Here is a 72,089-nt window from a genome sequence, read left to right on the forward strand (position 1 = left end):
GATCGTGGCTTTCCCTCCACGACGTGAGCTGCAGGAGGACAAGGATGTTGTCCGCCTTGTTCGTAGCTGTACCCCCAGCACATGGAACCGTCTCTGGCACATAGGAGGAGCGCATTAACGTCTGCTGTTGAATGGCTGTATTGATGCGGGGGGGAGAAGACACTCCCACACACAACCGACTCTGGATCCAGGAGAAATGGGTCCAGATTCTGACACGTGAAGAGAGTGTGAGGAAGACCATCCTGGGCACAGAGGAATGGCAAGGGCTAAAGGCCTCAGAGGAGCTGGCGAGCATGCCCTATTTGGGGAAAGGCAAGAGGGCCAGTCTTAGTCAATTTCTTCTTTTCTCCTTCAAATTTGTGGAGCACACAGGATATGCAACTGGGAGTACAAGAAGAGTAACCCGGACTCTCCCTCCATCAGGAACTTACAATCCAGTGGGCAGCAGGAGAGGGGGACCATCGAAATATATGATGTATGTTTCACGGGTCATGCCTTTGGCTGAAAACGTTGAGCAAAGCCAAACTTAAAAGACCTTGAATGCTAGGCAAGGGACTGTGAGTTTTCTCTGGCAGACAATGGAGAGCCGTTGATGGTTTATACCGGGGACGCACCATAATCATCTCTGCGTGTCAGAGGACCCCTCTGGTAGCAGGATGGGCCCTGTATGGAAGAGAGTTAAGAACGGGGGAAGGGAGCAACTTCCTATAGATCTGCCAGAGCCGAGGACGCCGTCCCGACCCCGCCACTGATGGCTTGAAAACAGCCATCGGGGGAGGACTCACGCCATGCAGATGGGCGCGTGGCACACAGTGGAGCTCTTCTGTCTCAGCGTTCCGGTTCACCCCCACCCCCCGGGTTAGCCCGGTGCTCACGAGGAAAGGCGGACGCCTTGCAAAACTGGACACCCGGCAGGGACTGAGGGGGAGCCGCAGTGCTCCCTTCCGACCTGCAGGACTCGATCAACTCTTCACCAACCCTGATCTCCACTCCTGTCTTTTTCCTCAGAAACACATGACGTGTTCTCTTCCCAACTCGGCCCACCCCGTCTGATTCTGTCCTCTGGGTGGAAGTGACAAAATCAAGACAAACAGGGCTGGCGAAGGGCCTCAGCAAGCCCCAAGTTGGGCTTGTTTTCTCCTGTTTTGTGTTGTTTTTACAGCTTACAGAGCTCTGGAACCTGGGGGCGAGCCACCGAGCCGTGCAGAACAAAATGTTTCATCTTTGCATGGTGTTTGCAGCCCAATGGCCTGACCCAGAAGCCACAGAACAGGGAGGGGTAAAGCCACAGAGCCAGACCGCCTCCCTCGGCCTCCCCCAGGCCCCGCCACCCTGCATGTGAGGAAGGGGAAAGCCGGCAAACCACACGCACCCCTCGCAGGTGTGTCACCGGGAAAATGGGCTCAGAGAGATTAGCTCGCGGCGCCCTCCGCCCCTGCCTACCCCGGGGGCGCAGCTGCTTTGTTTCCAGGTAAAACACAACTGTGTCTCTCCAGGGTGGCAGGAAGAGGGAACAGGTTTGCAGGGATTCCGTAAAGCTATTAACTTCTGCTGTGAGTTACAGCCTCAGAGTGGAAACAGGCATGGTGGTTGAATTCTCACAAATGTGGAGGAAGTGTTGACCACGAGCCGTAGACTGGGTGGCATTCATGGGTCACAATGCCTGGACAAAAATCGCCTGTTCTTACACAAGTGTGTGTGTGCACACACAGACACATAGACACGATCAATCAATAACCAAACTTTGTCCAGGAGTCTACATCAGGAAAAGTGCGTCCTGCTTCCACGTACCTCCTCCCATTTCCCCACCCCCTCCAGACCGCAAGGGACCATCTCCTGTATTCTGCGCGCTCTAGAAGTTAACCGACAGAAGCACGCATTTCTGTTTCCCCCTCTTCCCCGGTGACCCTCCTCACTTTTATTCTTCTTTGCTCTACCCGCCTCCCTTCTGGTGCTCACTGCCTCCTTGCTTTGCTTCCAATCCCTCCTCTTGTCCTGAACCTGCGCGTCCCCTCATCCCCACTGCCTGCCCCATGTCCTCTCCTTTCCTTCGTCTCTCTCTTCGGACTCCTTTTTCTTCTCCTCCCTCTCTTTTCTCTCCTTTCCCCTTCCTTTCATTCAGCAGTCCCTCACTCTCAAGGTCAACGACACCTCTGCGGAGATCTCCACTCCGAAGAGCTCACTTGGCTTTATTTAGGATCCTGTCAGAAGCCCCTGACCCCAGAGACAGCCCTGCACTCAAGCCTCCCATTCCCTGGGCTGTGTCTCATCACCTCACCTCTCCCCTCTGTGCCTCGAAGAGAAAAATCCAGTCGAAGAGATTGAGAACAGACATATGGAAGAGGAAAGGGCTGAAGCCACAGCCCACCTCCTCTTCTTCAGTCATACAGATGAGAACACGGGGACCCTGAGAGGGACCAGAACCAAGCCCCGCTCCCCAAACCCTCCACCTAGCTGCCCACTGGCCCTGACCCCGGAGAACCCCCACGAGCCATGAAAGGAACGCCTCCCAGGACCAGCCTCTGCTCAGCAACAAGTCTGACATTTTCCCAGACGTGCCCCAAGGCCTCTTGGGAAGAAGCTACAAAGTTAAAAACAAACGGTGAACTTGGGGATTGCTCACTCTGCTATTTTCTTAACAAACCAACTGGCTCTTGTGAAGGGAGCCTTCTGAATGTAGACAGAGAACCTTCTCGTCACCCATTAAGTGTGCCTGGTTTCACATACTGTCACGTAACTGTCCATCCAGCTGGCTCACCATGGACAAGGAGTGAATGACATTGCATCCTGGCCCCTTTCTTAGCACACAGGGATTTTTCGCAGGAAATATTAGGGACCCTGCTGTCATTTGTCTAGCATCGACAATCTCACGTACTTGGCATCTTCAGCAGACCTTTAATTGATCTAAAGCACAGACCCGGCTGTTTCAGGTAAAGCCATCTGCTTGCAGCAGACACGGCATTTTGTCTCACCTGCGTCCTGCCCCGGCTCCAGTCCTCAGTTTCCCCAGCCGTACCACGAGAACGGATTAGAGTCTCCAAGGGCACTTCTAGTGCTAAGCTTTGCTGTTGTTCAGACTCACTCGACATTTGCCAAGACCTTAATTGCATAAAAACGCTGAGCAAAGTCTGGTTTTTGTTAGGGCCTTTGCTTACAGAGCCGTCTTCCAAATCAAGGACCTTCCCCATGCTTCTTAATAAGCCTATACCTTAAAGAAAAATGAAAATTAAAATATTGAACCTCTGGGTGCACTCTGCTGCCCGTAATGAAACGTGCATGGAGGACACACATCCGGTTCAAGGACTTTATACAAAGTTATAATAACTTAACTGTAATAAGCTAATAGTCAAATGGAATTAATAATAGGAATGTGGCCATTTAAGCAGTAAGATGGCCCCGTGTCGTGGAATTTTTGCAGCTAAACCCTCTTGAGTTTCTGTAAGCTAATAGCAATTAGCTCCTGAGTTAATGGCAGCTGCAGTCATAATGAGATTGGAATTGATCATTTAGAAGCGGGCTCCCATAAGCTGGTCTTATGAGGCATTTCAGCTGTAAAGCACTGCCTTGACCCCTTCTTCTTGTACCTTTCATCACAACCCCCTCTTCTTTAAGGCTTCCTGGACCCAGTGCACTCCTTTCCCCATGCAGCACACAACTTTCCAGGGGTCCAAGAGTGAAGGCTCAAGATGGTTGTGTGTCCTGCCGACCAAGAATTCTGAGGTTGCCAAACCACAGCCTCCACTCAGCTCTTGCTACATACACCCTTCTCCTGGCAGGTTAAGTCCCTCTTAGCCTCGGACTCCGTTCCTGGCCCCACTACCTCTCTAATCTGGCTGGTGGATTTACTTCTCTTGGGACTCAGTTTCCTCAACTGTAAAATGGGGAGCATAGTATCTACCTCATGGGGTCACAGCAATGAAGCAATAAGGAAATCTGTGCAAAAGGCCTTTCATAAAGAGATGCTTAATAAATGCCTTCTTTTCTGTATTGGTCAGCTTTTGCTGTGTAACAAACATCCCCAGAGTTAATGGCTTAAAATACCAATGATTTTATTTAGCTCACTGTTCTGTGGGTGTTCTGTGTGTTTTTTCTGGTCTGGGCTGCTTTAGCTGAGCTCTGCTAGGCTATCTCTCATATCTGTGGCCAGCAATGGACTGGGTGGTGGCTGGATGATCTAGAAAGATGCCTCACACACGTGCTGCTGGTTGCAGGCTGTCAGCGCAGCTCAGGGGGCAATTGGGCCATGCGAATCTCATTCTCCAACAAAGACCAGCCTGGGCCTGCTCACATGGTGGTTTCAGGGATCCCAGCACAGAACAAGAAGGCAAGTCTCAATGTGCAAGTGCTTTACAAGTCTCTGCTTAGGTCACATTGACCATTATCCCGTGGGCCAAAGAAGTCCCATGACCAACCCTAGCTATACTCCACTTCTCAGTGCAAAGACACTGCAAAAGGGCATACATTCAGAGATGGAAAGAATCTGCGGACATTTTTCCAATCTACCACACCCTGTTTTCCTTCACAAGTTTTATTTACCTACATACTGTGTCCACAGCTACAGAGTAGGTGTTTAGAAAGTCGTTGTTGAGTAAGCGAATGAATGAATGAATGAATGAATGAATGAATGAGAGAAATTACTCCTCTGCAAGTAAAACTGAGGCTCCAGAGCACGACATGACTTGCCCAAGACATCACTGCCTCCTGGTAGTAGAAGCACGACTCAGACCTGTCTCCTGACCTCTAGTCAGACCACTATTTCCTCTTATATCGCTGAAGGAACCAGTTAAAATAAGACATACAAAAGTGCTTTATAAACATAAATTACTTTAACACTTCAAGACGTTTCAGGTATGTGCCTTTCCTGAGCGTCCATTTTCCTCCTACAGGGTCCCCTTATCCACAGTTTCACGGTCTGTGGTTTCTGTTACTCACGGTCAGCCACCCCCCGGGCAGCAGAGGACCCTCCTTCAGACATATCGTCAGAAAATCAGTAGCAGCCTAACACTACGTCACAGTGCCTGCATCACTCACCTCACTTCACCTCATCACGGAGCCATTTTGTCACCTCACGTCACCCCAGGAAGAAGAAGGGCGAGTGCTATACAGGAAGATACTTTGAAAGAGAGAGACTACACTCACATAAGTTCTATTCTAGTCATGGTTATCATTGTTCTTCATTATTATTAGTCATTATTGCTAATCTCTTACGGTGCCCAAATTTATAAATTAAACTATCCTAGGTGTGCGTATAGGAAAAAACATAGTGTATATAGGGTCCAGTACTATCCGTGGTCTCGGGCATCTACTGGGGCTCTCACAGCCTAGTTCCCATGGATAAGGGAGCGCTACTGTACATTCATAGGCATGGGGCCTGTATCAGTGACCCTCCCACTCCATTGTCTGGGATGATCTGGAAGATGTTGTGGTCTAGAAGCAGTTCTCCACCTAATGCATCTCTAAGGAGAGGAGGGAAAGGAGAAGGAGGGGCAGTGAAGCTCCCTATGTCCTCTATCCTGGATGTTGCTGGAAATTCAGTACTTGAGTCAACATGTAGATACTCCGTGAGCCAGCTCTGAAGAGTCCAGACAGAAGGTCATTCCATTATTCAGGAATCAATTCCAAAACTGTTTCCCTTTCTTATTTAAAGAACACAAACTATTTTCTCCTGAGGATAAAAATCAATACATGAGGTAAAATTGGGCTTCACACCATCCCCATCGGATGCCCCAAATGCATTTTATGACCAGGGAGACTGTGGGGAAATTGAGGCAAATGGTAACGCTACCTTCCCCATTTTAAGTCAGTGAAGGCTGCAGAGGGAAGTTGGAAGAATAAATCTCCCTTATCTTTGAGTTTATTTGCAGGTATTTCTCTCGCGCCCCATATATCATAGGATATTTGATCTGGGGGAGCCTCTGGGCCCATCTGTCTTGATGACACACCACCTCCTGCCATGTCTGGTGTCGTCTCAGCCACGCCGTGCTAACAAACCCCTGCGCTCGGTGGCCTGCAGCAACACAGGCTCATTGCTTATTCACATTGTATGTCTTTTAAGATCAGCTGCAGCTACGTTCCAGGCCATCTTCCTTCCGGTACCAGGCTACAAGAGTGCTCCATCTGGAGCACCATTAGCCTCATATCTGAGGGAAAACAGTAGAACTCAATAGCTCTTAGCACTTCTGCTCAGAAGTGGCGCACTCCACGTCCGCTCACATTCCATTGGCTAAATCAAATCAAATAGCCAAGTCTAATGGGTCGGGAGGAATAATCTTCCACGGGAAAGACCAGCAAATATTTTAAACAATAGTATAATCTAACACATATGGCCTCTGCATGGGTCTGCTTGGTGCTGGTGTTCAGACAAGGGTATGGCTTTTCCAGGGCTGGGTTGGCGTGGAAAGAGAATGAGACCCTGGAGTACTGTGGGGGAGGTGGGAGGCCCACCAGCTTTTTCTCTGTCTACTTCAGTCTCCAGCAGAGGAAGTTTTAACAGACACTTCCATGAACTCCACAAATTTCCAGACATTTTTTCTTGAAGCAGCCCCAGGAACTGCTGGAGGAGAGCCAGCTGCCTGGGCTGTCTGGCCCCATTCTGAGGATTAAAATGTCCCCTCCTCCAAAGGTCACACAGGGCAGGAGGCTGAGTGCTGTTCGGAAAAGGTATGATAGGGTCAAGTTCCGTGAAGGGTCCTGGGTCATCCCAGAACCCCCTGTGACTCAGACCCTGAGCCCCGAGAGCCTCAAACTGGAGGGCAGGTCCTTGACTATCAGCTCAGCGTCTTCGCCTTATCGGCCATGCGGCTTTGACAGTTACCCCCTCCGTGCTTCACTGTTTTCATTAACAAGATGACGATAATAACACAGACGTGCCTTCGTTTGCTAAGAGGTGGTGTCTTTCTACAGGGAAGAGTAAAGAGCAGCTTGCCTTATGCTCCCTAGAAGTGGGATGAAGACAAGGCAGCTCATTCTCCTGTCACCACCTGCCTCATGCGGGCTCAGAGAGAGGGGAAGGCTTCACCTCCAGGATCTCTAAAGGGTGGTTGTGGGGCACGGAGAGCAAGTGCGCCCCCAGGGAGGCAGAGACTCTAGCTCACACACAACGAATGCTTTCCAACAGGGCCAGAGCCATAGGGAGATGGAATGAGTAGACAGGGGAGATAATAATTGCCCATCCTAAGAAGTGTGCAAGTGGGGCTCCATGTCCGCTGCCCAAGGATGGTCTAAGTGATGGTGTGCAGCCAATGGAAGTTGAGAGGGAATGCCCTGAGATCATAGACTGCCAGAACTGCATGATATCTATCCAACTTGGGGGGCATAATAATAATAGGACCTCATGGATGAAATCATAAAAGACCCCATAGTGCTCAGGGTAGCACGTGCCCTTACCTGACCTCACGTTGGTTCTTTTGAGGCTCCTGCCATTCTGACAATTCCCGAAGGCTTAGATAGTGATTCATGCAGCAGCCCCTTAGCATTTCTTAAAGGCCTCATGGAAACAAGCCATTGGCCCTGCGGTAGGTGGCCTTCTGCCCCCAGGGGCCAGGATATGCCTCTTGAGCTCCACCCAGGCACCGCGAGAGATCCTCGCTCAGGAAGCACTGTGGCCCCTGATGGCTGGGGAGCAGTGGTGCATGGGTGCTCGAGGCACTGGCCTGCCCCCAAAAGGAAGGACGGTGGCAGCAGAGGGAGTAGAGAGGGATGGGGTGGGGGGGTAGGAAATGGAGTGTGTCACCAGCCCAGGACATGCTGAGCTCATAGAAGAGCTCAGGGTTGGGGTTCCTATGATGATGATGTTCTTGGACGTGGGTCAGTGTGGTTCTCTCCTCCCTCCCCTCCGACATCACCATCATCTTCTTTCTTAGCACTGAAAATGGCCTTGGTATTCCCCACAGGCTGCTGAGTTGCCATGCTCCTGAGGTTCTCCTGATAGTCCTGTGTGGAAGTCAGAGTCAGGAGCACAGTCCTCTTCTGGTCAAGAAGACAGCTGTGGATCCAGGGTGCAAGGTGTGAGATTTGCCTGCCCAGACCCTGGCCTGGGGCCAAACCTTGAACACATTGCAGCTTGGGAAGCTGGCCACCACCTTGGGGAGCATCCTCTCGAGTGCCTGGGCAGTCCTTCCCTCCAATGCCAGAGGTGGGAGCTGTCAAGCCTTGAGGGGCTGGGTGCTGTCCTGCTGTGTGACCATGGGCAGGGCCCTCAGGTCACTGCCTGCTGCTGTCAAATGGAGTGACCCGCTGCATCCCAGATGAAGAGGAAATGGCTGGCTATACCGAATGCCAAGCACACACCAACACGCAATTGTTGTTGTTGTCGTTGTTCATGGTTTATCATCCCCTGCATCCCATATCTCAAGACTCAGGGGTCAGAACACCCCCCTTGGCCACCCTGCTAGGGACCCAGCCCAGGTCTGGATCTACACTTTGGGCCAGCTCCTGGTCTCCATGGGCCATGTGGTGGTGTCCCCCCATGGGTGAGTCTTTACCCCAGCCCTGGTCTCCAGGCTGTGCTGAGCACTCCCGGACTGGCCTGAGCAATGCATACAGCCCGGCACTGGGGGAGGCCTGCCACCATACATTCTCTGCTTCTCCCATGGTACCCCGGAGAAGAGGAGCATTTTCTCTCCATTTCACAGATGAGGAAGCTGAGACTCAGACAAGTAACTTGCTCCTGATTATCCAGAGATCAGTAACCAGGGCCTCTCCCAGAGGTGAGAGGTTTGGGTCTCCTAGCCCAGCAGACGTCCAGCCTCTTCCTCTACAGAACATAGAGGGGAGCACTATAGACACTCAGATGCCTGGACCCCAGTACCGGAAGCCTCTGGGGGGTCAAACCTGCCACCCATTCTGAACAGTTCCCCAAGCCATCCTAATGCAACCAAGATCTGGGAATGACCACACCACATGCCTCGATGCCAGTCGGGCCAGTCCTAGTCCCCTGGGACTGGACCTCCACTAACAGACATGCCCCTTTCCGAGTGCAGGGAGAGAGAGCAAGTGCCTGAACAATGTGGCCCCTTCTGGGAATACCTCTTTTGTGTGGAGGGAGATGGAGAAAAGCAAGGCCACATTCTAGCATCTAATCTGCTTTGTGGATTTCTACAAGTTGCTTCTCCTCTCTGAGCCTTTCTTTCCCCATCTACAAAATTCGGTTTTGATGAGCTGTAGACTGGAGTTGCCCTAAGCTTGAAATATCTGGACAAATCCCCCATGACTCCAGCCCCAAAGGAGGCACGTCAGCAGCCAGTGAGTAGAGTCACTGGGGATAAATTAATGTCGCCCCTTTGGTATCTCCACGTGCTCTGAGCCTCCCCCTTTGTAATTACGGCTTCTATCTTCACCTACCCTCGGGCACTGTGTTCAGCATTTTATGTATCTGGCCGCATTTAATCTTTAACCACTGTGTGGGAAAGCTATTACTCCCCCATATGACAGCTGAGAAAACTGAGGCTCAGCAAGGTGAAGCAAGCTGCACAAGGTCACACAGCTGGGAAATGGCAGAGCTAGGTGGGGCTGCATTGGGCTGTGTGTCCTGCGGGCTGGCACTGCTGCTTTGTTACCCCAGCTAATTCTGGACAGTTCCTCTCCGAGGACGTATACAGCTGAGCTGCTTCTCTCTTCCTTTCTTCTAAGCCTGCCGTGAATCAGGAGAGACAGAGGAACAAAATAAACAGAGACGGATCGGGGCAGAGGGTTTCCAGGGGAATCATTCTGCAAAGCTGCCTTTTTCTGCAAGCTGCCCCTCTTAGGAGCTTCAAAGACAAACCTGCTTCCAAGCAGGATCATTTGCCTGAGCCAAAAGCCATTTATCTGGAATATTAATATGCCAACAGCTGCGTGTGACTCTGCCGGCCGCTGATCACACACTCCCAGCGATGATCCCTCCTGGGAATGCTCCGGGAGGCTCCAGGAAGCTAATGGGCCCCCTGTGGCACATTCTAGTTACCTTTTGTTTGGCTTTCTCAGAGCTTCCTGCAGATCGCCAGCCAAGCGTGCTTCAGACCTTAGACAGGGGCCTCTGGGGTGAGACGGGCCACTGACAGCTGAGCCACACCCATCCCCCACAGAGGACTAGTCCTCCTTACTCAGATGCTTGGAAAAGAAAAATAGGAAGACCCTCGAGAGCCAACCCACACACGTCTGGCACCAGAAAGGGTCATGCTGGGGACTCAGCCACGTCTTGATAAAGGACATCGAATTTAGAGGAGGAGACTCAGGGTGCAGGAGTATCTCAGCCACACCAATGCTGTACAACCTTGAGCCAACACAGGGTCCCATGGACCTCAATCTTCTCTCTGGTTGGACTTGATGTTCTTAGAGGGTCCTCCAGAGGAAACATACAACTGTAATACCGTAGGAGCGCCAGGGAGAGAGTCTGAGGTCTTGGGTTCAAATCCTGACTCTGCCACAGGACAATCTTTGTCAATTTGTCGAGGCTCCTATGTCAGCAGATTTGTTGTGACACAAATTGAAATTAGATGACTGCTGCAAGGGCCTCATCTGTGGAGTCAAAGGACATTTGCTGAATCTGAGATTTCATTTGCTACCTAAAGCCAATGCAGACATCCAGCTGGAAGTGAATCTACTTCCTCCAAGCTCCTCATTTCACAAGACTAGTGGTTCATAATTAATCACCATGAACAATACAAAAAAGCTGTTTCTCGGAATGTCGCAGTGCAGAACAATTCCTTTCACAGGAATGTCTTATGTTCTGTAAGTTCAGGGATCAGATGTCACTGTGCTTTGACACCAGCGTGTCCTTTCCTGCCAAACCTTAGTCCAGCCCTGTCACGTCATAGGTCTCAATACCCGTTGCCCTACTTTGCCCTTTTAGTGGAAACCTAGAGAACTACTCGATAATGAGAATAATAATTACTTACAGGTAATTAACACACCGCAGTTACCGTTCCAGGTGCTTCACATATTTTAATTCATTTAATGCTTATGATAACCTCATGAGATGGGTACAATTTCACAGAGTTTAAAAAACTCACCCAAGATCACCAAGATGTTACGTAGCAGAGGTAGAATTTAAACCCAGAGAATGTGGCTTGAGTTTGTTTCCTAACCATTAGGTTCTCAAACTTAACCATGCATCAGAAACACCTGGTCTATGGTTAAAATGCAGAGCGCTAGCCCCTAGCCCTGGAGTATCTGATTCCCTAGGACTGGGTAGGGCCTGAAAATTTACATTTCCCAAAAGTTCCCAGGTGATATCAGTCTGGGGACCACGCTCTGAGAGCTACTGCTTTAGGCCATATTGCCTCAGAGTTAAAGGGAAACTGAACTCCTCATGAACCCCAAGGTCTCTTGGGGATCCTGGATCCCAGTCTGTTCCAAAGTATTATCCACAGGACATACTGTCACAGGTTGTTGGTTGGCATTATATGATAAAAGGAGGATGAGGTCCACAGTCAGGTGTGTCTGCGACATTTGGGTTTGATAGATCTAAACAGGTTTCTTTACTGGTTTTCTGCTCATTATTTGTTTATCCAAATGTACTCTATGACATAGGTAGGCAAGTTTTCTAAACATTTTTGACCTCAGTGTCCTTCTTTCACAAAGTAACTCATGGGAAATATGCTGCCTAGAACACCCTCGAGGAAACAATGGCCCAGGCCAGTGCTCTCCATTCCACTGTGGGAGGCCACAGAAGTCTTCTGTGGATGGCTTAGAGTCCAAACTGACTCTTTTGGGCTTACTAAGACAGCCTTCCAGGTAGACTCCAAGAAGTAGGTCGGAACCCATATGGGTTGCACAAAACAAGGACTCTACCCATCTTCTCCAGCCCAATGGGTCACACATCACACTTTCTACAACTCCCTGAAGCAAATACTGTACTTGCAGAAGAATTCACTCAAGATAGTAGGGATATTAAGGTGCAACCCCAAACCAACTTCCAACTACTCCAAGTACATATGTCTTTAGGACCCTCAGTGGGCATACCAGTACCACCTCTGTGAAAGGGAAGACCAGTGTTTTACTCAAGCCACCAGGGAGAAAAGATGAGTTCTCTCTCACAAGTTTCCAATAAGCATTCATGCTGTTCCAGGTCCTGGGGGAACAAGGAAGAGTAAAGTAGGATCACTGTCTTCAAGATACAGTGTGCAGGAGGAGGCCACCCAAAGCCAAAATAACCTATGTCCAAGTAGGATGTGATCAGAGACAATGAGCATTGAGAGGATGGGGGACTCACCTCTCACCAGGGATCAGGGAATTATCAAGAGACGGATGGTATTCTGGGAAGGAAATGGCTTCCCTCCACATCTAATCCAACCACAGTTCCTTCCCCAGAGGTCATGAGTGCTGGGGTCAGTTAGCAGTGGGATCTGCCAATTATGAGCAAATCCCACAGTATGACAGAGAGTACAGAATTTCATTTCCTCTCTGGTCCCAGCAAGAGTTGGGGTCTCAGCTGAGAGCACCAAGGAGAAGATCAAAACAATAAAGGATCCTGAGATACCTCAACCTCTGGAGAAACAAGAAGGGCCTCTTAGGCCAGGCTATGTTCCTGAGAGTACCTGATGGTCTTCCCAGTCTCCCGAACAGGTGGGTTGAACAGATAGCCTGGGTCCTCACCATCCCTGTGGCCAAGAAGATAATAGGAAGATGAAGAAGCTTCCTCTGGGTACCTCAACATGGGGTCTGACAATGTGGCAGCTGCAGTCATCTGAAGATTTGACTGGAACCAATTGGGGACCTGCTTCCAAGATGACTCACTCCGTGGCTGATGGTAGGAGGCCTCCACTTCTCACCATGCAGATGTCTCCACAGGGCTGCTCGAGTGCTCTTCAATATGGCAACTTGCTTCTTCCATAGCTCGTGATCCAAAAAAGACAGCAAGAAGGAAGCCACAGTGCTTTTTATGGCCTAGTCTCAGAAGCCACATGCTGCTGCTTCTGCATTCTACTTGTTGGAAGCACCTCCAGCCACATACAGGGGAGGGAATGAAGCTGCACTTCAAGAAGGGAGGAGTGTTAAAGAATTCTTGGACTTATTTTAAAACTGCCACACCATCTAAGGACAACAATAAAGGAAGGATTCAGACCATAAAATTGAATCAGAACAGAGACTGTGGAAGACAGAAAAAAAAAAAAAAAAAGGAGCGAGAGAGAGAGAAATAGCAGTGAGTAATTAACCTATATATAGTTAAACTTAAATGGATAATTATAGAGTTTCTTGGAATGTGTAATGAAAGTGCTAAATAATGATCTTAAAATAGAAATGACACAATATTATATAAAACCTAATAACAGTCTGGAACCAATTATAATAAAACTGTCTTGGGAAAAAGTGGGATTTGGGTGGGGGTCAAAGAGAGAGAAGTTACAAGTAAAAGGGTTCTAAAGGTCTCGTCGAGAGAAAGAGTGGGGAATTAAAAGGATTTTAAAGGCCACACAATACTGGAATGAGGGGGGAGCAGTAGGGAAAATATTTGGCATTTTGTATTCTTGGGATAGAGAAGCATGTATTTAATTATGAGTGTGGGGAAACAGAAGGAAAATATTAGTGGAACAAAAAAAATCAAGTCAAAATTACAAATACAAAGAACAAGGAATCACAAAAACTGAAAAACAAGGAAAAGGAAAAGAAGAAAAAACAAAATAAATAAAACCAACTGAAGGAATAAAATTGTGTAAAAGTGTTGCTATACTAAAAGTGAATGGGCTAAATTTTCCTATTAAAGGATACGGACTCTCCAATTGGTTTTAAAAAAAATCAACAGAAGGAAATAAAAAGGACCCATGAAAAGACTATGATAGGAAGACCGAAGAAAGGTAAAGATGAAGGAAAACAAGAAAAAGGTGGGAGGAGTCTCTATGACACATTTGGGACCTGAAATCCTGTCACGCTTTTTGTCAGTACTGTCCTTTCAATGGTTCCTTGCCCCATTGCTGCCACGTGTGTCAAAAGCAAATAGGTAACCGGGAAAGAATTCTAACTACTCTGAATGCTCACGGTTGTGAAAAACACCCCAGAAATCAATACCACAGAAGAGCTGCAGAGAAGTACTTATTTCATTTCTGCAACTTCAGCGTTAGAGAGCCTCGTGAGTATTCTCTTTGAGCTCCACTGCTGTGTCACTTGCTGAGATTGAATGCTTGTTGTACCTCTTCAATAGGAAATAGTCTCAACTGGGAGCCTCCTTTGGACACCAAACAGTTGCCAGAACATTCATCTCGTATGATCCCATTTCCTATATCCCCACAGTGGAGGGAGTGGTGGTTGTTTTCAGGGATGCGATGTGCTGGCATTGGATATCACGACAGGGGACTGGTCAGAGCTCAAGCATTCTAGGCCTGAGCAATACTCTCCTGAGGCTGGGCATTGATTCATTTCCTATTTTTCTAGCTCATCAAAAAGAAATGGAAGTTCAACATCACAGAATATAGTTACTCAATCACAGATATCTGGTTTGTAACTGCCACGTTCTGGGCTCTTACACCAGGCTCTGTGGACACAGAGGTCAACAAAACAGAGAAAGCCACTCCCTTTTGTGAAGCTTGTAGTATAAGGGAGGCAACAGACAATAAAGAAGAATAAAATAATATAATAATGAAATACTGGTAGTTGTCAGTGCTATAAGGAAAAATAAAGCAGGACAAGAGGCCAGGAACTGTGTGTTGTTTTAACCCATCAAACCATAGGCTCATTAAGGGTAGAGCTGATGGTTGGTTCCCCTCCATGCCTGTAGAGCCGCAGTCCAGACACAGATGATATGTAACAATTGTACAGAACCGAGGATGCAGATAAAGAATGCAGACAGTCGTAAATGTGCACTATTCTTTATGTGACAGATAACGGGTAAAGCGAATCAATAAAGGTGTTGAACTGATGTGATCGAATTAGTTTTTCAGGAGGTTTGATTCAACCTTGGTGTATAGGATGAGTGTTAGTTGGAGGAATGGGGATTGCAGTGGGAGGGGGGCTACAATCCAGAAGTAGGGACACCGGGCTTCTTGAGCAGTGATAAATATAAAATGTCATACCTATGCTGTCTCTCAGATGTGTGTATGTGTATATGTGCATAGACGGCGAGAGTTAGAGTGTGCGCGCTAAAAAATCTATGACCTCTGACATAGTAAGTCACCTTCTTTAAATACATCCTGAAGAAATCATCAGAAACTCAGGCAGACATGGAGGCAGAAAGATATTTTTTTAAATATTATTCATGGTAGCTACGTTAGCTGCAAACTAAATATTCCAGTATAGATTACCTCAATAAAGCAAGCCTCACCCATGGATTAGAATATATACACTAATAAAATAGTGATGTCAAATACTATGTAATAAAGAGCTTGTGGTATATTACTGCTAATTACACAGCTCCATGCGTCGACAAAAGACTGAAAAGAATACCATCCGATTGCTGGTGGTGGTTATCATGAGGTGATGTGATTATAATTCATGTTTTATTTTTTTTCTTGTATCTTTTTATATTTTCCAAGTTCTCCGTGATGAGCTTGCATTGTTTTCTTTTGTAGTGAAGTAGCAGGGGTGGGAAAAAGTTATTTTTAAAAGAGAAAAAGCAACATCTCATTTTTAAAAAGATATTCTTTTGGGAATAATTAGCACCAGCCAGAGCCCCCAGATCGTGACATCAGGGAGAAGGCGACTTTCCTGAGCTATAGGCCAAGGGACCTGGAAACCTCTGTAGGCTCCAGAGGTCCACAAATTCACTGAAGCAGGTGGCACACCTCTTTCCCTTCTCCACCACCGGGCTAGCCACTGGGCTTCCAGGCGGGGCGGGGCCTGCAGGACCCAGAGGGGCCCTCGGGGAGCGTGGGAGTGATGCTGGGAGGCAAGGACCCAATCTCCGTATATATGTCCACCTCCACCTGTCTCCACCTGCCACCGCTTCTGACTTCCTGTGTCCCTGCGCCTCTCCCTCCGCCTTGTGTCCCTGTCTCTGTCTCTGCCCCCTCTAATGCTGCCTCTCCCCAGGCAGCCTCTCCCCCCCCTCCTCTCTGCCCCCTCCTGCAGAGGGATGCTGCCGAACTTGGCAGGGTGCTGAAGGTTCTGGGCTGGGGCCTGTCGAAGGCCCCGGGAACTGTTACTATTACTAGGAGCTGCTCTGTCAAAAGAACGTTCTCACATGTCATGAATCAGAAGAGAGTGTCTTTGCTTCCTTCTGCCTGATCCCAACAAATTCCACATATAGTCCCCCGCACCGCTCCCCCCAGCCCATTTCCAAGTGCAAGGAGCAAGTCAGGAGGCATTCTGAAAGCTGTCCTAGAACACGTAGAGTCACCGAGGGGACAGAGTGGGGAAGTCACACTCTGAATGCTGATGAGCAGAGAGGTCTGCCCTCACCCACTCCTTACCCACCCCTGCGGAGATGGCTGCGCGGAGCGTTACATACCGAAAACATCTCCCCCCGAGCCCAGAACAGCAGGCCATGGTCTGGAAGCTGAGACACTTGCTAAGCGCTTCCCAGAAGACCCGAAACTGGGAGAGAAGCTGCCAGGGCACAGGGCTCAGAGTGGGAGCGACCTCACCTCTGGGCCCCACTGTCTCCTCTTCTGCTGGTAAAAACTCAAAGACACCTATCCACCTGGGACCCCCCCCCAGGAACATGTCTATAGCTCCCCTGCTCCCCAACAGCAGGCTGGTGAGGCCGGGGTGAAGCCGGGACTGCTCTAGTCAGCAACTCTGGAAAAGGAGACATGCTGCCGAGCAGGGGAGGGCCTGGTTGAGGGAGGGTGGCCCGGGCCCCAGACCCCTTGCCTGGGGAATGATCCTCGGGGCTAATGAGCAGGCCAGGCTGGAGCGCGTGTCTTGCGAACCAGCGGGTCTTCAGGGAGCAGCTGCCAGGAGGAACGCAGCGCCAGGTTCTCTTTGTGGGCCTTTATTCTTCTTTCCTTTCCTACACGGCTCCCCAACCTTCCCTCTTGCCCATAAACTTGCCGTGACCCTGGACAAAGAGCTCCCTTCTCTTGACCCTTTATTTGCCTCATCTGTAGGATGACAGAATTATGGCTTTCTCATCCCCACCATGAGGGTCGCACTTGCAATGGTGAGGGCGCGTCCCTTCCCTGGCCCCCCCGACCTTGCACGGCGCTGGGGTCATAGCCGGCTCCGTTTCCCTTCAAACAGCGAGAGCGGTCCTGCAGGCCACTCTGGGGCAAGAGTGGGCACACACGGACAGGTGAATCCTTTGGGGGACTGAGCAGCGAGAAGAGATGGGCAAAATCACCTTTTAAGTTATCAAGTGGGCACTTTACACATTTACTTCTCTGAGAATTGAGTGCAGGAGCAGGTCCAGGGAAGTCATTCGTTGGATGAATTGAATGAATGAAACACTTAGGGAATCAGTGAATCCACAAGCAGTACTGGGCGTGCGGCTAGCCTATCAAACCAGCCAGGACATAGGACACATTTTGAGGTAGAAGATGGTCTAGAGGTGGCCCAACGCAAGCCCCCTTTCACAGACCACCAAAATGTGGCTACGTGAAATGAAACCTCTGGGCTGGGGGTGCCACATCCAGCAGGCATCAGCCCCAAGACAGGACGCCGGTGGCTGTTGTCCGACCCGCTGTCTTCTGAAGAGAGCACATTAACAAAACTCATCGTGTGGAGTATTTCCACATTTGCCACTACCAGGACACACAACTTGGAGACAGTCTCATGTCCCAGGGAGTTCATAGCATCCTAGCATGGGATGCAGGGTCACTGAAGTCCTCTCTGGTCACCTGTCCTCATAGAACCCATCAGCAAGGGCTTCAATCCAGACCCTTTAGGTGAGGGCAGGCATCAGCTCTTAGAAACGGTGCGACTTTGGACAGGTTCAGAAACCTGTCTGAGTCTCCAATTGCTTATCTGTTAAACGGAGAATCATAGTTCACTGAGCTATTGTGGAGATGAGCTCATGTCATGTGAAATACCTAGGATGGTCCCTGAGCAGAGGAAGTCCTCCATTAGCACTGGCTGCCAGGAGAGATCCTGCTCCAAGCTCTCACTGTGGGTCCCTATGTGGAGCGCTCAGTGTCAGCAAGCTCGGGGTCACCTGCGGAGCATGGTCAAAGCTGCTCCTAGGTGTCTGCAGGGAAAGATGGGGCCAAGCTTCCGGATTTTTAACAAACACCTGTATCTAGGTGTCAGAAACACCCATGTCTAACATGAATTTAACGTAGGCTGCTCTCTGATCACATCTGAAAAATTCAGGTCCACACTAACGCTGTATGGCTATGCATGTTGCCTTCCGCACAAGCCGGGTTACCAGGAGGGCAGGGACAGGTGCATGGCAGGATGGCTCCCCTGGTACATGATGCCGCTACATTGTATGATCATCAGTCAGTTGAAAGGTGCAATTGACTCCAAGAACTAGCACTCAGTTCAGGGACCAGAGCTCTTGAATGAAGTTTTCAGCTTTCTGAATTAAGAAGTATAGGGGCGCCTGGCTGGCTCCGTCAGAAGGGCATGCGACTCTTGATCTCGGGGTCACGACTTTGAGCCCCCTGTTGGCTGTAGAGATTACATAAATAAATAAAAACTAAAAAAAGGAAAAAGCAGATAAAATCCTGAGCTGTTTCTGCATCTTCTCCAAACTGGCTTTTATGACATTGTCTGTTTCAGTCAACGTGCAATGACTGTTCTCTAGAAAAGATGCTGCCTAATTCATCTGACAAGTTCAGGGCTAGAAAACCGTCATTCCTCCTGACAAATGTGCATGCTTCCTTTTAGCCTGTTGTAGCAGATTATTTTTCCAGAGGTGATCACAACAATATCCCTCATTCCACATGCTCTTCTGCAAGGTGACCTTGTCGTCCACCTGTCAGGAGTGGGAGTCTACTTCTCCAGCTCCTTGAATGTGAGCAGACCCTCTGACTGCTTTGATCAAGAGAATCTGATGGAACTGATGCTGTGCCGGTTCTGGGCATGGACCTGAACTTGTCGTACAGTTCCTACTCCTGTCTCTGAGAAACCAGTTGCCATTTAAAAAGTGCAAATATTCTAAGGCCATCATGCGGTAAGAAATCCAAGTCCCATGGAAAGGACCCAGAGGATGAGCTGATGCATGGGGAGGGAAGCCAAGAACAGAGATCCACCAGAGACAAGGCTATAGAAGCTGTTCTTGGAGATCATTCCTATAGCTCCAGCCACTCCGGCTAGTGCCAGGCATACCAGAGATAAACTGCCCAGCCGGACTTTCCCCAAATTCCTAATCCATAAAATCGTGAGCGAAAGCGAAGGATTATTTTAAGCCACCAACTTCTGGGGCAGTCCATTATGCAGCAATAGGTACTCAAAACACACATTATGAGAATATGTAAGCATCATGTTTTCCTTTTTCCCTTGGCTGCCAGGAAACTCAGAGCTGGATTTCCGAGTCAGATGTAGCAACCTTCTTTACCTTATCCCTTCCGCTTGACTTATGTATATAACATTTGATTTTTTAACCCTATGTTAATTAGATCAGATTTTGTCTTTTATTAAAAAGCTTTCCCACATTCTTTTGATAGAGAAAGAGGGGGATGTTGGGAATCGTATTCCTTCTTCCACCTCTTCTGTACAACTAAAACTTCCCATGTGTCGAAGTTCTGTTTAACTTCCAGAGCTGGCTGTGGGTATAGTATTAGTGCTGTTGCCCTGTGGGTGATGTTTTCACCTCTGTGATTCTATGTCTTGCTCCTATTCTCCTCCGGTCCTGGTTTATGAGTACCTCTCCCTCTCAACACTCACTCAACCAATTTTCAATTTTCATCTTTACAAGTGGCCTCTCAATGACCAAAGTGCTTGAAATAACTAAAGAAATGGATTTCTAGTGGAGGAAGTTCAAGCTGAACGTCAAAGAGAGATTTTTGGTCAAGGTCACGGTTGTGGAATAAATAACACCTGAGGACAGTCTCAGAGGCAAACAGATCTCTGGGTGTCCTTGGGAAAACCCCTGTAGCAGAGCTGATGATAGTTCTGGGGGACCTACGGGCAGTCAGCATGGCCAGGTACTGGACAGGTCCACAATCCCTTGGGCGACATCTTTGGAGCCACACGTATGCTGGAAACCAAACCACTCTAGACTTTAGAAAGGTAATAGGGTGCATACAGCACATGGCTCATGTGGCCTAGCACGCTTGTGGCTACTGAGGCATTACCCTCAGTGTCAAACACATGAATAGCAACCCCAGGCAGCAAAACACATGGCTAGTCGCAATCACAGCTCCAAGTCACGCTATGTGAGTTCAAGTCAGATTTTGTTGCCAAGGGAGTTCAACTAAGATCAGATTTTACTGCCAAATGAGTTATGAGAAATACTTTCAGTTTTCAGAACTTTCTAATTTGGGAGTCATGGCTGGGGTTTGTTATCCCATACTAAATATCTTGCTTGTACTTATCTCACTATCTCATAAATTTGCTGAGTGATTAAGACTATGGTTATCCCCCATGTACAGATGAGAAAACAGAGGCTCGGGGATAGTCAGTCACGTGGCAGAGGTCACGTGGCTCATTGGTGGTAAAGCTGAGTTTAAGCCCACAGGTGTCTGACTTCCAAATCTGGATTTCTAATCATCATCCTATCCTGTCTCCTCTGCTGTGCGCCCCGGGTCATAGGAGAAGAAACCTTTCAACACAGCTCCCTGGGAAGCTACTTGGTTAGGCTGAGGGATTGCTAGGGAAAAAGAAGAGAGGGGGGGAGAGAAATCTTTTAAAAGTGAATAAAATAGAACCTTTCCTCTCCAACCCCAGACCTTGAGAGAAGAGCTGAGCAGCCTGATCCAAAGCAGCTTAGAAAAAAGGAGAGCCTTCCAGAAAGGCCCCATTCTCCGATTCTCTTCCCCCAGTTATTTTTGCATGTGGACATTGGACTTCTATCCCACTGCTGCACTACATGTAAAGAAGTAGATATTTTCGAACGGCCTTTGCTTGAAAATAAATAAACAAAATCAAGTTCCCAGCTTTTTTTCAGAGCATGAAGCTTAGAAAGAGCCCTGGGCATAAGGCCTATAAGGATGTGGCTTCCAATGTCAGTTACATTACTTGCTGGCTATAAAAATTGAGACTGTCTTGTCCTCTCTAAAGGGCCTGCCTAGAGAATCCCTTCTTTGCCTCTACCTCTTGGTCCAGATAAAAGACTGGGCTTGGGACCCGCCGTCCAGGTCCTCAGACAGCCCACACTCAAGAAGGGATGTGCACACCAGCTGAGGAAGCAGACCCCTCACACTTCCCCACGGTCGTTCATTCAGAGAATTCTTCTTATAGAAGTCCTCTCTTGGTATCTCTCGCCACAGGTCCCACAGTCATGACACAAGTCTCACCTCCTTGTCTGGTGTCATACCTCTTCAGAGCTGACTGGGCTGTGGGCACCTTTGTGCTTCAGCCTCTCGGGCAATCTGTCCTAATGAGCTTTTCCTCGCCAGACTTTACACTGCAAACAGAAAAGTCTCCATTCCACCTTTCATTCCCTTTGAACCAACATCGATTGTTCATCATGCACCAGACACTGTCCTGAGCACAGGGAATTCATTTCTTCATTCATTCAGAGGACATTTACTGAGCATCTGCTGTGTGCCAGGCAATGTACAAGGCACTCCCAATAGAGCTGTCAATGACACAGAAAATAGTCCCCCCTCATGGAGCTTAGACGGTAAGTAAGTCAGGCATGGTCTCAGACAGCCCAGAGTTCACTGTTTTGTAAGGAAACTCTTCAAACTCAATGTCATGTCTAGTGTAACTGGCATAGCACAGAACTCTACAGAAATGTCTGCACTCAACCTGGACATGGGGACATGATATAGACACTATGTCTTTCTGGAGGGGAGGCGATGTAGACCGTAAAATCTGAAGGACGAGTAAGGATGACAGTCAAGAGCAGAGAAGAGTGTTCTGAGCAGAAGCAATGTGCGCAAATAGAAGAAATATGTTTCCATATGTCGACGGGAACGAAGCTACAGGGAACCAAATGCAGCCCTCTGGGGTCCGGGCAGAGAGTTCGAGGCAGAGATGAACGGAGATGTGACTGGAGAACTATAAGGAGCACATCCAGCCCAGCCTTTTCTTGCCAGCCGTGGAGAACTTGGAGCCGGTTCCAAGCGGAGGCTCGAGAGAAAGCAACCGTGTTGTCTGTAATGATGACAAGGCTTCACTAATGACGCATTTGGAAAAGGACCTCACACTCATGTGCAATGGGCAAGGGGAGCCTATCTGGACTCCCTTGGGGGACCTTCTGGGAGAATCCGAGGCTCTAAAAAAGCTGTAGGCTGCAGGGCTGGTGGCTGAGCTGGAAGCCATGGCGTGTGCGTTCCTATAATCATTAAGACGAGCTCCCGAGCTGCTGGGTAGCTAACTCTAGTCGGTGTCAGGGTAATTAACCAAGCTGCCTGAACTTTATTCACAGCCTGACAAGGTGCACTCCTGGGACTTGTCACTGTGGTTATTCGGGGGGCGGGGGACTTGACATAAGGCTGATTAGGGAGTGTTTTACACAGCAAGAAGCTCTCTGATCTTCAGCTGAGTGGGGCTCCCCCTCCCAGCTCATATCAGACATGCCTGCGAGGCTAGAGAATAAAGACCACCCAGTCCAACCCCCTCGTTTTCAGATGAGAGAGCTGCCGTTCTGAGCCTGACCGTGGTGTTCCCAAGGCCATTCGGAGAGTTTGTTCTAGAGATGGGATTGCCACCTGACCCTCCTGGCTCTGCTCACAGCCTTTTCTCCATGGTGTTCTTCGTTTTTTTTCAAAAAGACTATTTCCTAAGCCACGGGTTCTCAAACTTAATGTGCAGAGGAATCACTGGTGAGCTTGTGCAAATATAGATTCTGATTCAGGAGGACTGGGTGGGCCTGTGGTCCCACGTCTCCAACAGGCTCCCAGTGATGTTGATGCCGTTGGTCCATGGACCACATTATGAACACCAAGGAGCTCAGAGACCCTTTCTCAGAGACCACCTGCAACCTCAGTGGAACTCCAGTGGCCCGAAAACCCAAGACTCCTGACATCAGAGTCCTCCAGCTGAAGGGTTCTCAGAGATTCATCTGCACGCCTGCATCCTCTCATTCTGGCCACAGCTCTTCTACATTTCAACAAAGCAACTTAGTTCACGCCACGAAAATCAGGGGTAAAGGATTGCAGGGAAGCCAGGGCAGGAAAAGGCCCCCCTGCTCACCTGTTCCACTCCCCACTTTCTGAAGACGGATGTACTCCATAGCTTCTTCATCCCAGCAAACACGAACAAGCATGTGTGTGACTTTCAAACCCCAGGGCCTTGATAGCTGGGAACTTCCCTCCTCTGCAGCTTGTCTCCTTTCTGTAAAGGAGAATCTGATGGATACGGATCAACTGCTTGAGTCTCTTTTCTACTCCAGGCCTCAGAAAGCCCCGCAACAAAATGCAAGACTTGACCAGGTGCTCTTTCGGGCACTCCCGAGTACTGATTCCCTGTGACTTTAAGGTGCTTTGCAACCAAGTGCTTTAGAAAAATATCTGTGCCCTGGTCCCTGGGGAAGACATTTACTCAAAGGGATTGCATTTGGGGCTATTGTCTCCAACTGGTGGAGACAATATTTCATTTATGTAAACAATTCTGTGATTCCATTCCCACCCAAGTGATGGCCATCCCACAAGAATATGAGGAGGTCTGATTCTCAAGACTCATTTCTCAGGGAGGCTTTGGGGGCATTTGACCAGGGGCTAATGGGTTAGGCTTTGACATTACCTCTGTGGGTAAGATCTCACTGGGCCGCTGAGGACATGCTCATTTAAGCCTCATTTCACAGCTGAAAACTAAAATTCTTAGATCTGGTATTCAGTGATTCCAATCTAATTATTATCTTATTTTTAACCCTAAGTCCTTTCTTAATTGAAAGAGACTTGGAAAGAGGACACGACATCGCTACCCCTACCACCTCTATATGCACATCAACGGCTCAGGCCATATTGGGTTCCCCCAGGCCACAGTTGCTGGGGGACGTTTGTGTATGTTACACACAAAGTGTCATGGCACTCCCCAACGGGGGATCGTTTTTCAAGTAGCACTTAAGAAGAAAGGCTTCTTTATATCACAGGGAGTTTATATACTCCTTTCCAGAAACTCCTGCCCTCAGAGTGACTGTCCTACAGAAAGAACAGTTACTAGAAAAACTGATGCAGCATTTTTTCAGGAGCTGGGGTCACCCAACCATGGCCAAGACTTTCAACATTTAACGTTTTGAAGTCAGAAGAGGACGTCCCAGCTTGGACTGGGCTACGTGCAAGCAGGACGCCATGTGACACCTGGGGAGGCTGCAGATGGGGCTAGGAGATGCCTCTCGATGGCTGCGTTACGGCTTCTTAAACTTTCAGGGATTCAGAATCAAATACCTAGCGGAAGCTAGGGACGTCCCAGACAGATGTCAGTGCACACACACATGGAAGAAGTGCTCCCAGCAGTCTCGGCACCTCGAGCCCGTCCTAATCCAACCCCGGAATCTACCTGAGGACCGCCCTGCCCCAGGATGGCCACTTCTTGCATCCACCGCCAGCCCTGCTGGACCTGACCTGACTTTCAGACGCGGGTCAGCAGCCGTCCCCCGGGACAATCTCGGGCTGTGCACATGTGACGCTCACCTTGGATATCCTCAGTCTTCAGATTCAACCAGGCGTTGACTAGCAGGGAGAAAAGTGTGGCTGACTTGCACTCAGGGAACCAAGCCAAGCAGGGACTGCTTCTCACATACTGACCTAGCTTTTAAACAAACATCGCCCAGCAGCTGAAACCCGCTCTGGCCAGACATGTGTGTGCGAGCATCAGCTTACAGGCGGGCTCCCAGCACTCAGCGGGCTCACAAAAGGAGTGTGAAGGAGGCCAGAGGTAGGTGTGCTGTAGCCGCGGCCTGTGTGCGACATGGTGACAAAGGGCTGGGGGCTTTGATTTTTGTTTCCTTTCCCAGTCCAGATGAACGGTGGAGAATCTGGACACCTGGTTCTGAGTCCCATGGCTGACACTCTCTGTTGTCGTGAGACAAGTGATCCAATGCCACAGGGGCTCAGGTTCCCTGTCCATAAAACAGAGGGACGAAATGCATGGCACGGTCTCTGCCTCCGGCCTGAGCATGTCCTGATCCTGTGTGAAGAAGGAGGGTACAGGACAAGATAAGGGGTCTCACTGGTGCAGCTTCCTCCTTCAGGGCCGGGGCTGGTCCAGGACTCCTGCTACCCAACACCAGTGGTCCTCTCGCCCCTCCCCTAGGCATGAAGGCCGGAGCTTTGTGGCAGGTAACACAACTTGCCTTGTGTTCTGCACTTGAGTGCTCTTGAGTTTCTGCTCCCCAGAAAGATCAGTTTCTTGCCAATGTCATCACTTTTAGCCAGCAGGGACCTATCAGTGGCTCCATCAGGCACTGGGGGCCCCTGCCCCCCTTGGCTTTAAGTCTGAGTCCTGGGAACACTGGGGAAACTTAATTCTCGAACACCTTCCCCTCAAAGAGCCACTGTTCTGCAGAACCAATGCTGGCCCCTGCATTTCAACAGCTTTCGGGTGGGTTTCCCACCCCAGACGTCGATAGGGCCCAAAACGCCTGTGAATGTGTTGACCTGACTTCAACAACAGGCTCAGTTTCAAAGGGTTGGCTGAAATCTTAGCCCGCCCTCATTCCATGTGCGGCTCTGCTCCTGGAAGCCTCCGGCTGGATCTCAGTTACTGGGAAGGCTTTCCCTGAATGTGGGTTTTCACCCAGTGGCTCCTGATGAGCCATTTCTTGTGGCAGGATGCCCGCTGCGTAGGGGAAGCAGACTTGGTTCTGGGAATGTCTTGCCTTAACCCTCCTTCTTTCTACACCACAGCTTGATACGAAAGGGCAGCAGATATGCTGTCAGAAGAGCTGGGGTACAGCCCTACCTGCCCTGCTTACGTGCCATGCGACCTTGGACAAGTCATTTCTCCTCTGTGGGTCTCAGTTTCCCCTCTGGGCTAATAGTAGCAGGTCTGCCTCCCTCGCAGGGAGGAATAAAAGCGCTTTGTAAATAGGAAGCACTACAGTGCTATCAGGGAACCCACTCAACAAGGAGTATTTTGGACATTTTGCTGTTTCTCTTCCTGCGACTGAGAAATTAGCAGGCACAGATCGCGAAGAACCAGCCCCGTCTTTGTAATTACAAATGTGCACACATCCCACTGAGCAGCATTTTCAAAAGGCATATTAAGCAGCAGAGACCGCAGGGGGGACCCATGTAAACAGGCCTCCTCAGATCCTGGCAAAAAGGACTCGGAGAATGCAATCGTCCCCACGAGTTACTGGCTGCTCCTGCCATCCCACCCCACCCCCACCCGGCACCCCTGGCGGCTGAATGCTCATCTCCCCAAGATCAGGGTTCCGGTTCATGGCAAGGGGGTGGGATCCTGGCGCTCTGCAGGTTGAGTGCTGCTCCAAGCCTTTTCAGGACCCAAACCCCCTCAGGTCTGAAGCTTTCTGGAAGCCTGCTCCCCAGAAAAATCTCCCAAAGCCGTGGAGGTCTGCCTGCTACTATTAGCCCAGAGGGGGAACCGAGACCCACAGAGGAGAAATGACTTGCCCAAGGTCGCATGGCACGTAAGCAGGGCAGGTAGGGCTGTACCCCAGCTCTTCTGATAGCATATCTGCTGCCCTTTCGTATCGAGCTGTGGTGCAGAAAGAAGGAGGGATGAGGCAAGACATTCCCAGAACCAAGTCTGCTTCCCCTACGCGGCGGGCATCCTGCCACAAGAAATGGGTCATCTCCCACGTGACCTCCCTGCAGGATGGGTCATTTAAATCTGAAGTTTGCACACCCACGTGCTACTTCTTACACTAGACTGGGAGCTCCTGAGGGCAGGCTGTGTTTTCTTCGTGTTTCTTGCGTTTCTTCCTCCCAGAGCCCAGCACACAGTTGGCATTTAGCACACTTTGAATGCAGAGAGGGAGAGAGGAAGGACAGACTTAAGGCTACACGACGTCCTCCATTTGTCATCTCAAGTGAGATAACACCAGGCCATGGGGCTGCTGCCTGTGCCTGACCAGTCAGCACATGGACGCTTCGTGAGTTTACGATAGTGGCTGAAGACCACACTCCTCACGGTGGTGTTGGGACTGGATGCCACATCTACTCACAGCCCTTGCTGTTCCTTGCATGCTCTCGTCCAGCTGTCCGGAGGCTGGATGAAGACTGCCATGCGTGAGCAGTAAGGAGCCTTAGCAATGAGGAGGCCAAGTGTCAACCAAACCCCGGGGGTCCTGTGCGGACAAAGGGCAGCGTCTCGAATTGGCCCCACCACCTGTGTTTCTCAGCAAGGATTTCAGGAGCTGTCGCCCTGTGCTCCCAGGGACCACAGTGATGTGGGACAGGAGGGGTATGCTATGTCGTCTGAGTGGCTGAGGGCTGTGCCGGGCAGGTCTCTCCTCCCTCCCATGGTGACATGCCATGTGACTCGTTCCATAAGCCAGCTCTCCTGAATACGGATGAGATCACTCATGGGAAGTAGGGGCACCGCCTGGGGAACCCAGGAAGCAGCCAAGGGTCAAGACACAGCACCACCATCTCGCTGCTATGGAAGGTCGAAAGGGAGAATGTAATTCAGCTTGGGGGTGGGTAATGGAAGATTGCCCAGGTGACGGGAGGGTGCCCGTTAATTCTGAAGCAGGAACAGAAGCTATTTCGGAAGGGAAGGGCACTCGAGGCAGAGAGGAGGTAAAAGACGCCATCGATCACTCACCCACTACAACTAGTTGAATCTGACTGCGGTAGAAATTGAAGAGAGCAGGGCTGGAGGCGAGGTGGGAGGGAGCAGGGGGGAGGCAGGGGAGCGGGCAGAGGCCAGACTGGCTGCGCTTGTGAGTCGGGCTGAGGAGTCTGAGCTTGGTCCTGAAGGCAGGGGGTGTAAGAAGAGTTTTGATCAAGGCGCGTGTGCTCAGGAGTAAGTTCTAGAACGATTAGTCCGTGAGTAGGTGGAATGTTAATCCTTGTCTTCAGAGGAATCCCTGTCCCCGCTCTGGGAGCCAGCCTTGCTTCTGTGGACAAAGGGTGTCCCTCTAACGAAGTGCTAATTGCAAACTGATCAATCACACTCTGGGATGCTCTGGCCCCGGGACCCCAGGTTCAGCTCTGCTCGTATGAGTGTGGGTGTCTACCAGGAAGCAGGGCCGGTCTGTCTTCTCGGAAAGAAACAGTAATTAAAATGAATCCCTGAGACGTCAAGGACCCCATGAGCTCTGTTTATTGTTGTGTGCTGATAAAATCCTCAAAAAGAGAAGCCAAGGCTTTCAGAGTGTCTGTTCATGCCTTCCTGGAGGGTGCCAGGTCTGTGGGAAATGCCTGATTGGGACGTGTGGGGGTGAGGACTTTGGAGGGGACAGAATATGAGGTCAAGTGCATTCTGGACTTGACTGCATCACCCAGAGTGCCCAGAGCTGTGGCTGCAGCCAGACTCAACTCCACCGGCATGGCAGAGAGCACCTACTGTATGCAGAGACCTTTTGACAAACTGCTGGAAGCCCAGGGAACCCTGGGGCTGAGGAAAAGGCCATCTGTGGCTGGAAGGGAAGAGCTCAGCTTCTCACTGGGGATCAAACTGGGCTTCTCTCCATGCATGTTATAATAAACTCCGGCCGTGGCATTCCCACTAGAGGCACCCATGCATCAAGTCCCCAACCCCCTCACCTACTTCCTTCTGGGACAAAAAGTCCCAATGATTTAGGGTGCCGTGTGTGAGATGACTTCTCAGATCCCTCACGGTATGCACACCTATGTGTCGTTGCTGCTACACGGGGTTGGGCTGTGTGAGCCATCGCATCCAATGGAAGGGATGGCATGTCACTTTCAAGACAGGCTATAAAAGATACGTGTGCCTGGTCGTGCTCTTTCTGTCTCAGATCACGTGTTCCGGGGAAGCAAGCCACCACATCGTGAGCAGCCCTATGGAGAGCCCACATGGTAAGGGACTGAAGCCTGCTGCCACCAGCCCTGTGAGCGAGCCGACACTGGGACTGCAACATCCCGCAAGAACCCGACCCAGCACTGCCCTGCGGAGCCACTCCCAGACTCCTGACCCGCGGGGAGTTTAGCCGTAGTTTGTTACACAGCAATAGAGAACTAAGACAGTTGGAAAGACACTGAAATACCTAGAGCATGGGTTTAGAGAGAGACCTGGGTCTGAGTCCACACCAGCCTTGTGACCTTGGTCAAGTTACTTAACCTCCGTGACCCAATAATCTCCCTAAAATGGTGTAATAACAGTGCCTTCTTCAAATGATAGTGACAAATAAGCCAGTGAACTTATTAGCGGTGGAGTGCAGTTGGCCCGGTGGAGTTGGGACCACATACTAAAGGTTCAGTAACCAGGACTACACAGCATCCCCACTTCTGCAGCCTCTCCTCCCCGCCTCAACCAGCTTCTTGGCAGATGCTGTGCGTGTCTGCTTCTGTGCGGACCCCTTCCTCCACCTCTCTACCCGCCCCCTCATGCATCCAGGCTTACACACGTGCCTCCTTGGCTCCGCCCCCACTTCCCGCAGGCAGATGATCAGTCCTTCTTCTGGGCTCCCAGCATGCACTGAAGATTTGTCCCAGTGTTTCTTTATTACATTTTATTATCACTTTTCTGGGACTGCGAGAGTCCTCACGTCCTCGGGGACGCGCGCATAGTAGGCATTCCGGAGAAGTGTGCTCAATGAATGGCACTCTTGGCCTCTCGTAAGGGTGCCTAGGAGGGGGAGAAGGCCCACCTCGCTGCTGAGGCGAACGTTCGCTTGCAGCCTCGGGCAGCTATCATTAAGCCTGTGTTTTTTACTCTCCTGCGATTCCTTTCACCACCACAGACAGCTTTTGCTATTTCGTGCAGGTCCTTTTCGAATATAGTACCTTCTTTTTGCTTTCATTTGATCTCTTTTCATAATTTCATCTCCCCTTTCAACCTTACCTTTTAAACAGGAGATGGAAAGCGCCCGTGTAATTGAGACTATGCGGGCACACGTTAATTGAAGGAGTTGACCCAACTTAGTACCTTCAATGCGGGGTCCCAACCTGGCCCTGGTTCATCCGTTCACTCTGAGTCAGTCAGAGGTAGAGACTCTTCCTCCCAAACCCTCGTGCCACCTCTCCCGCGCTTGCCCCATGCAGAGAGCACCACCCAGCAGTGACACCGCATCACATGCTTCTCAACCCCCAAGACTCTGCTTCCAAGACAGAAAGCCTGAGCTCCAAAGGGCACGGCCTCAAACACGCCCCAGCCTCCTGGTCTACGCAGGACTGAAGGGCCACAGCAGATGGAGGTGTGGAAAGTTAGCTCCCTCGGGCTGCAGCCCAGGTACCACCTCTAGCTCGCTGGGGACTCAGGACACATCACCTGGCCTCTGTGACCCTCAGTTTCTTCATCTGTACAATAGGGACAGAGTGACACCACCCTCACGGGATTCGCTCACCCGGTATTTTTTGGGTGCAGACTCCAAGCCATGTTCTGGGGAGACACTTCCCCGATCACAGGGACCCACCTTTCAGCCTAGAGAGAAGCGAGGTCAGTCATCAGATCCCCTGCAAGAAGATGGCCATCAGATCCACCGAGAGGTTACAGAGGACTCAGGAGAACAGGCAAGCAGGCAACCTCCGAGGCCAGGAGCACTCCAGGAAGGCCTCCGGAGGTGGTGGCTCCAGAATGGCAGGAGATCTAAAGGACTGGGAAGAGGAAGCCAAGGAGGCATGATGGAGGTGGTCCAGCAGTGCGGCCGAGGAACCCATGGGCAGACAGCCGGGCCGGGGGATGGGACAGCTGCAGTGTGCTATTGCAAGGACATAAAGCCTGGAGCAGGCCCAGGGAGGGTGAGAGGGAGCCGGAGGGCCTGGCACTTGCCAGAACCAGGAAGACAAAGAGCACACGTATGGAAGGGCTCTGTGGACTCCATAGACTTTGCACAAATATAACGGCCTCCGTTGGTTCCAGGACACTCTCCCTTCCAGCCGCCAGAGCTCATCCTCTGAAAAACATGCTGAAACCAACACCTTTTTTCCTTTTTAATAATCATCTTTTCTACAGACTTGCAGAGGACAATCACGTGTGTGAATGTTCACGGGTGTCGTATAATCAAAGATCGGTGATTTTCTTTCTAATATCCCTTTCTTTACCTCGTTGTGTTTCTACTGATTTCATGTTTCAGGAACATAAACACCACTTCTTTGTGTTTTTAGGAATAAATCGGAAGGCACCCACTTAATTCCATTATCCAAGCAACAAAATCACTTCTCCCGCCGTACAGTCCTGGAATACAATCACGTGCGCGGGAGATGAGAAAGGAAATCACTCTGTTTTTCTTGTGCTTTTCTCCCAAGGAGTGTATTTGAGAGGATGGCGTACGCTGTGCTTGATATTCAGAACCCAGATCCTCAGGCAGAGTCTGGGACTGAAATGGGAGAATGTTGGTTGGTCACAGAAGTAAATATTTCACGGCATCCTTCAGCCCCCACGAACGTCTTTGTAGATGAAATAATACCTTTCGTTTTGACACTACCTGAAATATTTTCATTAAGGCACGACTGAGCGCATGGCAAATAGTCCCTGCCTATCATGCGTGTGGAAACTTCTTGCTAGTACAAGAAGCAGGGAGCCTCAGCCCAGTAGTCCAATACTGCTGATCTGAGTCCTGGCTTTGTGCATGGTGTGACCTTGGGCATAAACCCCCAGACTGAATGCGGGCAGCTTGAGGGAGGTAGAAAGAACACTGGACATGGAAATAAGGAAACTGGATTTGAACCACAACTTTCCTGTTTACTAGCTATGTGACTTGAGACAACTGATTTATTTTTTTGAGGCTAAGTTTCTCATTTGGTTAAATAGGGATAAGAACACCCACCCCACTGGATTACTGCAAAAAGTCCAAGAATGAGACATGTCAGGTATTGCGATAGCCCTCAGCAAGTAGGGCAGCTACGTACTGCTGCACGGTTTCCGCACTGGACAAGGATGCCTGGTCAAGGGGCACATACAGCTGACATTCTGCCTCGGCTTTTTTAAACTTGTTGGTCAGTCCTATGGGGCTTGTTAAAAAAAAAAAAAAGTCATCCCTCCCTGCCCCCAGAGAACTTTTGGATGATTCACCACCACCAGGAACCCCTCCCTGGAAGCCTGTTTGCAATTTGCACAAAGGTGCAATGCTTAGAAGAGGGGTCCCTGAGAACCAGCGGGTGGCTCTTCACTCGCCTCCACTGGCTTCGGCTCCACATCCTCCCGCTGGAGACCATCCGGCCTCAGCTACAGATTAGTGCAAATGCGGAGATCGCACCATGTCCTGAAGCTGCCCAGCTTGTCTTGGGATGTCTCGGTGTTATCTTAGAGTTTCAGTCTTGCCAAATCAAGAGCCCCGGACATGGCTGGTAGTGGTGCTGCACTGAGAATGCCCCGAATGCCCCTCAGCCACACGCCCACGGCTGTTCACATGGAGAACCTCGTAGTGTGTGTGCCTCTTACCACAATTTAAAATAATGAACATTTCACTTTTTAAAAAAATATTCAATTATTTTTTTTGAAGAGTCCAGCTCCATTTCGTGCGGAGAGGCCGCAAAGTGATACCTGGCCCAGCAGGGGGTGGGGCTCTGCCCTCTGACTGTCGGAACTGAGGCCGGTGCGTGAAAATATTGTCTTAGGTTTGAGCTAAAATCTTCCTTCATGTAACTTTTTTCCTGGGTGGCCTTTGGGGCCCTACGGAACAAGTGAATTGGTAACTAAGGTGGGCTGTTTGAGCTAATTTAGCATATTGGTTAGGTTAGGTCAGGTTAGCTTAGGGTGCATTATGCTGCAAGAGAAAAATCTTTGTGGACCCACCCAGCAACAGTGTATTTCTCTTGTACACTAAGAGTTGGCATGTGTGTATGTGTGCGTGTGTGTGTGTGCACACATGTGCTTGGAGCACGATACGAGGGTACCATTGCAAGGGCCAGACCCATGAAGGCTTCACTCTGTGGGCCACTGTTACTGTCACAGCAGTGGGGAAGAGGACCACAGTCCCACACCGGCTTTTCCCTGCTACAGTCAGGAAGGGACACATTTCCTGCCAGGGGACTTTTCACGGGCCAGTCGCATGACCCTGCCCACCTACCAGAGGTCCAGAAATGTGGGTTAGTATCGCCATCTCTGTGATTTTCATAACTATGGGCTGATCTGGCTGGGCTCTTGAACAGAGTGCCCTCCTCAGGCCGGGGTACCGGTCTGGGCTGTCCCCAGTATGCGGGCTGGCTGAGCCCGTCCCATTGCCAGGGCTCCGTGTGCCCATCAGCAAGACAAAGACATTAACTACCACGCTGGCAACAGGTAGGGAACAGAGCTGGGGGTTCCACCACCCATGGTTCTCTAACACATCGCCCTGTGGCATTGAAGCGTTTGAAAGCACAACTGTAAAAGACCCCAAAGAATTTGGGAACATGTGAAAAAGAGAAATCTGTCCAAGAAGCCAGAGCCCCTTTCCCAGTGTTTGGCCCTAGATCCCTCCGCAGCAAATTATGAGTGTGGGGGGAGGGGAAGCATTTCTGTTCCTATTTCATTCCTATTTCACCGGAGCTGGTGACACCTACAGAGTTGTCCACTTTTAATAGCACCTGGGGTGGGAGGAAAGGCCTGGTCTGTGGCCACAGAGAGAACTTTTGTCTCCAGGGGTGTCTGACCTGCCTCCATCCTGAAGATTACCGTAACTTTTTAATTAAAGCGAAGTTTGTAGGGAGTTTGGCCCTTTGATGTGGCAGCTGTAGCTGGAAACCAGGCCTCCGTTTAAGACTTTACTGCCTGCCGATGGCTCAGCAGCCTGCCACCCACATATCAGAGCCCACACGCCATAAACAGCCCAGATCATGTTTCTTTAGAGCAGGGTGTGGGACAGGGGCCTGGGACCACCACGACGTGGAAGGCCTGCCTTCACTAACAGTCTCATGGGGCCTGGACCACCCGAGGGACCCCCAAGGAATGCAGTAGTGTTTTGAGATGGCGGAGCCGTGGAGAAGGTGGTCTTTGGAGACCCACGACGAAGTGTGTATTCTTGGCCTTGATGTTCTTCAATACCCAGGCAAGAATGGCGTGGAGAGGAGCACGCAGCCAGATATACGGAGATGCAGGGTCATCGCATCATCACACCGAGGCGTACGTTTCTGCCTCTGCTGGACGGGGCGGTGGGGGGCAGGGACCTGCCTCAGTCACCTCTGTATCCCAGAGAATAGGTCCTTAGGTGTCAACAGAACTGAAGACTATATCTTTGGGGAGAGTGAGGGACAGAGTAAATTGTAAGCTCGTCGCTCTGTTGATATCCCACACGTATTGAACTCCTACTATGTACCAGGTATTTGTCTCAGGTGCTGAAGATTCATCAGCAAACAGCAGCCCTGCCCTCACAGAGCTTATATTCTGGCAGATCTGACGTTTAGGATAGCCCGGATGCATTCACATCACACAGTTAACCAGTGGCAGTGCTGAGACAAGGATGTGGGTTTACTAGCTCCCCTGAGAGCCATGCTTTCCAAACTTCCCCTTGAGGAACCCTTCCCAGGGCACCTGGAGGCAGAGCCCAGAGCAGCCAGATAAAAGCGGGAAATTTCCTTGACGTTCCAATGCTTGACTTTAAAAATTCATACAAATGTTGGATTCTATACCATATCACATCTGCATTTGTTTTATTTTAAAGTAGTGGTATAAATTACCTTATACACACACACACACACACACTCACAAATATAGATGTTGTAAGTTTCCACCTCGTTGATCCTGCATCTCTGTATTTCTTTTGGCACACACACAGGCACACTTGGGAATCCACAGTAGGGGAAGCACATTCCCAGCTCACGTGGACTCTTCTGCATTTCCCCAAGCCTTATGACCTGGCTCCTCTTTGCTTTTGTTTTTAAAATGAGTCGCACCATAAGCAAAGTTAAAAACAAATGATGCACTGGGAAAAAATGTTTGCAAATTATATTACCTCGATCTCCCAAATATATATCCTATAAATCAATGAGGGAGCAAGATAACGAACTCAATAGCCTCTACCCCCGTTTATAGAGAAAGATACATAAATGGCTGTTCACACAGGGAACTGTGCTTAACCTAATTCACAGTAAGATGAGTGCAAATTTAAATTATGTCAAGATACTCATTTTTAGCTATCAGATTGGCGAAAATCCAAACAGTGGCTATTACACTGTATCGGGGAAAGTGTGCAGACGCAGGCGTGCTCCCTCACTGCTCTGTGGGGGTGCAGAGTGGCATAGGCCCTGTGGACGGCGATTCGGCGATATCGCAGAAAAAACACATTCGCGCACAAGATTCTCTCATTCGGTCAGCCCCTTGGATTTGCGTGTCGGCTATACATCCAGCACCGGCTAGAAACTCTCTGGGGGTAATACGGCACACACACAGAGACTGCCCCCAACGAGCGGACGACCCTACTTAGAGACACCAGACAGCATAAAAAGAGTAAGTTTATCTCTTTTTATCAAGAACTTCCAGATGTTAGAGGTCACTGAGCATCACAGCAACCCTGCAAGGTAACAATTTTTATTTCCATTTTCCAGTTCAGAAAGCTGAAGCGGAGCGTCATTTGCCCAAGGCCACAATGAAGTACCCCTAGAGCTCGAAGCAGATGCTAGAATTCCCGGGCACTGTCCCCCAGCACCGAGCAGCCTGCCCATAACACTATGCGGCCGCCAGCAGCACCAGCAGGCGAGGAGGCCGGAGGAGGGAGGGGAGCGCGAGCCACGGCAGGGAGCCTGGAGGCTCAGGGATGACTACCTCACTCTTACCTGGGTTCGAGGCTTCCCTCTGTGAGTTGCTACCAGTGTGGCCCTGGATACGTTGCAAAAACATCTCTGAGCCCTAGAATTTTTCTCCGCAGAGCGCAGGTGATAATAAGATATTCGTGGGGATGAATTGAGAACATGCCTTTAAAGTACTTTAGCCCATTTCCTGGCACACAGTAGGCACTCAATACATACTGGAGATGGGGGAGGCAGAGCTAGTGGTGTTTATAGGCCTCATGAGCCCGGGCAAGGCTGACATCTGAAGGGTGCGTGGAGTTCAAGTGTGTGTGTCCAAACACAACCCAAGAATGAAACATTCTGTCCCACCCAGCCATGCTTCTGGGAAGGTCATGGCAATCGCATAAGGCCAAGGAACCGTGGTGTTTCCTACCTAGGAGGAGTGAGGCACTCGGGGCTGGTCTGGCCAGACCTCTGCTCTTCACAGAGGGAGGATGGGAGGCGTTTGCTCCCAGCACTATGGCCCTCACCTGCCCAGGGCCCCTGGGGCTGGGTGGGGGCTGCAGGCAACCTCAAGCCTGGAGGGACAGCTCGGCATTTTGGAAATGGATTCCCCTTTTCTCTCAGGTCTCCGGGAGTCCAACTGTTGAGCTATTTGGAGGGGAAATGGTATCTTGTGGGGGGGGGGGAATGCCTTTCTTCATGATTTCCTGCAGAGGGCTAAGTGCCAATGGGGCTTCTGCTGGAGTCCCTAGAATCCCGCTAGGCCTGTGAACCTCTATCACAAGATGAACTTTTAACTCCCAGAATGATCCCTGAAAGCTCTTTTCCCCTCCCTCTCTCAGCTGCCAAATTGACTCCCCAAGTCTGCCCTCCATGTAAAAACACAATAAACCATTATACAATCAGGAAGGTATTCAAGGCTCATAATAAATAATTGCCCTGTGACCGGTGGATTGGATCCCCCGTGCACCCTCAATGGGCCTTTTTCTTTAACAGAACAAATAAAAGGAACAGATGTAGGGCCTCTTGTGCCAACGCCGCAGTGGCCCCTCGGGGGACCCAAAAAGGGTCACAGGAGTGGCATCATTCCCACACTTAACTAGTACACATGGGAGACAGGGGGACAACCGCCCCCCCAGAATGCCACTCTGGGGACACCAAAACATCTTTAGCCAATGGCAACTTCCTTCCTGGTTGTTCCCGGCCTGTCCTCCTCCGTTGCTGCTGATGGAGGGGCACCTTGGCTCAAGTGGCATCTCAGTGTTCCCTGACTAGCAGACTTTCTTTCCACCCAGTACCACTCCCTCCGGCTGGCAACACGGCCTGTGACGGCTTTTACCTCTGTCCACTGCTCCCTCCTCTCCTGTTTCCCCGCTCCTGCAGCTCTCTCGCCCACATCAGACTGTCAGCTCTTCCCGGGTGAGGCCCACACCTGGTTATGCTCAGTATCCTGGCAGAGCGCCCAGACACAGGAGGTGCCCAGGAAATGTTTGTCGAATCAATACCTGAAATGGAAAACACAGTGCCTGTTGAAAAAAATAGGAAGCTAGAGGCCTCCCTACCAGACACCTGTATATTCTTTTCAGGATTAATCCCAGTGTGCTTTGCAGTTCCGGATGTCTCTGCTTCAGTCCCCCTGAGCGTTTCATGACTATCCCAGCCGGGCCTAGCTCTTCTGAGTGGAGTCCTGGGAGACAGAGCCCAGGGAAGTTCTTACCCTGCCGTTTAACAGCACGGGATAGCCGGGGGAGGAGACATCGGTTGGCTCTGCCCACCGAGCGCCCAGCACTCTTCTGCTCAGAACACCTTGGTGTTCCTGAAACTAGCCCCCTGCCCCTCACATGCAGGTCTGGAGGCTCCCAGCCCCAGGGCAGCCAGTCAGGCCCTCTCATCCCGGGCGGTACATCCCCATGCTAATGACAAATGCACTGGCACTTGGAGGAAATCATCCTTAGGTCAGTGGCCCCATTCCTGCTCTTTCTGGAACGTGGTGCATCTGTGTCTTTCTCTCTTCTGCCTGCTATCCCATCACCTTCCAAGTTTCCTTAATAACTTAGGTTGACTGGGTTGGTTTCTGTTGCTTAGAACCCAAGCACCTGAAATCAGGCTTTCTTAGCCTCAACCCTGTGGACACTCTGCTCTGGAGAGTTCTTTGCCATAGACATCTGGTCTGCAGCCAGCGTGGCAGGTAAGCAGTAAATGGCGGGTCCTGTTGGTGTCCCTAAGCCTGTACACTGGGGTTCCCAACCTTGGCAACTATTGATATCTTGGGCTGGGTAATTCTTTGTTGCCGGGACATTGTAGGATATTTACCAGCATCCCTGACCTCTACCCACCAGATACCAGCTGCAGCCCCCTACTTATGACAAATGTCTCCAAACACAACAAAACTGTACCTAGAAGGTTAAAACCACCCCAATGAACTGATTTAGTGATTGAGAACCAGTGACCATGAACAGATTGGTGGTTGATTCTGTATTGTTCGGTGAGGCATTGAGTCGGAAGTCAGAGGATCCAGGACCCCTCATCCTGACCCCCTCCTCCACTTTGCCCTGAGCCCTCTGAGCCCTCCCTTATGCCATCTTCCCCGCAGGTCCACATCCCAGTGGGAAGAAGCTTGAAGAAACCCAAAGAGTTGCACCAAGATGACGCTGGAAGACCCGTTACCACCTCACAGTGGGTCTTTCCTCGTCAAAGAAGTTAAAACCTACTTCTTGGCCAGCTGGGTAAACTTGATGATAAGTAAGGAAAGTGAATAAATATCCAGACCAGTGGAGTCTGTCTGAAGTATCGGCATTTCACTTATCATATTGGGTGGCATTCTACAGACAACAGAGAAATTGTTCTGGCCGAGACAAACCTGTCTTTCTTCCATCAAGTGCTCTTTCTGCTATAATGACCAGCTTGGCTGGGGTGGGAGGTGAAACAAGGTGAAATTATAAACCTCTGAGATATGAAGGCTCAGAAGCTGCCCTTTCAGACAAAGCCAAGCTCCGACCCTTTCTTACACTTCAAATTGAAGCTCTTTGAGCTTTGATAAAACACCAACTAACTGACATTTTGTTCCTCCCTTCTCGGTCAGGTTTCGCTCACTTTGGGGCTTTCGGAGACCACTTAGGCATAGATCCACCAAAGACAGCCTGGCCAGTCCAGTTCCAAATAGGTAATGCTGGCCCTTGACCTCTGTGCTTTGCCAATGCTGGAGAAACGGCTTAGGCTAAAGGGGGCTGGGAGACAGTATTCGGTGTAGACTGGGAGTCAGAGAACTGAGGGTGAGTCCCAGCCTTGCCACTAACAGATGAAGCTTGGCAACACCTTTCCCTCCTCAGGGTCACCTATCTGTTTACAAACTGGTATTGGAACAGACCAGTGAGTCTTACACTTATATTCTTCTGAACCCACTCCCAAGAATATGCCTTTGGCCACACTCACATAGACACATAATTACATACAATGCATGAAGGTTCTTGGAACCCTCCCTATGCATTAAGTCTAGTGCAAGGCCACGGGACCAGACGGCACCTAAGGAGCCATTCCTTTCTTGCCCCTACTCCGTGGCAGCCCAAGATCACGGTAGAGTTGCTTGCTATGACAAACAGGATGTGAATTGTAAACACATCCTGTTTAGAACTCCAGCTCCTTCTCTCACTGGCTCTATGACATTCAGCAAGTTTTCTAACCTTTCCAAGCCTTGTTTTCTTTGTTTATGAAACAGTGAGATAATATTCACACAAAGTTAGTTCCAGGCATTAAGTTACATATTATATGACACCTAGAATATGCTTGATTCATTTTTGCTTTTCTACCCTCTCCCTCTTCCTCCCATGACCCCTGGTGGGTATTAGGTTCCTCTTAAAACAGGAGCAGAAAAGCAGTGAGTACATCAGATTATTTAGGTATCTGGGCAGGTCCGGGGGAAGGTATGATTACATATCAGTGTGCTTACAGAGAAAAGAACACTAGAGATAGCCACCAAGAGCTGAATTTACATTGCAAGAAGCAACCCTTCTCAAGCTGTGTGACTTTGGTTAATTGGCCTGACCTCTCTGGGCCCCCTCTCTGCTAACAAAGACGATAATGCATCCCTAAAATCACCCACTCCGAGAGCCCCTCCCCGCTGCCAGGCACCATACTGAACACTGGGCACATAGTACATCACGAACAGCAGGACTGTTGTGAGGTTGATGGGAAATAACTTACTTGGAAGGACTTTTGTTGTTTGCTTTGTTTGTTTTGTTTTTTAAGACTTTATTTATTTATTTATTTGAGGGGGAAAGAGAGAGAGCACATGCGTGCACGCACATGTGCACAAGCATGAGGAGGGGCAGGGGCAGAGGGAGAAGCAGACTCCCCACTGAGCAGAGAGCCCCATGTGGGGCTCGATCCCAGAACCCCGGGATCATGACCCATGACCAACGCAGACGCTTAACCAACTGAGCCACCCAGGCATCGCTGGAAGGCGTTTTTAAAACAGGGAAACATGAAGCCGACATTTCAATCCCACCATGCCCAGGAGTCCCCAGAGCTTTTTCTTCCCACTGTGAAAACGGGAGGGGCGTTTCCAGCCAGAAGTTCAAGCACAGAGACTAGAAGGTGACGAGTGACGTTGCATCCAGGGCCATCTTGTAAACAAAAGGTGAGCGCCGGTTGTAAGCTCCCTTTCTAGAGCCTTGGTGAGAAACACAAGGAGGACAGAGGGCGAGGCAGTTCCTTTTCCTGTAATGTTTCACATGATGTACACCTCTCCTACTGAGGGTCCGATTTAGCCATTTCTCATTTAGCACTCGATTTATTGGATGCTGCAGCACAACAGCCAAAATGCTGGGTGAGATGGTAAATCTCGTAATAAAATATCTAAACGGTTTATAAATACGGTTTAGGGAGGCTTTGGTAGGTAAGGCGGCACACGGCTAGTCGAACGAAATCCCTGTGCTTCGGAAACTCTCCCCCAGACACCGACATCCAACACGCAGACCTTTTTGTCTTTATTGAGCTGAGCTGCCAACTCCAACATGTGCAAATACAGATTTAACAGGCAAACGTGCAGCCAAGCCCAGGACTGTAAGTGTTTGAAAAGGCAAATCTGTTTGATGAGCAAATAATGCGTGATCAATAAAGACTTGTCGAAATGAAATGAACGGAGAGCAGCTGTTTGCTGAACATCTAGCCTGGGGTGGAGAGTATGCGGACTGAACGAGGAACACGCAGGGCAGGTGGGGGGGCGAGGTGTTTTAGAAAGAGAATGCTGGTATTCTTGACCAATCTGGGCCATTTGGACTGAGAGTAGAGCCGGCTGTTCTCGAAGAAGGCCCTACCTGGAAGCATCCAAGTACCTTCTACCAAAGGAAAGAAAGATAATCAGGAGCTGATTAGAGAGAAGACCACACTTTGCAAAGACTCACATCTTAATTCACAATGACCCAAAGATGGAGACCACCCAAGGGGGTGATGGATGAACAGATAAACGGGATGTGGTACACCCATGCAATGGAATATTATTCGGCCCTGAAAAGGAAAGAAATCCTGGCAGGTGCTACAACACGGTCGAGCCTCCAAAACACACTAAGTGAAGTAAGCCGGTCACGAAAGGCCACGTGTCATATGATCCCACATATAAGACGCATCAAATCCACAGAGTAGCCAAACCCATAGAGACAGAAAGCAGAATGACTGTAACCAGGAGCTGTAGGTAGGGAAAAGGGGAGTTACTGTTTAATGAGTCCACAGTTTCAATTTGGAAAAATGAGCAAGTCCGAGAGACGGATGGTGGAGACGTTTGCACAACACCGGGAACGTACTAAATGCTACTGAACACTTAAAAACGGTGCCAATGATAAAGTTTATGTTATGCACACTCTACCATGGTAAAAACAAATTAATGTCTTTTAGCATTTGTCCAATCCCAGCTTGGATTTTAGTTGCCAGGGTGTTCCTCTCCACTGTTAGATGATGAGTAACTTGATGTCAGGAACTGGATCTTATTTATCTATGACTCCTTCTCTGCATCTCACACCGTGGTTCCCAAAATGTGGTCTGTCGGTCGCTGGGGGTCTTCAAGACCCTTTCAGGATGTCCGCAAAATCGAACTCTTTTCACGATGTTACTGGCCATGATTTGCCATTTGCCATGACGGTAGTTACGACCTGCCCCGATCCTGCATGACGTGTGGTAGGTAACCTTGCTGGGGCCTAACCACAGACAGGCTATGGCACCAAACCCCATTTTATTCTGATGCATTTTCAAAGGAAAAAAAATTGTACTTCAGAATGTCCTTGATGAAGCAATATGGTTATTAATTTAATTAAATTTCAACTCTTGAGCATTCATCTTTTTAGTATTTGGTGTGACAAAGGGGAAGTCTTTAAAAAGCACTTCTGCTACATACCGCAGTACAACAGTTGTCTCAAAGAAAAGCACCGCGTGATTGAGTGTGGAGCTGAAAGAGCCTTTTTTGCTCACAGAGGATTGTTTTTACTCACGGCTGACAGACAAAGGTCATGCAGATGGGGGTGTCTGGGGCACATTGTCCTGAGAAGGAGTGAAGCAAGCCTGTTACTTCAGGAAAAACAGCTGACAGTATGCTTGCCAAAGCTAAGACCCAGGCTTTCAGAAGACACGGGATTTCAGACCATGGGTTTCCACCACCAGGAGCGTAAGAGAGTCCCAATACTTCAGTGATTTTCTGCTGAGAGCAGTGGTGATATAAATTCAACGTGATTTTTTTTTTGATGTCATATAACTAAATAGGTCAACATTTCAAAAGGTTTGAAAGGTATGACTCAGTGCAACAATATTTTCCAACTGCCCCGAGGCATCATACCCCGGAACTGGGGGTGGGTAAGATATCTGCTTACATGAGACAGACCCTCGTATTTTAATGTAGCAGATACCGAAAGTTCCCTGATACGGTTTCAGATTCCACATCACCACTCAACTTTAAGAGACTAGGACTTGTTGAGTTTTGGGGGAGTATCAAAGAAGAAGGTCCACAATTGTCTGACAAGGCAATGCTCTTCTTTCTTTCCAACTACAAATCTGAGTGAGGCAGGATTTTCTTCACATACTTCAGTCAAAATATCGTGGAGCACCTGGGTGGGTGGTCGGGTGAACACCTGACTCTTGGTTTCAGCTCAGGTCTTGCTTTCCTGGGTCTTGAGATCGAGCCCCGAGGCGGGCTCCATGCTCAGCAGGGAGTCTGTTTGAAGATTCTCCCCCTCTACCCCTACCCCACTCCTGCCTGTGCCCTCTCTTTCTCTCTCTCTTTAAAATAAATAAATCTTTAAAAATGAAATAAGAATAACATATCACAATAGACAAATGCAGAAACAGATATAAGAATCCAGCTGTCTCCTATAAGCCAGAGAGCAAAGAGATTTGCAAGGGAGTCAATGCTATTCTTCTTGCTAATTGTGTTTTGTTTTGGAAAATAGTTACTTCTAATAAAAAATATTTATGCTAACATGAAGTAGATTTTATTGCTATTGTTAAATGCATTATTAAGTATTATTAACACTTCACAGTATTAATTTTTCATATTAATAGATGTAGCCTGCATGACCAAAAGCTCTTTGGCCTCAGTCATTTTGGGAAATGAAAACGGGTCCTGAGATCAGTGAGTCTGAGATCCTCTGATCTAACACAAAGTCTGGAATACATGTCTTAAAAAGTAAATGAATGTATGAATGGATAAATGTACGAATGAATGAATAAAGATGTTGCTGGCAAAAAAACATATTTTTATGAGTGGTGGGAAAAAAAAAAGGCAGGTTGATTTGGAAGGCTTCCGGAGGGTCATCCAAGGTAGGAGAGTTATTGGTCCCTCATTTGAGGATTTCACAGATGGACAAAATTTTCAAACTATTTTGGGAGCTCACATAGAGTGGCCAACTTTTTATTTGGTCAAGTAAGGACATATAAAAAAATAACAAGTCTACCTTTGCCATTATTTTGTAAAAGTCAAGGCATTTTAACTGAAAAAAAAAAAAGGACACAATCTTGGTATAAAGGACAGTCTCTCTTGAATAAATTTAGCTTTTTGGAAAGCTTGCTTTCTGATCCTTGTTGTCCCTGCTTTGCCGTGAGCTAGTGGACACACTGCCCTGCACCAGACTCCGTCACCATCACCCTACAGAAGGGGTCAGCAAGCTCTTCTGGGAAGGACCAGATAGTAAGTCTTGGGGCTTTGGGGGCCGTGAGGTCTCTGCAACAGCTCCGCGCTTTGCCAACCCAGCGCGCAAGCAGTCCTGGGCTGTGCACAGGTGAATAAGCACATGTGCCGATAGAGTGAGGTTTACAAACACCCGTGGCGGCCAGACCTGCCGACCCCTTATCCAGAGAGCTGGGTAGGGGTGCTTGGGAAACTGGGGCGAGGGCCCTCCTGCCTGGTCAGCACAGGCGCTGGGACTGCAGAGATGGCCAGCGTTACCATATTCCTGGCAAGTGGCTCAGGAAAATCTGCTCCAGAAGCTGGCTCGCCTGCAGGGACACATCAAGCTTGTCCTTTAAGGCACCCGAGGAGTGTAGGAGATAACAAAGTCATCAAACCTCCCCTGGAAGGGCAGTACTGAAGCCCAGTGACCACAGCCCACCTCCCGGGCATCAAAGGATAGGAGCCAGACGAAGGGACGGGAGAAGGCCAGGCGAGAGGGCCTGGCCCAGGTGACACGGGAAGGAAGTGACACACTGGCACTGAGGCAGAGCTCTCCCTCCTGGCGCCCTCGCTGCAGCCCCAGGCCCCTTCCATCATGCTCCTCACTCCCAGGTGGGAGAGAAAGCGAATCTCAGCTTGATTTAGAGGTGCACTTAATGCCCCAATTTCCAGAAAACAAAACAAAATAAAAAAACCAGAAAAACCAAATTCGTGACTTTCTTTCAGAACGAAAGGATGCATTTTTAGAAAGGGAGTCTCCCGTGCCGTCCTCCCCCCTTCCAGGATGTCAAGACTTGCCAGGCAGGCCGTTGCCAGCACGGGCACATCCTCCCCCCAGCTGCCGATCTGCCCATCAGATGAGGGGCACGCGCATATGGCGGCAAAGGCAGGGGAGAATGAGCCACATCGGTTCTGACATGTGAGCGAGCACCAGAGCTGCGAGCATATGGCCTGGAAGACTCTCCAGGCATTTCACGGGACATTTCATGCAAGTTGAGACCGAGGCATTCGGGATCCGGCATCCAGAGAGAGAAAAAGAGAAGCTGCAGAAAATATTTTCTTTTAAAATGTTTACAACACAGGGCGCCTGGGTGGCTCCATTGGTTAAGCGACTGACTCTTGGTTTCTGCTCAGGTCATGATCTCGGGGTCGTGGGTTGGAGCCCTGCTTCGGGCTCTGCGCTCAGCTCAGAGTCTGCTTGGGATTCTTTCTCTCCCTCTCCCTCTGCTCCTCTCTCTCTCAAATTAATAAATCTTTTTAAAAAATTAAATAAAATGTTTACAACAAATGTGACAGAGAAAAGTTCCTATCTGTAACGTAAGGAGCTCATTCGAATCATTTAAGAAAAAGGTGAAAACCCCAAAAGAAAATCAGAAAATAATATGAACCCAATAACTCATAAAGAACCACATGTGGTCACTACGCTAAAAATGACATGTATCGTTACTGTTAATAAACAAATGCAAATTACAATATGACACATCTTTACTCATGTTTTAAAAGAATACCACTTAATGCTGGTGTGAGTGCAGTGGGAGGGGCACCCTGCATATTGCTGGTGGGCATGTGAACGGGTCCACACCAGCTGGAAATCAATCTGGTAACACATACGGAGAATTATACACGTATTCATAATCTTTAACTCAGCAATCCCACTTCTATGAATATGCAGAATAAACTAATACCATTAATACCATCACCTCCCTCTGACGGCACATCTACCTCTATTAATAGAATCCATGCTGCTAATCCACGTCAGCTTTTTCTTTTTCTTTTCTTTTTTTTTTAAGATTTTATTTATTTATTTGACAGAGAGAGAGACAGCCAGTGAGAGAGGGAACACAAGCAGGGGGAGTGGGAGAGGAAGAAGCAGGCTCCCAGCTGAGGAGCCTGATGTGGGGCTCGATCCCAGAACGCTGGGATCACGTCCTGAGCCGAAGGCAGAGGCTTAACGACTGAGCCACCCGGGTGCCCCCACGTCAGCTTTTTCTGAGAGTTTCACAAGTCACCCATAGTGAACTGCAGACTAAAACTGAAATATCTCCTTTGCTCCCTCCACCAATGATGCTGTAAACTTAGCTATCCATAGCCTCCTTCCTATGCATGGCTTCAGCCTTTAGCCAAACTTTTAAGTTTTGGAGATCCCTGAGCAGAACTCAGCATTGATTCTTGGTTGAATCAGCCCGTCACTTTCTCAATCATTGGGATTCTAGTCCTGTCATTCAAAATAGCCCCAGCTTCTCCCAGCCTAGAGTCATCTGCGAATGACATTAGTCAACCTGCCTCCTGTGCCATCATCATCCACGTTCCTAGGACATGGCAGACCACTAGACACCTCCCTCCACATTGTTGCTAACCCATTAAGCAGCATTCAGAGTTGCTCCCCTGCCATAAATCTGCTCTGTGTAACTAGGATATGGACACGTTCCTCCTCGTCCACCCAGTAACTGTGAAAGTTACTGCCAAATGTCTTGCAGAAGTCACCAGGACAACTAGGAAGGGGAGAAGGGGACAGTGCTTTTCTGAAAGACAGTTCCTCCACTCCACCTGGCACAGCAACATGGGCTTTCCTAGGTTTACCCTGCCCAGAACCCCCGCTTCCTCTCTCCCCAACTAGCATCTTCCAAGGGCCTTGCTCACAGCAACCTTTGACCGAATTGTACGTACACGTTAGCTAACCCCGCCTTGGCTGCAAGGTTTGACAACAGGTGTCAGAATTGATACTCAAAGTCAGGGATTAGAGTCTTCACTTTACCATTTATTACCTGCGTAACCTTAAACATGTCACTTAATCTTTCCAAGTCCTGAAATCCCTCACCTGCGAAGTGGACATAATACACCCCGTCCCCCCTCCCAGGGGTGTTTGTGAAGTTCAGTGAGTCAGGGAATGGCAACATGCCTTGTAAGCCAAAGGACCAACCCGGAGAGCTGCCTTGTTTGTGTTACCACTATTACTACCACTGAACTGTGTTCCTCCTATTTGGTGTAGGGGGGAGGGTAGTCTTTCGAGAGTGCTTACAAACATTATGAGGTGTGAAGGGATCTAACCAGTGGTGCAGCAGGCTGAGACAAAAGGGATTTGTTCTAGAATCCTTGAATTTGGTCCCCTTGAGAGTCAGCCGAGCCCCCAGTTCCTGGAGACGAGAAAGCATATGACCCAAGGGGGCAGGGATGTGTGGAGAACCACCTCACGAGTGGGTGGAAGATGGTGTCATGGCCTTCTCGCCTCCCCCAAACTGCTCTCCCAGTCACGTGCCTTCAAAAATGCTCATTTGAGGGAACCAAAGGAGGTTCTGGGAGATGAAATTAGACGTTACTAAGATGTTGATTTTAAAAATACAGGTACAAGGGTGCCTGGGTGGTTCACTCATTAAGCGTCTGCCTTCGGCTTAGGGCGTGATCCCAGAGTCCTGGGATCGAGCCCCGTGTCGGGCTCCCTGCTCAGCGGGAAGCCTGCTTCTCCCTCTCCCACTCCCCCTGCTTGTGTTTCCTCTTTCGCTGCCTTGCTCTCTATCAAATAAATAAATAAAATCTTTAAAAAATAAAAAAATAAAAAATAAATAGAAATACAGGTATGAATGCCATCCAAGGGGGACAGAGCCAGTCTTGAAGCCTCTACTCACGGCTCATTAACATTCAACTGAGTGACTGGTCACAGGCGGTTACCATCTTGAAGAGCGATACAGAAGGGCCGTCCGTCCTGCACCTCATGTCTGCGAGCCTGCTCCCATGGTGAACCTGCCGTCCTGGTTCCAGGTAGGGAAACTTGGTCCTTAAGCCCCCTCTTTCTCTTACACCACAAGGCAGGCACCTTCAGCTCTAGTTCTCTGGTGACCTCGAGAGCCTGGAACTGTGCCCGGGCCACAGGGGCACCCCAATACATTCTGCAGCTGAGTGAGTGCATTTGTTGAACGAATGAATGAGTCCCAGGGGGTGAACGGAGTTTCCCAAGAACCTCGGGTACCAGGTGGCAAGAAATGGGGGATGAAACTGCTTCCTCCCGCCTCCTATCTCGGGCGCTCGCTTTGTAGAACCCTAGGATACGGGAGACGAACAGACCTGCAGAGAGCGCACCCTTGCCCAGCCGCCCGAGCAGTCCTCGCCTCTCCGCGGTTACTTTTCCTGGCAGCGGCTACAGCATTTTCAGTCCCTCATCATTCAACAAAGATTTGAGGACTGCTTATTTTATAAAAAGCAGAAAGTTAAGTAATGCAACATCTCTGACCTCCTAATCCCTTCCTGCCTCCGCTTCTCAGATGGAAATCCCACTGGGGTTTGGCGATCTGCCCGTAGCCCTACCCAGGCACCAGCCACACAGGAGACCCAGCAGGCAGTCTGTCCCTCCTCGGGCTCTGATTGTCCAGGGAGGATATTTTGACCCAGAAGCTCTGTCTGGCCCGAGGCGCCAAACACCATAGAGAGACAAGGGTGAAGCCGTGTCACAGTTTCTATCAGGGTTCTGCAGGAGAGGGTGGGACCCAAGTGCCAAGGTGGTGACAGGCTCTTCAGGGGGGTCAGTCTGGTTAGATGGGACTCCTCAGGACTTGGAGGTATCAACATAGCTCCCCTGAATTCACCACCTCCCTGTGACCTGGTTGGAAAACCAAGGATTAGCTATCAGTCGACTAAGTGGAAAGAACTTCAGCAAGATTTCTTCTCTTACAGAGAAGGAAATGGATGTCCAGCCGGACGATGGCGCACCCCCTGGGGCACAGCTGGAGCAATGGAAGTGACGAGAACTTAGACCTCCGGGCCATTGGACCACTGCTGCATCAAAGGCTGCCAGGACACACAGACACACCCTGTTTCAAAATTCATCCACTACATAGTTTCACTGCAAGTGATGTGAGTAACTTCTCTCACTGGTGGGGGGCTGAGAAATTGTGTTCTTCAGTAAGGAAAGGATTGAGTCCATTGGGGGACAGCATTAGTATGGAATATTAGGTAGCCAGTAAAATTCATATGTTCAAAGGCAGGTGGCAATGTTTATGAGGGTGTTAAATGAGAGAAACAGGAGGCCAATTTACACGTGCACGATGAACCCTAATACTGTCCTCTACATTGTTTCCTCTATAACGGCAGTGATTTTAAGATGCATCATGGACTTAATAATATTTCTGAAAAAGGAAATATTAAAGCAGCTCTAAGAAGCATACTGGTTTCAGAAACATTAAAGATGAAAAATGTGCATCCAAGAAGAAAGGAAATGTGACATAAATTTATCACACAAATGTCTCGTGTGTGCGCACATGCGCACGTGTGGGTGCGTGTGTGGAAACATCAGACCGACAAGTATATTAAATATTAATATTGGTTATTTCTGAGGAGAGATTTTTATTTTTATTTTATCCATTCTTTTAAGTATATTTCGATGTTGTGTCTGATGTGTATATATTAATTTCATAATCAGAAGAAACAAAGTGTGGGTATAGAACATTCAAAGCAAATGTAAGAGAAATGCACATGACTTTTTGACTCACATAAGGATTGCAATTTCCATTCCCCAGTCTTAATGCTTTTTTAGCTCCTCTTTATTTTGTTATGTTTCTCCCCTCTGGTTTCTAAGCACAGTTTAACATTCCATCTTCCATGAACCATTAGAAGGCTCCCATCATGCTTTCCCCACCCTGCTGCATTTTAGTGGGATGCCCTTGGTTTTCCGCCAACATCTCTTAGGAAAGTCAGGTGCAATTTCTTGGTGCAAGAGCCATGGGCATGTTTCAGATCCCACCCTGAGCTGCAAGCAGAGGCCTATGGAAAAAGTACCCCCGGGAAAAATTATTTAGACTCTAGTGCTAAGAGAATCTTCACTTTCCTCAGAAAAAAATGGCATGTTTTGGTTTTTTTTTTTACTCTAAAAAATCACAAATATGATCTTTATTATATATTATTTTCCTTTTTCTCTGCCTGCTAGGAAACTCAGTCAAGTTCGAAGCTCAAATCCGCTAGCTCTGTCGGCCCTGGAGTGGGGCTATGTGCGTGCTTTTATTTTTCCTTTGCTTCTGATTCTTGAAATAAAATATTTGATTTTACTGGTGTTACCATGCTCTTTCGTAAGAAGTTGCAAATCACCGGGGGGAAGGCATAGAGAAAGTAAATAAGTATACTCATGCTCGCTGCGACCTTCTTCTGACTTCACCTTTCACTCACCCTGCCCCGAGCCTGCTGTAGATTCATCCATCAGCAGTCTTGTCAGTTAGGATTCTGAAACCCATTCCCCATCTGTCCACTCCCGCCCATCTCCATTGTCACCCTCCCGGCCCAGGCCACTGGACAGGGACAGCAGCCTCCTTGCTTGCCTTTCTGCATCGTCTTCCGTCCCTCCTCTGTTCCATCTACTTCCTCAGAGTTCCTTCCATCACCAAAGAAAAGCAGCCCCTCTGACTTATATCCACCTCAACGTCCTACTTATCTCCCTTGTAGCCCTTCCGAGGCCTGAAATCACCTCCATTTGTTCCCCTGTCTGTTTTCTCTCTCTTCTTCCCCGTCCCTAAGGGGAAAGCCCCATCTTGTTCCCTGCTGCCTCTCCAGTGCCCAGGACTGCCTGTCACAGTGTAAGCGCTCGAGATTTGCGGGGAAAGTGAAAGCCTGGCTCCCCTCCAGCATCCGCCTAGCCCTGGGTACCTGCCCAGGGTAGCAACTCCTCGTGCCTGCGGTGTGTGTTGGGACCACGCACAAAGTGCCATCCTGCTGGTCTGCGGCTCTCGGCACGGGGCTCTCCTAACCTGTGTGTGCTGGGGAGTTGACGCGATCCCACCAGCCTCCTGGGAGCTGGGAAGGAAGGGCTGGGAGGAAGAGACTACAGCAGCGAGGACCTGCCCAGGCCAATCAGCAGCAGGATCAGGGTCACTGCCAAAAGTCCAAGGAGTCCTGCGGCTCCACCCATGGTCCCAAGGGTTACTCTCTTTAGATTGCTTCATTTGCCAGACATTCAAATACCATATTAAAATTCTCCTCCCTGAAGGGGCAAAGCTTACACACTCTGAGAAGCTTGTTCGTGAAGATGATTTTCCTCTAAGGCAATAAGAAACTGGGTCCTGATTTCCCATGGTGGTGCGGTGGTGGCCTCCCTGGGATTGGACACATGGGTCCAATGGAGGCCAGAACTCTTGCCCTCAACTTCCCTTTTTGAGAGGAAGTCTTTCTGGTTCTGCATCCTGCAGGAACCCCTCTCTGCTCTTCACTGCCTCTGCTTCAGAAGTTCTCGCTGGCCCCACGAAGACATTTACTCCCCCACCTCCTCGGGAAAAGATTTACCCAGTTACTCTCGAAACTGGCAACAACCCCCAACTCCTTTTTATATCACCTTGTCTTAGGGTCATCTATGCAAATCAAGGCCAAGGTATAGTCCCCAGGAACCTGTAGCCCAAGCTTAATATGCAAATCCCTCTGGCTTCCCTGGAAGCGAAGTAACTTCAGTAAGTAACTTCGCTGGAAGACTGTTGGGGCACTGCTTGGCCTGGGGCTGCAGACCCTGGAAAAATTCCCCAACTTCTGTGCCCCAGGAATATCAGTACTTGGAAAAGAGCCAGAGCAGCCAGAAGGGGAAGAAGTGCCAGATAGTAGCCCGATGAGGTGTGGAGAAGGTGGGGTGGAAGGAGAGGCCCTATTCCGTCCTGGTGGTGCTTGAGGCTTCGTGAATCTGGGCCTCACAGAATCTGGTTTATGAACCCCAGGCAGCCTCAGTACCCACTTGGACCCCATTCTGCCCTCAGCCCCCAGACACTGCCCACAAACCCTGGGAATCTGGGAAGACCCTCCAATCCAGGGTGATTTGAGGACCCCCCCCTAAAAAAAACTCTAGGAGGTTAGATATAAATACACCTTGTTCCCATTTTACTGCTAAGAAAGCTGAGGCAGAGGGGGTTATGCGGCAGCATGTAGGACCAGCCCAAGTCCCCTGGCTTCCATCCGCCACACCCCAAGGTGGCACTGAATGCTGGTATAAGATTTCCACTTCCCGCCCGTGTCCTGCAGGGCCCAGCTGAAATCTATGTCATACACGTGTATGACATATTTAAGCCTCTCCTGCCTGGTGTCACTTCTAAATCAATTTATTCTAATCTAATCTTCATCTGCCATGGTTTCCTGGGCCAGCGCCATCAAGGAAACCTCTTGGCAGGTGAGAGAAACTGAAAACACAGAACATTTGTTTTTAATGGTTCCTCCACAGCCAGCGTTTCCAATATGGCAAAGTCCACGCAACCCATGAAATATGACTGGTCTTTGTAAGTGACCCCCCTATACACTCTGAGATCTGTGCAGATAGATGGGTGCTCGCCAAACTGCGTGCATAAAGTTGTCAGGAGCCCCCTAAAACTGTAACAAGCACCGAGCAAAGTCAGAAGGCCAGTGCGCCCGGCCAACAGCAGAGGGAAGGCCGGGAGGAATCCTGGCAGGAGCGCAAGGCGCGGCCAGCCATCGTGTTCCTAAGTGGACTTTTCATAGCTTCAGCCATAAAAGGCACAGTTTTCTCCATCTCTGCCTGGGCTTCAATGGTAATCACTTTTTTCCAGCTTCTTTTATTTTGATAGAAATGCTCCATAATGCAGAAACTGGACTCACCTTGCTTTTCCATCAGGCTCAGCTGTGGAACTCCAGAAGAAAATTCCAGAAGAGGTTGGGCCCAGGGTCCAGGAAGCCTCAGGAGTCCTCCCAGTGGCTGCAGGGCCCAGAGTGTGATGCGCCAGGGAAGGGGACCACAGAAGCCTCTCCCACCGGACCCTCCAACTAGAGGTTTCCTGACATGCTGAACTATCGGCTTCCCGCCTTGTTGCCAGCCCGTGCCAGCCAGAATTCCCGCCAGGCCCCCATCCCTGGGCCAGCCATGACCAGGGCAGGAAGTACATCCACAGCTCTGCCCCAGGAGGCCTTGACCTCAAACCCGACAGCCTGGCAGAGGTAAGCTGGGCCTTCGGAGTCCGACTATACCCTGAGTCAGCCCCGCCCATAGCAGTCGGGCTTCTCTATGTTCTAAATCTCTGGGTTAGGGAGGGAGGTCCTACACTGAAGCCCACCCGAGTGAGTGGCTGTGTCTCTGCCGCCCACGGTTGGAGGATCAGGAACCGTCACAAACCGTCAGGAACCCAATGCCTCCCCTATCTGACCAGGAATTTAATGCTCGAGAACACAGACTTGACCAGAGTGGAGTTCAAATCTCATCCCTGGCATATTCCGACTGTATGACATCAGGAAATTACTTCACTTCTCTGTGCCTCAGTCTGCCCATCTGGAAAATGGGGATCACGAGAAGTAAGTGAAACGGTTCGTGTAGAGCATTCAGCTCACTGCCTGGCAGTAGGAAGGCTCCACACATGGCAGCCATCGTGGGTCTCTCTCAGTGGTCCTAAATCTAGTTCTCCTCCCCCCGCACAGGACAAGGAGGACGTTCCCGCCCCTTACGGCCAGTGACTATTGGCCAGCTGGTAGCGAGCAGAAGTGACCCTTGCCACCGTTAGTGTAGGACACGTAGGAACACGCATGCTTTTAGCACAGTCTCTCCCCTTTGTTGGTGAGCCCTGAAGCCACCTGCTGTGAGGGCAGCCTCCCTAGATGATGGGCCTTCAGCAGCCCGGGTCTCTAAGACAGTCTGTGGCGCATAGCCCTTTACCAGCCCCTGCAGGGCCTGACATGTGAACCAGAAATCAAACTTTAAGCCACTGAAACAAGCTACCTCAGTGTAACTCAGTGCATCTCGACAAATACACCACCCAACTGCCTCCCACCCCCACATCAGCACTGGACCTGTGGTCTTTGTTCTGCGTTTGGGGCCTGGGGTTTGGATTTTGGATGCCCTGCATCTTCTCTCTTCCCCTCTCCTGACAATGAGCTGCAGTCCTCCGCTGCCCCCACGCTCAGTCCCCCCACCTACCTGCTGACCCACATGGCTGAGGCCCGAGCCTTGGCCTGGACCGGGTCAGGGGCAGTAGGAGAAGCCAGGGAAGGAAAGAGTTGTCTGGAGCTCCAGATGGATCTGCCTCCTCGGGGGCCTGAAGCACTCGGTTGGGCCCCAAGCCCGGGGCAGCCGAGGTGCCCGGCACAGGCTGGTGGCAGCTGCAGCCCCCCGGCCCGCCCCCCTAGCTCCACAGCCTGAACTCCTTGCCAGGGAGATGCAGTGAAGGTCACCCTAACATCGTGCTTCCTCTGAATCAGCCAGGCTTTCATTATTCTGATGGGATCTGGAAGCTAAAACTGGCAGAATTTTCCATAGGGTTGTAGCAAGTCAGAGCTGGAGAAAACCACCCACATGAATTGCACAGTGCAGAGCAGGCAACTGAGGACCAGAGAAAGGATGGAGCTTGCCCAGTGGTCCAGCAAGGCAGTGACAGCCATGAGACAGCATCTTGTTGTCAGTTTAATCACTGAGCACAAACATCACCAAATTTGAGCAGTTTGGAATCTGAGGTCTGCTGCCCACTGCTGAGTATTCTGGCCAAGGAGGCAGCCTCCACCCATCAGGGATGTCCCTTCTCAGAGACCACAGGCTCCTCCAAGATAGAGAAGCCAGAGGAGCCACCTGCATGGCTGTGCCTGCCTGAGTCCCCCACAGGCCATGAGCCTTCCGTGCCCCCAGGGCCGTGGCCCTCATCTCCTGTCAGCCTCCACCTAGTCTCTGAGCTCAGGGCAGCCATGAGAGGACCCAAGCATCAAAGAGTCTGAGGCCAGAAGGGGCCCTGACGCCTGTGGATGGATGACCATGACCGGGCCAGCTCCTCACGGCCCACTCTGCAAGCGGTCATCTGGCCCCTGGCTGGAGTCCTGCTGGGATGGGCGGCACACTGCCTCCCACACTGTGCTTCCATCTTGGACGTTGTCTCACTATCTGATGGGTTGTCTCCCTCTGCTCCAGATCTGCCCTGTGGGGCCATGTGGAACCTCTCTCCGATGGCAGCCCTGCTAGAATGAGAAGGCTCTTGTGGATCTTCTCTCCAGTATGAACAGCCCAAGGCTATCATGGAACTTGCATCCTATCCGCTCTCCTCCAGGCCTGTGGCGGCTCAGTGTGCCCCAGCAGCAGGGCATCACCTGCGAGCTTGTAGAAATGCTGCATCAGGCCCCCTCCACCCCTACTGAGTTGGCACTTACATTTTAACAAGATCCCCAGGTGCTTTTACATTTGGGAAGCTCTGGCTTACACACACCTCACACTGTCCCTATACCCCTGAGCATGGAAGAGCCAAAATTTAAGCGTGCAGGACAGGACTCTCACCTCTCTCCTTCTGAGCCTTCTTTACAGCTGCAGGACCCTGACAACAAAAAGAATCCCAGGTCCACTCAGACCCCTGAGTCTCCCTCACAGAAACTGCTCCCAAGCTGCATTTCCTCCTCCTGGGTGGGAAGAAGTTGACATATGCCAATTCGGGTGTGGAAATTTAACGTTTTACCAAATTAAACATCACTGTTCTTTCACTATGTCTGGTCTACTAGTTAATCCACCCATTTCTAAATCTGCCTGCACATTAGGGTCACCTGGTGGACTTTGTAAAACTCTCTGATGTCGAGACCCCATCCCAGAAGAATTCAATGGACTCTCTGGAGAGTGCTGTGGGTGTCTGGTTTTGTTTATTATGCTCTCCGGGCAATTCCGATACGCGATCAGGAGAGAGTGCCAGTGTTTTAGCACATCTACTAAAAAGCGGATTTTTTTTCTTAAGAGGGGTGTCAACGTCAGGCCCCGGCTCTGTTGGTGTAGGCAACGCACGTCTCACAGTGACTCTGAGCTCACGGCAAAGTATCTGTGAGCTACTGCCGTAATACTGCTGTGTAACAACCAACCACAAAAGCAGAGAGAGTGCAAGCAGAGGCGTTCATGGAGACAACACGTCTGGGGTCAGCGGGAACGGCTCTGTCTGTCCCTGTGTCACCTCATTGAGGGCGACATGGTGGCTCTCTTCAGACTGTAGAGCTGGGTAGCCATGCTTCTGTCGGCAAGCGTGTGGATCGGGGAACTGGCTTGTGCTAGTTTTCCCAGGACTGTCCTGACCTTAGCACTGCATGTCCCATGTCCCAGCAAACCTCATAGTCCTGGGAACGCTGGAATGGCTGCATACCCCATCCACGGCCACCTCGGGCAGCTCTGTCCCCATTCTCCCCTCCTCCTCTTTAGACCAGAGGGATAGCCGGGGCATGTATCCTTCAAGACATGGGCAGAGACACCAGGAGCTAGCAAAAATAGAGACCTAGGCACGGGCTGGCATGCTTCGCTTTCCATCACACGTCAGCTTTGTCAGCCATGTTGGCCAGAAGTCGCCGGTCCCAATTAAACTCCATCCTATTAGATTTAGCCTCACTGCAGGCTGTCACCATCTTTCTGGATCTTTATTCAGGCATCTGGTACATTGGCCAAAACAAGCTGCACAGCTGAGCCCAAAGCTAAGGGGCATGAAAAAAGTGCCCTTCCCCTGACAAGGCGGTGGCTGGCGTGTGGATTCAGAGAGGGGCGCGTAATTGGCCCAGTCATTCCACCTCCCACAGGCAGCGAGATCCTGGCTCCGAACACAGATGACCTAATTCCTTCCTGGCTGCCCACTCTCCCCGGGGAGCCCAGTTCCAGAGCCTGAGACCTTCTCAACTCCAGTCCCCATCCAGCTCCTAAAGCACATGTCTGCTCGGGTGCCCCATTGTCTCTGTGACTCGGCTCCCTCCTTCTTCCCCTCCTTCCCTTCCTCTTTCATCAAGCGTCTGGAAAGAGAGATGACCTTGCGTCAGTCTCATCAGCCACCCTGACCAGAAACCTCCTGTGCCAGTAAGCTTAGTCTCAGTGCAGCCCGGCGGGATCTCTTAGATCCTGCTCCACCAACCAACTCGTTCCTTACCACCTTCAGCTCTGCATTCCGGGCCACAGTTTTGGCATGTCCATAACACAGATGTCAGCGAAGGCCTCTGGGCCCTGAGGGGGGACTAGGGACACTTGGCTGGACCTCCTAACCCCCAAGGCTTTGAGCCCACAGATCCCTGCCCTTGGCTTGTTCCCACTCCCAGCAGCCCCATACAAACCTCTGCAAACCAACCTAGTGCCCACAAGTCACACACAACCAACATGCCCTTAGTCGGTGACTTTGATGAGGGTGTCCTGGCGCCGGACCAGATATGAGCCTGTACTTGCTCCCATCGTTCCCCGCCCTCTGCACGGAGCTCCTCTGCACCTCCTTGTTGGGTCCTTCTACCTCCACGGGGATCCATGGGGGTCTTAGCTTTTAGCTCCAGAGGAATGTGGGGGAATGTTCCCCCATCTCATTACATGTCTATTTCTGACCGGGTTTTAGGTCCCAGCTCTCTATCTTTCCGCAGCTACCCAGCAAGTGTCTAGGCTCAGATCCCACTTAAAGGCAGTAAAGCACAAAGAATGAGTATGTCTTCAAGGGGAAAAATCTAAAAGGTCTTCCATTGTTTTAAAAATTACGTGGGCTGACTCACCCCACATCCCTAAATGTATGACTACAGGCTCTGCAAAACAGGCAAACAGGACTCCTGACCTTGCATCCTGACCTTGCACCCTACTGGAAACACGGTCCAGCCTGGCTCCATGGCCCACCCCCACTGTGGCCCTCAGCCGCTCAGCCAGGACAGGACCACAGCGTTCAGGGGGCCAGCTGGAGCACGGCACCCACAAATTGGATTCAGGGCCTGGTGTTGACGCTTAGAGGTTGACCGTGCCTGGCCGAGTCCCTCACCCGCCCGGGCCCCCGCTTTCTGCTGCACTGACTCCCGGTGGGCAGGAATGTTACAGAAAGTGCATCAGAGAAACAGCATCGGGAGGTCCATCAGACCCTGGAAAGCCCTGCCTGGTGCGCGGTGCTCTTATTTGTTGAGCTCAGGAAATGCCGCTGATTTCGACACACGCCTCAGTACGTCCCTAATTAGGAAGGAGAGCCACTGTCACAAAAACCACATGTCTCAGCCCCAAGCCAAATGGAATGGGTTTCTGGACGGGCCCCACTGGTGGAAGGTGAGGGGTTGCCTCCCTCCCTGGCAGAGATGAGCAAGGAGGGCAGGCTTTGCCACCCGCTCCCCAGGCTGTAGATCTCGGAGCACGAAGGGGCCTGGCGGCTGCAGGCAAAAAAACAAGAGGGCTTGAGCAGCTGGGCTCAGGTCAGGCACAGGGGCCTGGGCTCAGCAGAGACCGCCAAATGCCTGGCCCAGCTGCCACCACCCCGTGCTGGGCCCAACACTGGGGCCAGAGCCTTGCTGCCAGGCTGGCAGGCTCCCCTCTGCAGCTGCGAGGTTGCTCTGACCTGAGGAGGTCTGCCATCTCCAGCCTGCTCTTCCCTCCCCACCCCTCCCCCCCCACCTCTCCCTTGCCTCCGCCTGAATCCCTTCTCTCTCTCTCTCTGCTGTTCCTTCTCTCTTGGTCTCTTTGCGTCCCTCGAGCATCTGTCTTAGCCTCAGCCTGAGGCTCTTTTTTTGTGTTTCCTTCCTTCCTCTGTTTCCTGCTTTCTCTCTGTCTCTGATGTAGAGGGTAGGGGAGAGGAGAAGAGGCAGGGTCCAAGAGGAATTCCAGACAAAATGGAGCAGGGATCTCACTCCATCCCATTCAGGACTCAGAGGTGGGGAGTGGGGATCTTGGGAGCAGGTTGAATTTGGGATTGGGGGGATTTGGGGCCCATGGGTCTTTTTAGGCATCCTCCCAGAATAAAGCCAGGGCCCCGCGCTGAGCTCCCAGGTTCCAGGGAAGGCCAGCGGTCACTTCTCACTGACACCGCAAGGATCCCTGTCAGCAAATGCACTTCAGGTCTTCCCTAAGATCCCGAGCCTGGGCTGGGGCGGGGGGCGAGGAGGAATGAGGCAGTACGCCACTCTGACGGAGCTCCCTGTGCCCATGGGGAAAGGAGTAGATAAGCCGCTCCAATCCCATGCACCCTGTAGCCAAGGGGCGCCCAAAAGCGAGGGCGGGATGGGGGGGTCCAGCCACCAGCGCTCGGTGGAGAGGTGAAGTCAGAGCCAAGCTTAGAATGACTTCTAGCTTTCCGGGGCACGAAGGAGGAAGGACATGCTAGAAGGTGCATCTGGGGAGCAGTAGGCTTGCTCCAGCCTCAGTACAAGACAAGGGCAGGGACCTGGCAGGAGCCAGGCTGGGAAGGGGTAAAGTCGCGGTATGCTATGAAGGGTTTCCCAAGCCAGGGGCACTGGGTGGCCCTCGAATGCCAGGAGCCACAGGACCGTGCTGGAGAGGCCCTTGTCCTTCGGTGGAATTGGGAAAGTGATCCTTTCCTCTCCCTTGCCTTCTGTGGAGAAGGGGAAGTGAGGGTGGCGAAGTGGAGGCGGGGGTCTGCTTGGCTCCCGGCATTGGGAAAGGACGTTATGATTAGCGAGTTGCACGTACACAGGAGCTGGTGGTGGACCACACACTGGGCTTAGTTGCTAAGCTAAGAGCAGAACCTTATTTTAAAGTGATTTCTTCTACACTTGGGCAGAGGAGGCAGCCGCTGAGAGGCCAGGGGACAGGCTGTCAGTGAAGAATGAAACGGAAGTGGTGCCTCTGGCCATCTGGTGTCACGCCCACTTCAGGGTCAACAGCCCGCCCTGCCACACCTCTGCTTGCCGCCTCACGCACCCAGTGCCTCTCTCCCTCCCTGTCCCAAAAGTGCTCTGAGACACGAAGAATGAATAGATACCCAAAGCTGTCAGGTGGAGAAGCTGAGGACAAGATGGAGGAAGGTGCTCACCAAGGTCACAGAATATGCTAGAGCTGAGTCGGGGCTCCTGGCCCTGAGGTCCATATGTGCAACCGGCCACTTCAGGGAGAGGGCCACTCCTGACTTCCTCGGGGGATGGGAGGTGTGGGGCCTACAGGCGGATCCTGAGCAGGAGCTGGGGAGCTGGCTGTCATCCCCCACTGGGCGAGAGAAATCCCAAGTGGGAAGAAGCAGAACAGCTTCTGAAGCCCAGCCCTCATGCCTCCAGAGGCCCCTGCACTCTCATGGACACTCTGGTCTGTGAGGACAGTCACCACGCCTGCACCCCAGATAAGGAAACTGAGGCTCGAGGAGAGCAGAGGTCCTACCGCTGGGACCCAGACCACGGTCTCCAAGCTAAAACGTTTATGCCTTTTCTCCACCCTGTCAGACACGTGTAGATATTTGCATTCGAACATTGCCACGAGATGGGGGTATGGACAGCGGTTATGCATTGGCAGCATACAAACACATGTATACGCACACGCGTGTGCACACTTGCACGCACGCACACACATACACCCATGCATGCATACTTGCACGCACACAGTTTTTCTAAATCTCGCTGGCTTTGCTTGCCCTGTGCTGTGTGGAAAATTAGTATATTGGTGCAGTCACTAATCCCTTTCATTCGGATCCAAGCAAACGACAGGATCAGTCTCCGTCACTGCCATGGCTAAACCCCAGGGCTCTCCTGGTGCCTTGAGTAAGAGGCAAGATGACCCACTTTCTCCAGCTATTCCCTGTCTCCGGGCTGCTTCGGCTGGGAAACTGTCAGCCTGGTAAATATCATGAGCTTAGCAGCCTGCTTCCAGCTTCCAAGCCTGCCCCTTTTTGGCTGCCCAGCCTGGCTTATGGGACTGAGCCCCAGGATCCTGCCCCAAATGTCAGGGTTCAGCTGCCCATACACAGACAGAACGTGCCTGCCCAGCGTGCCAGCATCCACAGAGATGCCCAAGTACAGCCCAAGGTCGCTCCTTCCCTCAACGAGCATTTTCTGGGCTCCTGGTCCACATCAGGCACAAGGATGGGAGCTTAAAAAGACACAGACTCTGCCCTTGGGAAGATCCCAGCTTGGAAGGGAGCTGGTCATGAAAACAAAACCCAGAAATAAACAGCAGAACAAGCCAAGTGTTCTCTGAGCTCAGAGGAGAGAACAATTACTTCTGCTGGGAGGATCAAGGAAGGCTCCTCAGTAGTCTCTGGAGCTGAGACTAGAATGCAAATTAAAAGATGCCACATCGAGATGTGAGCGAAGGGCATTCCAGATGGAAGGGACGGCAGGAGCCAAGGCGTGGAGGCAGGAAAGAGCAAAGTCAACATAAACAAGAGCGCCTTGAAGGGCAGCTGCAGCCAGATCCGGAGTAACCTTGGATCGCAGCATAGGGAATACATGTGTCCTCCAGGTAAGGGTCAGAGGAAGCAAAGCAGAGTTTCAGGAGGAGGCCCTGCAAGGTCCAGACAGCCTCTCCATACACCCTGCCCTCCCCTTGGACCATCACAGCGGCCATAACTGAGCCTTTTCTACTGCCCAGGGATCTCCCTCCCCACTAAACAGTGCCCTGTTGCTCTCCTCTCTCTTTCCTGGCTTTTGCCTTCCCATGGAGTGTATTCCCCAGAGGCCAAACGCTGCGCAGTGTGAATGTTAGGAACGGCACCCCTCCTTGCATTTGCTTGAGGTAGGAAAGAAGAAAGAATGCCCAGAATCTCCACGGCCCCGGTGGTACAAAGCCAGCCTTGCAGCTATGCTCCCAGATTTTTGCAGGGAAACAGACCCTCACGGCTGCCCTTTGACTTGGCCTCGGACCTCCAGGAGCCAAGGAGGATGGAGAGAGTTGTGCCTGTCTCTGCATTTCTGGGCCTGCTGGGGTGAGGGCCAGCCACAGCTAAGACCCCTGCACTGTTCAGGGAGCCCGGAGCCAGAGTACTATCTCTGGGCTCCTATCTCCACATTCTCTTTACCAAGGCGGTCACATGGACATGGAAGTGTGGCTGAGGACAGGCTGGGAAGGTAGCCCCAGGTATGATCTCAGTGCCTCCCTGACTCGGTGATCCGAGCACACACGGAGAGTCCTGCAGTTGCTCTGGGTGGGGGCCCTTGGCTCCCAGTTAGGGAGGTGGCCGCAAGCCCCTGCACCTCTCCCTGGTTCTGAGGCTGCAGGAGGGAGAGCCCTGAGGAGGAACCTCTCTCTCCCCACCTCCAACAACAGGCAACCATGTCCTGCTTTCTGTCACTTCAGATCAGACTTTCCTAGACATGGAATCATAGGATACAGCTTCTATCCTTTTGTGTCTGGCTCTGATGCTCAGGAGTCTGTTTTCAAGATCCACCTTGATGCCCGTCCTCTCTTCCAGGCTCTCTTTTTTAGTGCCGAGCGCTAAGTACTCCGTTATACGGTCTTATGATCTGTCGATCCGTTCACCTGTGGACAGACACTTGGGTTGTTTATAGTTTTTTCGCTTTTTAAAAAAAATAAGGTGGCTATGAACATTCAGGAACAAGGCTTTTTGTGAACACATTTTTATTTTTCTTGGGTAAATACTCGGGAGGGGAGTGTTTCTCGATCATGCGGTAAACTGCTGTTTCACTGTATAAGGAACTGCCGAGCTGTTTTCGTAAGTGGTTGTACCATCTGAAATCCCCACCAGCAGTGCACGGGGTTCCCATCCCTCCACGTTCCTTGCCAGTGCTTGTTGTGAACAGTCTTTCTCATTATAGCCATACTACTGAGTATGTCTCGCTGCGGTTTTAATTTGCATTTCCCCAGGGACAACGGTAACTGTCTTCTCCTGGTTCGCTTCCAGGCCTGAGTGTGCCACTCTCCAGCTCCACCCCGGGACCACGTGCTTCACCTCTCTGCCCTCTGCTTCGTGTCTGGACAAGCTGAGCACCAACCCCTGCCCTGTGCCTGTCCCCAGACCTTTGTAAAGATGGCATCAGAGGATGCGTGCATGTCCTGAAGTGCGCGCAAGTGTTTGCAAGGCATAAACCTCCAAGTTGCCAGCTCTCAAAGCACGGAGCTTACTCGTCTTTCATTTTATGTTCATCATTTTGTTGCAGTAGCCCACTTCCTAGTTTTCCTGACTGTAGTCTTCCCCTTGTCTCATCGTCCTCAAGGCGGCCAGGGTGGTTATCTAAAGCATCACTAGAACTTGACCTTGCTTTCTGCTTAGAACCATTTCCAGGTGTTGCCACTGCTCTAGGACCCATTTCATTCTCTCCAAGAACACGGATAGAAAACCAACCATGTGCCAGGCACTGTTCCAGGTGTGGACATAAGGGGATAAACACAGCAGACAGACCCTGTCCTTTACAGAATGAAAACCTATTTCCATTTCCCTGATTGTATAAAGTCAACAAAGGCCCGGAGAGACGAATAGGCTGCCCAAAGCCACACAGCACACTAGCAGCAGAGCAGGCATTAGGGCCAGGTTGTGCCCCTGGTTCCGAGATCTCTCTACCACTCCCAGCAGGTGCCCTCTCCTCTGGCTGTTTTCTCAGCGTCACAGTGGTCAAGAGCTAAGGGGAGGCAGCCTGCAGGGGCCACCACAGAAATCCACCACCTTCTCACAGGGAGCTGGGGGAGCTCCACTGGGGCCCCTGGAGCCCAGCTGCCCCTTTCTTCAGAAGCCTTGTCATGAAGAATTGCTTCTTGTCAGAGCCCAGACCTGGGACTAGTTGGTAACTGGTGCCACTTGCTCCTGCCTCCTTTCCCCGAAGCACCTCTCGATTTCCAGCCTGTGAGACGCTCTGTCTGCTAAGAGAAGGAGCAGAGCAGCAATCTCGTTAGGTTGCTTGTGGCTGTCAGGCTCCCTGTAAATGGGAAAGCCGTGCACGGTGACATTTAAAGAGGGCTCTGCAGTAAATCCCAGCCTGCATTCCCACCCCCTACGAACTCCCTTGGTTAGCCCAGGCCTGATGCCACAAAATGCCCGAGTGGAGAGCAGGACTGATGGAGATGCCTGAGTCCAAGAAAGAGGAACAGACTTGCCAAAGCTCACATATCAAGCAAAGAGGAGAGATGCAATTAGGAACTCAGATCTTCTACCTTCGAGCTCAGTATCTTTTTTTGTCTCTCATCGTGGCTCTCAAGAGATATACCAGTGACACTCCCACTCTCTCCCCAGGATCCCTGTCACACACTCCTGGGCTTCAAAGGGATCTCCTCCAACTGCTCCCCACACACCCCACCCCTGTCCCCACTGGGCAGGTATCAGTCAGCATGCATCAGCAGACTGTCAGCACCACTCTGGACACATCAAACAGAAAGTGACTTAATACAGGGAATTGGGTGCTTACAATGTCCCTGAAAGGGCTGAAGGAGGAAGCTACAGGCTTAACTTCCACGAATGAGTCCCAGAATGCCACTGCCAAACCACTTACTGAAGGAGCTGCTCCCTCCACCCTCATCAGAAAGCTGGAGACCCCAGCGGCGGTCTCAAAGAACCATGTTGTCTCTCTCTGGCCTGGAGACCAGGAAGCTGCTGCCCCAGGTGCCCCCTCCAGGACCACACTGCCTCAGAGCCCAAGCCTGGAGGAGCTGAGATGGAGGCGCATGAGCCCAGTTGTGATATCGTCCCCTGTGCTCCTGGTGGCTTCTTCTAGTCAAGGTTAATCTAGTTTGGCACATTAACAATATCTTTGATTTATGCTCAAGCTGTGGTGTAGACCTTCTTTTATTTATTCTGAGCCTGTGTCTTGGGCGATAAACTTAGGTTTTTTTAAAAAGATTTACTTACTTATTTGAAAGAGAGAGAGAGCATGCAGTGGGGAGGGGCAGAGGGAGAGGGAAAGAGAGTCTTAAGGAGACCCCATGCTGAGCTTGGAGCCCTCAAGATCATGAGATCTCATGATCGTGAGATCACAGCCTGAGCTGAAACCAAGAGTTGGATGCTTGAAGGCTTAACCAGCTGCGCCGCCCAGGTGCCCTTGGGCTATAAACTGATAAAAAGAGGTGAGGTATAAGGGAGAGCTTAGGACAGAGTGGGAAACCTAGATCCACACCCAAGCCCTTCTGAGAAGTGCAGCCCAGTGGTTGAGAGCACGGGCTCTGGAGAATTCCACCTGGGTGAACTTCCTGGCTCTACCCCTGCATCCTTGTGACAGTGGGTGAGTCACTGACCTTTTCCTACATCTCAATTTCCACATCTATGTAATGAGATGACAACAGCACCCAGAAAGTACTCAGAACATGGGCTGGCACTGAGAAAGCGGGCGCTATGGACTGAACTGTGTCTCCCCCCAAATTCATAGGTTGAAGGACTAACCCCCCAATGTGACCGTATTTGGACATAGAGCCTCTGGAGATCATGAAGAGAAAATAAGATCATGACAGTGGGGCTGTGATCCAGCAGGATGAGTGCCCTTCTGAGAGAAGACACCAGAGCCCTCCAGCCCTTCTCACACACCCCCTCCCACCCACCACCACCACGCTCACAGAAGAAAGGCCTGTGAGGACCAGTGAGAAGGTGGCTGTCCACAAGCCAGGAAAAAACCCTCACCAGAAAATGGCCAGTCTGGCAACTTGATCTTGGATATCTAGCCTCTGGAACTGTGAGAAAAGATGTTTCTGTTGTTTAAGCCGCCAGTCTGTGGTGTTTTGTCATGGCGGCTCCAGCAGACTGAGACAGCTGTTAATGAACGTGAGTTATCATCGCCATTCCTGATTCTCCTGAGCTGACGTAGCCCAGGTTCTCTGAGGTCTCGAAACCTTAGTTACCTTCTTGAGATCAGTCACTGGTATCAGAGGTATAAGAACTGGACAAAATGCTCTGCTTCAGTACCCATGAGAAAACCACCACCCACCCCTCATAAAAATGGGCCAACTTCCCTGGGCCACGAGTGAGAAAGGAGACACCCAAGAGAAGTCAGAGCTCTAAATCTGCTCCACGGGTGCTAGAGAGTCCTGAAGCCATACCTCACCCCAGCTACCAGACCCCAGGAAAATAATCATGATAAGCCTGCTTAGGTCCAGAAAATACCTAGGCCTGTGGCAGAGATGACTATGAAATCCAAATCTCCCAGATGGGAAACAACACCTTCTGGAGATGAGCTTGAAGTAAAAATCACAAAACAGGTGGAGAAAGTGGAGCCCGAGACAAGGATCTCCTCCCAGATCCACCAGGAGTCCCAGGAGGAGTCAAGAGGCCAGGAAGAGAAAACGTTTGGGGAGATAATCAGCCAATGGTCTTTCAGAATTGAAGATACACATGAGTTCTTCTATCAAAAATAGAGCCTAAGCTCTAAGCAGCATAAATATAAACACATACATTTGGAAAAGGGGATCAACACATCAAATGCTGATAAATCACATGATCAGGGTAGAAGAATATTGTTTATGGTATGAAGAAACTAATAGTAATACACCCAAATAGATATGGGAGAAAGAAAGTGAGGCAGAGAAAAGGAACTAATTTCCTTGTTTTTTCCCTTGATTTTTTTTTTTAAGGGAGAGAGAGAGGGAGAGCACAAGCAGGGAGGGGCAGATGGAGAAGAAGAGAGAGAATCTTAAGCAGGTTCCATGCCCATTGGGGAGCCCAACGTGGGGCTGGATCTCACAATCCCAAGATCATGAACCGAGCTGAAATCAAGAGTCAGATGTTTAACCAACTGAGCCACCCAGGTACCCCTCCCTTGAAAATCTCTTAAGTTATAATGCAAGAAATAAAACATAAAAGAATATTGTATATAGTTCTAAGGTAACCACTAAAGGAGCTAAAAATACTCCATAAACCTTCCAAATTATTAGAGAGAATACCCATACACAAAGCAAACCACAAAATACAGGCCATGAAGTAAAAGACTTTTAAAGGAAGCATTAAAATCAGAAAGCATAATATAAAATAATATGACAGAACTGAAACCAAACGTATCATATCATATCATTAAATATACTAATGGGATCAACCCATCTATTATTTATTTTTAAAACTCTCATTTTGGGATCAAAGAGTGAAACAACAAACAGACGCTGGCGGAAGGTACCTGTGATTCCCCAATTCAAGTCTTCTCAGGCTCACTCCTGAATTCAGCCATGCCAAGTAGACAGTTCTATGGGGCTTGGGCTGACTTCAAGCTGGCAGAATCTGGAGACAGAAGGCATGTGCAAGCACATTTCTTTCTGCCCTTGGGCTCCTCCAGTGCAAAGGGGAACTCCCTGGCTCCACACATGTGAAGCCTGAACATACAGGAAAATCAACACCTCTGGAGAAACACCCACCCAATGTTAAATGAAGCCCATCCATAGAAAAATGTTCAGCCCCGTTAAGTCATCAGGGAAGTATGAACTAAGCTCAAGATGTGATACCATTTTACACTAATTTTGGAGGCAAAAATCAGAGTCCTTCAATGCAAAAAGATGGAGAGAATTACTAGTGCAAATCTAAACTTGTAGAATCACATTAGAAAACAAAGTGGCATTATCTTATAAAATCAAATGTTCTCATAACAAGACTACTTCTAAGCACATTCCCAAGGGAAATTCTTGAAAATGTACCCTGAGGTATACTCCATGGCAGCACTCTTCATAAGAGCAAAACCTTGGAGACAAGCAAAACATCCATCGATAGAATAATGGCTAAATAAATTGTGACATATTTACACCATGGAATATTATATTGCAGTCAAAATAAATGAATCACAGCATATGCAGCACTATGGCCATATCTACAAAATACCATATTGAGTGAGAAAAGTAAGTACCAGAAGATGATATACTGTCTGATACCCTTTTAATAAAGTTAGTAAAAGCAAATGCTAGGCAATATAATGTTAGAAATATGACTATAGATGCAACTGAACTATATTGAAAATAGTAGTGAGGCAGCTAAAATCATGTTTAAGGTAAAAGACTGGCTGCTTTCCCCTAAGATCAGAAACAAGACAAGGATTCTGCTTTCAACACTTCAACTCAACATTGTTTGGTGGTTCCAGCCAGAGGAATTAGGCAAGAAAAAGAAATAAATGGCATTCCTATTGGAAAGGAAGAGGTAAAATGATCTCTATTGGCAGATAACATGATCTTGTATATAGAAAATCCTAAAGAGTTCACTCAAAACCTACTGAAACTAACAGAGGAATTCGGGAACATTGCAAGATACAAATCAATATAAAAATCAACCATATCCCTATAAACTAGCAATAGACAATACAAAAATGAAATTAGGAAAACAATTCCATTTGCAAGTGCATTAAAAAGAACAAAGTATTTAAGAATAAATTTAACAAAAAAAGTGCAAGACTTATACACTGAAACTTCAAAATATTGTTGAAGAAAGTAAAGATCTAAATAAATGGAGAGACATCCTATGTTTACAGATTGGAAGACCTAATATAGATAAGATAGCACTATTCCTCAAATCAGTCTACAGAATCAACACAATCTTTATCAAAATCCCAACTTCATTTTTGGCAAGAGACCAAGAAGAATTAAAGTAATCTTGATTAACTTTATTTCTAGACTCTCAATTCTATTCCATTTATCAAAATTGCTTTGACTATTCTTAGTTCCTTGTATTTCCATGTGAATTTTAGGGTCAGCTTTTCAATGGATTCTCAACAAGAGTATCAAGACAATAAAGTAGGGAAAAAAATAGTCTTTTTAATAAATAGCCCTGGGACAACTAGAAACTTACATGCAAAATAATGAAATTAAGTCCTTTCCTCATACCATACATAAACATTAACTCAAAATGAATCACAGGTGTAAAAGTAAGAGCTAAAATTATTAAGCTCTTAGAAGAACACATAGGAGTAGATCATAACTGTGGGCTAAGCAATGATTTTTTAGATGGAATACTAGAGGCACAATCAACAAAAGAAAAATTAGATAAATAGAATTTTATCAAAATTAAAAGCTGCTGTGTGCTGTGATGCAAATGATAACATCCAGAAAGGAGAAAGACAACCCACAGAAGAGGAGAAAATATTTTCAAATCCTTTACTTGATAAGCGACTTATATCCAGAAAAGTAGAATTCTTACAACTCAGTAATAAAAAAAATAATAAGTAACCCAACTAAAAAAGGAGCAAAGATCTTAACAGAAGGAAGATAAGCACATGAAAAAAATGCTCAATATCATTAGTCATTAAGAAAATGCAAATCAAAAGCACAATAAAATACTGGACATCTACTAATATGGCACAATGCAAAGACAGAAAATAAGTATCGGTGAAGATCCGGAGAAATCAAACCCTCATACAGTGCTGGAAGGAATGGGGAACCGTGCTGCCACTTTGCAACACTGTGGCAGATCTTTAAAATGGTGAACATAGGACTGCTCTGTGAACCAGCAATCCCGCTCTTAGATATAGACCCAAGCAAAATGAAAACATATGTCCCCACAAAAACTTGTACGTGAATGGCCATGACAGCATTATTCGTAATAGTAAAAAAGTGGAAACGACTCAAATTTCCACCAACTCATGAATGCATAAATAAAATGTCAAAGATCCATACAATGGAATATTATCTGGCCATAAAAAGAAATGAAGTATGTATGATACATGCCATCCTATGGCTGAACCTTAGAAACATTACACTAAGTCAAAGAAGCCAGTTATAAAAGGCCACATTTTGTATTTGGTATTTTTGTATTTACATGAAATGTTCAAAATAGGCAAATCCTTAGAGACAGGAAGTAAATTAGTTGTTGCCGGAGCCCGGAAGGAGGGGAGAGCTGGGAGTGGCTGCTGACGGGCATGGAGTGACAAAAATACTCCAAAATTTTGGTTATGATAGCACAACTCCAAATACATAAAAAGCATTGAATTGTACACTTTAAATTGGCGAACCGTATAGTTTGTGAATCACATCTCAAAAAAACTTGCAAAAAACAAGCAGGGAAGCAAAAACCAGGTGGCACAAGATTGATAATGATGCCTAGTTGAACTGAAAGGAAGGAAGAGGAAGAGCAAGGCAGGATCCCAAAGGTGGATACGAGTTGTTATAAAAGTTCTAGTTTTTCACTGTGTCACAGGCTCATAGATCTATATTATTACAACCAAACAAATATTCAACAGATAAATACAGAACAGAAAAGGGCCTCGCGTGGACCAACAGAGTGTGTCATAAACCAAGGATGTGATTGCTTCTCTTCTGAACACCTGTGGTCCAGGCAAAAACAGTTAAGATGAATATGGAAGAAAGAGCAATAATACCCACACTGCCAATGATAATCCATGGGTACCGCTAAACCAAAGCCCAGAAGAAACTTCAGAGCCTTGATCTATTTTACTAAATAAGAACAAATGAAAATAACTCAATTTAAAAGTTACACAAAGAACAAAATATTAGGCATAGGGAAAGCAGAAGAAAGGAATTAGTAAGGATAAAAGCACAAATTAATCAATTATAAAATAAGAGACAGAAGAATTAGGACATTCAAAAGCAGGTTCTTAGGAAAAAATAAAACCTCGTTTTCTTGAAAAAGAAAAGCTAGCCAGGGGCGCCTGGGTGGCTGAGTCATTTAAGCCTCTGCCTTCAGCTCAGGTCATGATCTCAGGGTCCTGGGATTCAGTCCTGGGATCCAGCCTTGTGTTGGGCTCCCTGCTCAGCGGGGAATCTGCTTCTCCCTCTCCCTCTCCCCCTCCCCCACCCCCTGCTCATGCTCTCTCTCAAATAAGTAAATAAATAAAATCTTTTAAAAAAAGAAAAAGAAAAGCTAGCCACATTAATAAAGGAAAAAAGGGGTGAAATCACACACACACAAAGTAGAAATGAAAATGGAGACACAATCACAAAGAAAAGTAAGCAAACCATAGAGATTAATAAGTCAATCCTGAAAAATATATTTGAAAATCTATGTTAACAAATAATTTGCTGGGGCTCCTGGGTGGCTCAGCCGTTAAGCGTCTGCCTTTGGCTCAGGTCATGATCCTAGGGTCCTGGGATCGAGCCCCTCATTGGGCTCCCTGCTAGCGGAAAGCCTGCTCTCCCTCTCACGCTCCTCTTGCTTGTGTTCCCACTCCCGCTGTCTCTCTATGTCAAATAAATAAATAAAAATATTTTAAAAAGTAATAATAATTTGCTATATAAAATATAATGTGCATAGTCAGAGTCTATAGTGAGAACAATTATCAGAGAATAAACTGGGCTTAACGTCAAAGAACTATTACTTCATTTTTTAAAGTACCAGAAGTTTCCTGAGAATTTTTTTTAACTTTTTAACTCAATCTTTGTTTCTGTGTTATCACTTACTTTTTAATTAAATTTTTACGAGACAATTGTAGATTCACAAGTTGTAAGAAATAATACAAAAAGATCCCATGTACCCTTTGCCCAGTTTCTTCCAATGATAACATCTTATAAAATCATAGTATGGTATCACAGCCAGGATATTGACATTGATACAATCAATACGTAACAAGATACATAACATTTCCATCACTGAAAGTTCCTTCCTGTTGCCCTTCTATGAACAGACCTACTTCCCTCTCACTTTCAGTCCCCCTTAACTCCTGACAACTACTAATTTCTTCTCCATTTCTATAATTTTATCATTTCAAGAATTTTATATAAATGGAAGCATGCAGCATATAACTTTTTATATTGTCTTTTTTCACTCAGCCATAGTTCTCTGGAGATGCACCGACATTGTTACATGTATTAATTACTTGTTTCTTTATATTTCCAAGTAATGTTCCATTGTATGGGTATACCAAAGCTTGTTTAACTACTCATCCATTAAAGAATATCTGGATTACTTCCAGTATTGAGCAATTATAAAGAAATCTGCTATGAGCCTTTGTGTCGTTTCTGTGCAAGCATGTTTTTATTTCTCTGGAATAAACGTCCAAGAGAACAATTGCTTGGTGTTTGGTCTTTGGATGTTTAGGTTTGTAAGAAATTGTCAAGATGCTTTCCAGAGTGGCCGTACCATTCTGCATGCCCAGCAGCAATGGCTAAGTGGTCCAGTTCTTCCTCATCCTCACTGGTGTCTGGTGTCATTACCACTCTTCATTTTAGTTTTCCGACAGCTGTGTGGTGATACCTAATGTGAGCTTACTTTGCATTCCCCAGTGGCCAGTGATGTTGCACACCCTCCCGTGAGCTTATTTGCAATCTGTCTATCCTCTGCAGTGAACTATCTGTTCCTGTCTTTTACCCATTTTCTAACTGGATTGGATTCTTTTATTGTTCATTTTAAGAATTCTACATATATTCTAAAAATGAGGCCTCAGATATGTAATCTGAAAATATTTTCTCTAGGTCTTTAGCTTGTCCTTTCAATACTTAATGGGGGTCCTTCACAAAGCAAACATTTTTGATTTTGATAAGGTTCAATTTACTGATTTTTCCTTTTATGAGTCATGCCCTAGGTGTCAAGTCTAGGACTTCTTTGCCCAGCCCTAGATCCTGAAGTTTTTCTCCTTCGTGCTTTTCTGTAAGTTTTTTAGCTTATATTTTACATTTAAGTCCATAATCTATTTGAGTGAAGTTTTGTATATGGTGTGAGATTTAGGTCGAGATTCTTTTTTTTTTTTTTTTTGCCTATGGATGTTCTAGCACCATTTGTTGAAATGCTATACTTACTGCATTGAATTGCTTCTACACTTTCATTAATAATTAGTTGTGCATGCTTGTGTGTCTGTTTCTAGGTTTTCTATTCTATCCCACTAATCTA

Source organism: Ursus arctos, unplaced genomic scaffold (assembly GCF_023065955.2).
Source record: "Ursus arctos isolate Adak ecotype North America unplaced genomic scaffold, UrsArc2.0 scaffold_7, whole genome shotgun sequence".
NCBI classification, from domain to species: Eukaryota; Metazoa; Chordata; class Mammalia; order Carnivora; family Ursidae; genus Ursus; species Ursus arctos.